The 72,089-nt window shown below is 43.0% G+C and overlaps 2 protein-coding genes across 2 annotated transcripts; both read right to left on the bottom strand.

Annotated features, from left to right (window-relative positions):
* Window positions 1-19,082: 19,082 nt before the first annotated feature.
* LOC126995130 (RUN domain-containing protein 1-like) lies at window positions 19,083-45,873 on the bottom strand. The gene is given in 15 exon segments (XM_050854406.1): window positions 19,083-20,157; window positions 23,559-23,653; window positions 25,315-25,460; window positions 32,971-33,132; window positions 33,591-33,634; window positions 33,637-33,809; window positions 34,707-34,843; window positions 35,134-35,294; window positions 36,057-36,147; window positions 37,366-37,460; window positions 38,893-39,073; window positions 40,527-40,655; window positions 41,426-41,561; window positions 42,363-43,011; window positions 45,759-45,873. Coding segments are annotated over 14 exon segments (2,304 nt in total). The 5' UTR covers window positions 43,010-43,011; window positions 45,759-45,873; the 3' UTR covers window positions 19,083-20,050.
* Window positions 45,874-49,636: 3,763 nt separating this feature from the next.
* Window positions 49,637-70,123, bottom strand: LOC126995131 (neurofilament heavy polypeptide-like). The gene is made up of 4 exons (XM_050854407.1): window positions 69,362-70,123; window positions 65,290-66,564; window positions 61,154-61,333; window positions 49,637-51,710 (listed from the first exon to the last, which is right to left on the bottom strand). The coding sequence occupies exons 1-4, from the start codon at window positions 70,037-70,039 to the stop codon at window positions 51,213-51,215; spliced, it is 2,631 nt and encodes an 876-aa protein (XP_050710364.1). The 5' UTR covers window positions 70,040-70,123; the 3' UTR covers window positions 49,637-51,212.
* Between the last annotated feature and the right edge of the window lie 1,966 nt (window positions 70,124-72,089).

Here is a 72,089-nt window from a genome sequence, read left to right as displayed (position 1 = left end):
CCTCCATTCCTCCACCTACACACTGCCTCCCATCCCCTCCACGCCTCTCCCTCATCCACTTACACCATGACACATTCCACATGTCTCCGCTCTATACCCACCATCCACTATCTTGCTTCTTGCGTTCCTACCCTCACCTCCACCCCCCTCACCACCACCACCACCACCCCCCACACCAGCCCCACCCCGTCAGTATCACCACCACCATACCATCATCACCACATCCGTCCCCTCTTCTTCCACCAACCATCACCATTACTTGCACCCACCACCATCACCATCATCACAACCACAACTACTGACAACTATGAATGAACAGTATCTTCCTTTCTCCCACCACTACTAACACCACTAACACTAATCCTACCACTAACCACCTCTAACCTCAACGACCACCACGACCTTCCCCACCACCGCCACCACCAACAACAACAACAACACAAGTTCTACCACCATTACCACCACCACCACCACCACTATCACCAACCACCGACAAAGTATCTCTTCTACCGCGACCCAGTTTGTTAGTGCCACATGAGAGAGAGAGAGAGAGAGAGAGAGAGAGAGAGAGAGAGAGAGAGAGAGAGAGAGAGAGAGAGAGAGAGAGAGAGGAAAAAATTAATGAAGGGAGGTTGGAAGGAAGAAGTGGAGGTTGAGAGCCCTTTAGCCACGCCCTTGTGCCCGCTAGAGAGAGAGAGAGAGAGAGAGAGAGAGAGAGAGAGAGGGTCAGAGGAAGAGATTCAAAACGGAAGAATGCAATAAAATAGTAAGAAATATAGAAGCAAATTAAACTATTTTCAACATCTTTATATAAAAAAAATGAGCCCCCCTAAAATTTGAGCCCAAAAAAATTCTTATGAAAAAATGTATACTTGAAAACCCAAATAGATGGACAAATCCCTAGAAATAAAGATAAATACCATTAAAATACAAATAAAGCTAAAGAGGAAAAAGGAGATCGCAAAAACTGGTCTCTAAATGTTATAAAGTTATAACCTTCGAAAATAAATATTAGGTTCGAGAAATACCAGAGTGAAACTGTGCTACCGAGATGAAAAGATAAAGAGGAAAAAAATTTAAACTCACTTGTAATGAAATAAGTGAAGATTCTCTTGAAAGCCAAGTATAATTCGCTCGAATCTGAATAAAGAGCTAAAGAAATTTCATATTGAAGGGAATATTTTTACAAAAAACAAAATCGCGAGTAAATTTAATTCGTTAAAATATTCTGAAAACTAAGTGAAAACAAGTAGCTTTAAAATATGAAAATTTCCATTGTAAGTAAAAAAAAATGCTCCAAGTCAATGAAAAAGAATTTGCAAAGATACAAATTCGACGAAAACTAATTAAAAGGATAACTCGCTGAGGAGTAAAGAAGAATTTCAAACCGCCTAAAAAAAAAAATTTGAATCTAATTTAAAGTATAAAAAGTCGCAAAGCTGAACAAAGCAAATGGCAAAGAAATTAATAAAACAATCGCTTACAACTAAAAAAAAAACTTAAAATTAAAGAAGAAATCAAACATCGCTTAAAACTACAACACATAGGTACGTCAAACCCTCAACACCGTCACCCCAAACGCAACCTTTTAGCGAAGCGGAGCGCGAGCAATTTTTTTATATATATATTTAAAAAAAATTTATCACATTTCTTATCTGAACGGAACGAAAAAATCACCTCGTCAAAAATGCATGACGCTAAAATGCTTGGCTTTTTATATTAATGAAGCCAAATAATGCATTAAGTGACTCACCTATTGAGAGAGAGAGAGAGAGAGAGAGAGAGAGAGAGAGAGGCAGAAAGAAATATACATAACGAAAGAACACACAAAAAAAAATGTAGAAAGAGAGAGAGAGAGAGAGAGAGAGAGAGAGAGAGAGAGACTTAGACGGAAAAACAGAAAAGATAGACAGACACAGACAGACAGACCGAGACAGACAAACAGATACAAACACAAAACAGACACCAAAAGAGAGGCAAAGAAAAAAAAGTAAAATAAGTGGAAAAGCAAAAAAAAAAGAACATGACCATTGATAAAAAATAAGGACAAAAAAATGCCACACACACACACACACACACACACACACACACACACACACACACACACACACACACACACACACACACACACACACACACACACACACACCGTTAACTCATTAGCCAAGCAAACATAACTTCAAACACGGATCACTTGAGGGAGCGGGAGAGAAATTGTTTTATGGTGATAATGGTGGTGGTGGTGGTGATGGTGGTGATTCTGCTGGTTGTGGATGGTCAAGTAGTGGCGGTGATGGTGGTAGTTGTGGTGGTGGTGGTGGTTTTTTTCTGCCTGTATGATTGGCCGTCTGTCTGTGTCTTTGTCTGTCTATCCGTTTGTCAATATATGTGTGTGTGTGTGTGTGTGTGTGTAACCTTGGAACTCACGGGGGGTGTTACCTGGCCTTCTACAACACCTGTCAGGACCACAATGCACCTCCACCACCACCACCTCCACCACCACTACAAACAAAAACAAAGATAGTAACAACGAGGAAATGCTTAAAACCCCCATAATATAACACACACACACACACACACACACACACACACACACACACACACACACACACACACACACACATATATAGACCGTCCCCCCCCTCCCCCCCCATTCCCCTCCCTTTCCAATCAATCACCATCCAATTCCCCGAAAATAAAACAACAAAGCGAGTTAATACGACCCCAGAATACGGCTTTACGCTTTACATTCCTCCCTTATCTAATCAGTGGGTGAGTCGCGTATATTCCACCCCCCCCCCCACCCCCCATTTCAGGCAAGCAGTCCCTCCCTCACGCCCTCGCGCTCCGCCAATCAACGTGCTGGAAACGTAACAAAACCGTCCCGTTGGAGAGGCTGAAAAAGAAGGCAAACGTTTCCAACACAGGTGAGGGACTCTGATAAAGGTTTTCGATAACGCAGACTGACACACACACGCACACACACACACACACACACCACCCAGCCAGCCAGCCCTTCCATGTGTCCTCTCCTACTCCTCCTCCTCCTCTTCCTCCGTCTCGTTGTTGTTTTTTTGTTTGTTTGTTTTGCTTACGTTTGGTTTTGCCCCATATCATACTTTCCCTATCTCCGTTTTCTCTGTTTTGATTAGTTTTTTTGCTTTTTTCATTTTATTCGTTTGTTAGTTTTCTTTTCATTTTTCTCTAGTTTTGCTTTTTCTCATTTTCATTTTTTTCTTTCCTTTTTTTATATTTCCCATTTCTATTTTTCTTTCCTTTCCCTTAACTCGGAATTCTCTCTAGTTTTGCTCTTTTTTTCATTTTCATTTTTTCTTTTTTTTATATTTCCCATTTTTTTCCACCATTCATTCTTTTCCCCTACCTCTCCATGCTCTCTATTTTAGCCCTTTTTCATGTCTTTTTTCTCTGTTTTCTTAGTTTTCTTTTTCAGTTTTCTTTTGTTTTTTTATCGTTTCCTCCGTTTTATCTTGTTTTCGTATATTTTCTCTTTTTCTTAGTTTTTTTATACAATTCTCGACTTTCCTTTTTCTATTATCCTCTTCATCCTCTCCTTTTTATCTCCTATTCATATTATTTGTCTTTGATTTTCATATCTGCCTCTTTTTTCATATTTTCCTTTCTTATTCCCATATTTTTTCGCTTGTCTCATTTTTATATAACTTTCTACTTCCCATTTTTCACTATTCTGTCTCTCTTGCTAAATCTCTACTCTCTTTTTTTCTCTCATGTCATTTTTTTCATATTTTCCTCTCTCATTTCCATATTTTTTTCGCTTGTCTCATTTTTATATATTTTTTTACTTCCCATTTTTTCACTTCAGTCTCGCTTCCTAAATCTCTACTCTCTCTCTTTTTTTCCCTCATGTCATTCGCCTCTCTTTTCATTTTTCATATTTGCATTTTTTTATATATTTTCCTCCTCTTTCAATTTTTCATGTTTTCTCTTTCTCATTTTTCAATAATTTTCCGCTTCCCATTTTCAGCCATTTAATCTCTCTTCCAACATCTCCATTCTCTTTTTTTACTCATTTTCATATTATTTGCCTCTATTTTTTATCGTATTTTCCTCTTTTCTTTAATATTTTCCTTTTTATTCTCATTTTCATATTTTTGTCTTTTTAATCTTCATGTTTCCCACTTCCCTTTCGCCACCATTCCGTCTTTCTCCTCACCAACCTTTCCTTTTTTTTCTCATTCTTCTTTCCTTCACCTTTCATCTTTATCTTCGTCTTTCTTTATTCCTCCATTATTCCACCATCCATTACCCCTCTTTTTTTCTCTCTTCCTGTCTCTTGTCTCCCTCCCTTCCCCTCTTTCTCTCCTCTCTCCTCTCCTTATCTTTTTTATTCCTCTCCTCTTCACTCGTAAACACTTTCTTCCACTCTTCTTTTTTCCCTCCGTCTCCTCTCTCCCTCTCCTGCACGCATTACAAGCACTCAACTACTTAATATCTGTCGTTATCTGTTTTCTTCCCTCCATCTCGACTCAATCCGTCTTCTTTTCTCGCTCCCTTTGTGTGTAGTAGTAGTAGTAGTAGTAGTAGTAGGAGGAGGAGGAGGAGAGAAGTAGTTAGTGGAATCAAGTCTTATCTTTCTTTTTTCCGGCATCTTTCCTTTCGCGTTTTTTTCTGCTCCCCTCCCGAAATTGACCTCTCTTTTTGGCCACTCCTTTGACCTCTATTCAGGAGCAGTAAGTAGCTGGCTTTTTTATATATTTTTATTTACCCCCTTGAATTGTCTCCTTAGCTGTAAAAAATAATAATAATAATAATGAATGGGGATTTTTTATTAGCTGGGCAAAGGGTCGCTTAGTTCTTGGTGTCTTCTGCATCGAGGGGAAAAAAAACGTTCATGGAGTAGCAGCCGCCTCAACACAACGGTAAGAACACGTGCATATCGACGCATACTTACAGAACCAGGTAGAGGGGGAGGTCTCGGCCGCAGGAAGGGTAGTCTGGCTGATCGTAACACCACTACCAGCAACACCTTTTAAAACTTCTCTCTGCCGCACCTTGTAGCCTGGTATAGAGTGTATCACGGCAACCCACACAGTGTACGTGCCACTGTATAGTTTTGTTTGTTTTTTATCAAGGCGAAAATGCTCTTCCTCGTGTAGGTGTCCCTTTTTATAGGAAAGTTTGCTGTTAGTTGATTGGTTGAATATACGATGTCCAAATTGCATCACTGTATAAATAATTGCCAGGTACCAGATATCAAAACTTATTTATCAACTCAACAACTACTTCTATTTCAGATATGTTAACTAAAAATGATACCGTGTTGAATGATAAGGTAATGTGCTGATAAGTCTCGATTTATTGACATCAGTCGCCGAAGTCAGCAACGCAGCATGTGTTTGAATGCAATCTATTTCATATGTATTTTTTTGTTCATATTTTAACGCTGACTGGGACAGATTGCACTAAACACAGGAAAAACATGTAATTATGAACCTTTTTGTAGTTCAGAATCTGCTCAAATGAGTCAGGTGAGAGCATGAGTGAGAAATGTCACGATACATCACGTGGGTCACCATACATCGCGCACCGATAGATCGCCGTGCGTCAGATAACACAATCCATCAGTAGCGTCACCCCCATCTGTAACTATGAAGCCAATGAATATAACATTAGTCATGGCCACTGTTGTCCAGCCTGCGTTGAATTATGTGAAAAAATATATATTGAGAAGAGTGCGTCCGAAAACATGTATATTATTTGTCTTCTCTGGTTTTCATATTTGCCTCATTTTTCATATTTTCCTCTTTCTCATTTAAATATTTTTTCGCTTTTTCTCATTTTTATATAATTTTCTACTTTCCATTTATCACCACTCCGTCTCTCTTCCTAAATCTCTACTCTCTCTTTCTTTCTCTCTCATGTCATTCGCCTCTCTTTTCAATTTTCATATCATTTGCATCTTTTTTGTTTCGTTTTGTGTTGGTGACTCAGGCGACTGATGTTAAACCCGCGCGTTTGATGATCTCATTATTTATCATCATTTTAATTGACATAAGATATCTGAGGGTGAAACTTGAGTTAGTAAATAAATTTTGATTCACATTGCCTGGTGGTTCGTATATTCAGCCAATCAGGTAGCAGAAAACTTTACAAGGAAAAATGGCAACTCTACAGGCAAGTACATTTTCGCCTCGATAAAAAAAAAAAAAAAAAAAAAAGAGGGGTTGCGTCTGTGGTATATACATGTCTTGTACACGATATACAAGTCCAGTTATCCACCAGTACACAACACTCGACCAGCCAGTGCAACACATCCGCTCAGAACACCAACATAGCGCAACACGCGACGCTGCAACACAAACACAGCGCAACACACGACCCTGTAACACACACTCTTGGCGCAACACACGACGCCGCAACACAAACACAGCACAACACACGACGCTGCAACACAAACTCAGCGCAACACACGACCCTGTAACACACACACTCAGCGCAACACACGACGCTGCAACACACACTCTCGGCGCAACACACGACGCCGCAACACAAACACAGCACAACACACGACCCTGTAACACACACTCTCAGCGCAACACACGACGCTGCAACACCTTACCAATAGACACCATCATGGGCAAAGCTCCACTTGAAACCGATAAGATAAATCCGGGTATTTTCTGTACGTATATTGCGATAACCCTCCCGCCTTAATCCGCGCTCACGCACATTCCCCTGATAACACTTCCTCCGCCCCTCCCCCGTGGCGCTCATCTGCCCCACTTTCCCGCGTCATCACCACCAACGACAGACAGACAGACGTACAATAAGGATGGATAGCTTTACCCTCACGATGCCCTTTTTTCCCGATGGCTCCCTGAACACAAGATTTCTTAAACGTCGTATTTTACAAGATTGGTTTCCCGCAGCCATGATATTTGCATGCGTCATGAGTTTTGTGGGCGTCCCTTTGTTTCCCCCAGTCACCTTCAGTCTCACAGGAAAGTTATCACGTGCAATATTAGCTTCCTCATTCCCTCCTGCTAAACTTTACTTTTCCACTTTATTTCCTTCTTTCCTGTCTCTCCTTTCCATTTTGTTCCTCCCTTTCCCTTCCCCCTTCTACCCTGTCACCATTCTCTTTCTTATCTTCTCTCTCTCACTCCCACAATATCTCTCCTGCTCCTCCTTCACACAGTACAAGCACTTAACTACTATATCTATACTATACTACACACGTTCTTTACTCGACTTAGTGCCCCAGAGCAAGTGTATTCTCTCAGTTACTCCGCAAAGTTTTTTTACTCCCATCGAAAGAATAAGTTTGTTTCCCCAATAGAAATTACCAGCTAGCGTCTCCGTCGTACACCGGTCTATAAGTAATGAACGACCTAAACACTTGTCGGTAGGGGTCCAGATTGACAAGTCCTCGAGCTGGGTGGGTCCTGTGAAAAAATATGATAAAAAGAGGAGTAGGGAAACGATGACGAAAAAGATAAGGAAGAGAAAGAGATAAGGTGATGACGATGATGATGATGGAAAAAAAAGAGGAGAGATCGAAAATGGTGATGGCGATGGTGCGAAGAGGAGGAAAAAAGAAACTAATTAAGTAGAAATAAATTAAGAAATGTAAGAAGAAAAGATGTATATAAAAAAAGAGGAAAGAAGAAATATAAGAAACTCCAGCTGAGAAAAACAAAACTAGGGAAAGAGAATAACCGGAAAGGAAGAAGCAGTTGAAAGTAAAAAAAAAAAAAAAAAAAAAAAAAAAGGGAAGCCCACAATTATCATTCACCACGATGTCAAAGTGTGTCCAGTTCTTATTAAAAGGCTTTCAAGTCCTCGCACCCACTTCCAGGAGGAAGGACACACACACTCTAAGGATCATGCAGGACTCCCCAAACATCTCCAGAGGCCCGCCATAGTGGCTCAGCTTCCTCCATTTGTGCTTCGCCGCCACCAGTCTGCCAAAACAAAGGAAGTCACCGTCATGTTGCCAGCAGGTCGTTCACAGTGTATCTGATTTATGGCTGCCCAATATTCAGTTCATGCAGCTGTGGGCGAGCACTGGAGCACGGACGCGCTGCAGCCTCCCTTCTGCGCCACACTAAGAAGGCTGGACACACACTCACACAGCAGAACATTTTTATTTCGCAATATAAATCAGAAATCCCACGATGCTGCGGATCTCAGATTTCCTCCCGATGCTCTGAATCAAACGCATTTCATATCGATAAAGTATAATACTGCTGGCAGCACCCTCTGCCGAGACTCACCCCGCCTCAGGAACTCTGACTACCCACTCTCTTCCTCGGCACCGCGAGTTTTTCGTTGTTGTTTTTTACGTGTTGCCTAGAGCGCCGGTAGGCTCTTTTGAGGAGCCTGGTAGACAACCCCAGTCCGATATTGGCGCAGATGTATTTTATTGATAGTGGCTGCCGTGATGTGTCACTTGCTTAGCCCATGCTCCCCTCCGGTGCTCCACTTGGCCGAAGTCGCTGAAGTTAGAGTTATTGAAGGTCTGGGCGGCGTGTGGGTAATCTTCCGCCACTCAGCGATGCTGGTCGGCAGACTTCAAGAGTCGCAGAAAGTTACTGATGCATACACGAAGAGTCAGCCGGTAGTACACAAGGGGAGCACTGCTCCGGCAGTGGTTTTGTGTTGGTGTGGGTGTGTGAGGGGAGGGGGATTATGGGCCAGAGGGGGGAATATTATCTTGGGTCAAAATTCGCCCTGGGGGAGATCTATCCTGGGCCAGAATTTCCCCTGGGGGAATCTCAGACGGGGGGGAAATACAGACTGGTACACCGGCACTGACTTGGGCAAGTCCCTCCAAAGTCTCAGGGCGCTGCTCGGCACCCATCAGTTCCACCGCCCTGCGTCAGTGCCCAGCGCCTGGCGGGCGTGACGCTCCCTCAGTCGCGTGACTCTCCAAGCACACCCGGAGCAGTATTTTGACGTCTACACCCACACACACACACACACACACATATATATATATATATATATATATATATATATATATATATATATATATATATATATATATATATATATATATATATATATATATATATATATATATATATATATATATATATATATATATATATATATATATATATATATATATATATATATATATATATATATATATATATATGAAAATGTGAAGGCACGGAAGTATGAGTGCTGCCAGATATGTCTGCTACAAGTTACAACCTTTCTTGTCTGTATTTCTTCCTGCCTGTGAATTAAACGCTTTCAAAACGGGAGCATCAAGACACCTATGCATCCGATTTTTACCCTCTTGCGGCTCTCTATCAACTCTTTGCTGGAGCAACACCAGCGGGCTTTTTTTTGTTTAATCTTTATTTTTTCCCTTGAGTTTCCTCCTTTATTGTAAAAAAAAAAATATCGTTCAACATAATTCTTTATTCCAAAATTCTGTTTAGCAAAGGAGTGGTGCATCAAGTGAGCAATTCATGGACTCTTACAACACATCAACAAAGAAGAAAAATAACGTTACGCAGACCCCCGATAGTCTATATACGGCGAGCTGTGTAAGGCAGCCGATCTGGGGTCAGCGGCAGCAAAACAAGGCTGTCCTGCACGGCCAGTCGTTTACCCAATCGTCCCGCCGTCACGGCCTGAGTGTGTGCCGTGCGTTATTTGTTGATCGTTAGTCTCTGTTCGAACCATTGTTGAAACTCGTGATGCCCAGCGACACTGAGTCAACTAGCGGGAGGTTCCTGCTGGGATTTACACGCCCGCCATAAACTGCTACAGCTGCTGCTTCTGCGACGGACTTTACTGCCACCGATACAACACAACTCCTGCCACCACTGCCGCGTGTGTGGGTGTCCCTACTACTACTACTACTACTACTACTACTACTACTACTACTACTACTACTTCTACAATAACGAGAGCAACAGCATTCACGGGTTGAGATTCACGATTTGAAGTCCATGAAGATTGAATGTTCTCCCTCCGTTTAACTCCTCCTCCTCCTCCTCCTCCTCCTCCTTCTTCTTCTTCTTCTCCTCCTCCTATTCTTTGTCTTCATTCTCATTCTCCTCTTCTTTCTCTCTCTTCTTCCTCCTCTTTCCCTCAACTTTCCTTATCTTCCTTTTTCTCTATATTCCCTTTGCATTCAATTTTGTTCCTTTTTCTAAATTTTTCATCCGTCGCTATAATGTATGATCTGTTGCTGATGATGATGATGATGGTAATGATGACGGTAATGATGCTGTTGCTGTTGGTTTTTCTTCCGTCATAATATTTCTTTCACTTCTCCTTTCTTCTGTCCTTCACGTCCTTCCCTGTGTGTGTCAGTCACGAGAATGGAGAAGGATCGAGGAGGAGGAGGAGGAGGAGGGAGAAAGTAGAAGAAAAAGAACAGGATTGAGTGAGAATGAGGAAAAGTGGGTGGAAGAGGAGGAGGAGGAGGAGGAGGAGGAGGATGGAGATGGAGAGAATGAAGAAAAAGAGGATGATAATTAGGATGAGAAAGAAGATGAAGAATAGGAGGAGGAAACATGGAAACATGGACTAGCAGGCAGCAGAAAGCCTGTTGGCTCATTACTAGGCTGTCTGCTTTCAGTGATTTAATCAATCCGTTTGCCATAGGAGTGGCTTGCAGGGAAGGATTAAAGCACTTGTGTACCTACTCTTGGATACGTTCAGTTCACTCCCGATGCAGCAAAGTGGCGATCAATGCGTTTCTTGAAGGAGTTGATGGTCTCTGCGCTAACCACTTCTGCAGGGAAGCTGTTCCAGTGGCGAACAACCCTATTCGAGAAATAACTCCTGCCGATGTCAGTATTGCATCGCTTTGCTTGAATTGTTTTTCCGTAGTTTCTTGTTCTCAGGTTAGTTTGTGGCGTGAAGAGTTTTGAGTGATCAACGTTGCTGAGCTTGTTCAGGTACTTAAAGACTTGTATCATGTCTCCCCGCAGTCGTCTCTTTTCCAACGTGAAGAGGTTGAGTCGCTCGAGTCGCTCTTCATAGGGCTTCGTCCTCAGTGATGGTATCATCTTCGTGGCGCGGCGCTGTACTCTCTCAAGTAATTCAATGTCTTTCCTGTAATTTGGAGACCAGAATTGCACGGCGTATTCCAGGTGGGGCCTTACCAGCGAATTATACAAGGATAACATAACTCCCGGCGTCTTGTATTCGAAGTTCCTCGATATGAACCCAAGCATTGTATTGGCTTTCTTACAGGCGGACTTGCAGTGTTTTGTTTGTTTCAAGTCACTGCTGATGGTGACCCCGAGGTCTCTTTCCTCTTGCACTACATGTAGTGGAGGAGGAGGAGGAGGAGGAGGAATAGACGGAGGAGGAGGAGGAAATTATAGGACAACACACACACACACACACACACACACACACACACACACACACACACACACACACACACACACACACACACACACACACACACACACACACACACACACACACACACACACACACACACACACACACACACACACACACACACACACACACACACACACACACACACACACACACACACACACACACACACACACACACACACACACACACACACACACACACACACACACACACACACACACACACACACACACACACACACACACACACACACACACACACACACACACACACACACACACACACACACACACACACACACACACACACACACACACACACACACACACACACACACACACACACACACACACACACACACACACACACACACACACACACACACACACACACACACACTGACACACACACACACACACACACACACACACACACACACACACACACACACACACACACACACACACTGAAGCCACGCCAGGCCACAGCAGGAGGCGGAGGTGGATGAAAACAATTGCATTCAAAACTCAATGACCAACGTGAGACGGAGGAAAGTACATCACACACGACAGTGTCAACGTTACAAGACAAACACACGAAACACCTCACACAATGCGATGCGGAACAACAAACACAGCACACATACCTTACACACAGTAAGAGATGACACACACATGATGAAGACACATCAGGCCACTATCGACACACTGGGCTCGGCGGAAACAAAACACGGCCGAGAGAAAAAAGGAGAGCTGAGACAAGGATATATTATGACGTAAGAGGGATTGAAGAAGGAAAAACAAGGCAAGGAGTAGCCATGATCCCGTTATTTTTGCTATTACATTTTCTCGTATGTCCGACCAAAGAAGTTCAATATTTTTCACGGTCACCAATTTTCAGTCGAGAGTTAATAAGTTTGAGATAGTAACCCAATTTTTTATGATTTAGTTTTAGTGAAAGACCTTTTAGTAACCGAAGGACAAAGACAGACAAACAAAGTGACAGCAACGAACATGGAGGAGGAGGAGGATGAAGACGACGACGAGGGGAAGGAAATGGAAGGAGAGGAGGAGGAGGAGGAGGAGAAGAAGGAAGAGAAAAAAGGTCAATTTCTCCTCCTTCGACACGTTGTTCTTTCTCTGCCAGTCCCTTCTCGCAATATTTCCCTCCCGCCTCCTCCTCCTCCTCCTCCTCCCTCTCTATCATCTTTCCCTCCTCCTCCTCCTTCCTCTCCTCCTTTTAATCCCTCCTTCACCTGTATCGCTTCTCTTACCTTCCCCATTCTCTCATCTCCTCTTTTTTTTTATCTTCCTGTCCTTCCTCTTCCTTCCTCCCCTTCCCTCCTTCCTCATCTTGCTTCTTTTCTTCCCCTTTCTCTCTTCTTCTTCCTCCTTCTTCATAGTAATATTTTTCCTTTCTCCTCCTCCTCCTCTTTTTTTTATCTTCCTGTTCTTCCTCTTCCTTTCTCCCCTTCCCTCCTTCATCTTGCTTCTTTCTTCCCCTTTCTCTTCTTCCTCCTCCTTCTTTATACTAATATTTTCCTTCTCCTCCTCTTATCGATTATTGTCATTCTCTTCCTCCCTTCGCTTTTATATTCTTTTCATTATCCTCCTCCCCTCTCCTTTCCTCCTCCTCCTCCTCCTCCTACTTAAAATGCAGAAAAGATAGATATACTTAAAATGCAAAAAAAGTTAAATACAGTTAGACTGAAAAAATAAATAAATAAAAAGCAGAAAAAAACGTGCGGTAAAGTCCGACTGTCACTTCCTCGCAACGCCCCGTGAGTGACGCAAACGGCAGCGGTGAAGCCCCGCCAGGCCCAGCAGGAGGCGGAGGTGGATGAAAACAATTGCATTCAAAACTCAATGGCCAACGTGAGACGGAGGGAAAGTACATCGGAAACGACAGTGTCAACGTTACAGGACAAACACTTCGAAACACCTCAAAATGTGATGCGGAACAACAAACACAGCAACATACCTTAACAGAGAGTAAGAGATGACCAACATGATGAAGAGCGGAGGTATCAGGCCACTATCGACACACTGGGCTCGGCGGAAACAAAACACGGCCGAGAGAAAAAAGGAGAGCTGAGACAAGGATATATTATGACGTAAGAGGGATTGAAGAAGGAAAAACAAGGCAAGGAGTAGCCATGATCCCGTTATTTTTGCTATTACATTTTCTCATATATCCGTCCAAAGAAATTCAGTATTTTTCACGCAGTCAACAATTTTCAGTCGAGAGTTAATAAGTTTGAGATAGTAACCCAATTTTTTATGATTTAGTTTTAGTGAAAGACCTTTTAGTAACCGAAGGACAAAGACAGACAAACAAACTGACAGCAACGAACATGGAGGAGGAGGAGGATGAAGACGACGACGAGGGGAAGGAAATGGAAGGAGAGGAGGAGGAGGAGGAGGAGAAGAAGGAAGAGAAAAAAGGTCAATTTCTCCTCCTTCGACACGTTGTTCTTTCTCTGCCATTCCCTTCTCGCAATATTTTCCTCCCGCCTCCTCCTCCTCCTCCTCCCTCTCTTTATCATCTTTCCCTCCTCCTCCTTCCTCTCCTCCTTTTAATCCCTCCTTCACCTGTATCGCTTCTCTTACCTTTCCCATTCTCTCATCTCCTCTTTTTTTTATCTTCCTGTCCTTCCTCTTCCTTCCTCCCCTTCCCTCCTTCCTCATCTTGCTTCTTTTCTTCCCCTTTCTCTCTTCTTCTTCCTCCTTCTTCATAGTAATATTTTTCCTTTCTCCTCCTCCTCCTCTTTTTTGATCTTCCTGTTCTTCCTCTTCCTTTCTCCCCTTCCCTCCTTCATCTTGCTTCTTTTCTTCCCCTTTCTCTCTTCTTCCTCCTTCTTCATACTAATATTTTCCCTTCTCCTCCTCTTATCGATTATTGTCATTCTCTTCCCTCCCCTTCGCTTTTATATTCTTTTCATTGGTTACTTTTTTCCTCCTCCTCCCCCTCTCCTTTCCTCCTCCTCCTCCTCCTCCCCTTCCTCTCTTCTCCTCCTACGCTATGAGTTTCAGAGGCGTCAGCGTGATGGAGTGAGGGAGAGTGACCTTGACAGTGACTTATTTAGGGTAGTTGACCACTTTTCTCTCCCTCTCCCCTCTCCCTCCCCTTGCCCTTCTCTCCTGCCCCTCCCCTCCCCCTTATCTCCCTTCTCCACACCTCCTCACTCACCCCTTCCACTCCTGTCACCCCCCTCTTCTCTCTCCCCTTTCCTTCCCAATCTTCTTCCCCCCTCTCTCTCTCTCTCTCTTTTCCTCCCCACTCTCCTATCTCGCATCCCATCCCCTCCTTCCCCTCTCCCTCTCTTCCCTTCACCTCTCCCTTCTCCGTTTATTAATTAACACTCGCTTGTTCCCTTTTTCTTTTCTTTTATTTTACGACAAAAGAGGCAGCCTAGGGCGAAACAATAAGAGCGAGAAAAAACTATATAGCCCACTAGCATAGCAGTCAAATGAAAGGAGGTCGCTCCAAGAAAGCATATTAGATTCGGTTATGTGAGTGTCTGGATACCCCTCTCTAGAAAGTGTTCAAGTCGAAGGAAGGATGAGACACATCCGGAAGAAGAGTTGACCGACGAAACGGATGAAAGAGTAAAGATTCCGGTTAATTTTGGCATAAATAGCCTAACTGGGATGAATGAAGGATGAGCCAAGGTCGTGTGCAGGGCGCCGCGGGAGGACTGTAGACATGCAGTTTTAGTGGAAATATCAAGGCCGTGCGGGCGCTGGCTCCCTCGGGTGTTCCTCTGTCCACAGGTGACAGGCCAGCTATCAGCAACTTCGAAAAATTTTTGATACCTCTTTAGATTTAATTGTCAAGTAAGACTGTATAGTTTGGTTTCGGTTTTTAGAAAAATAACTTATTCTGCATAAATTCCACTACCCTTGACAACGTTACTCTCCGACGGTGCCAGTGTGGTCCCGGTGACCCCAGCAGTCACTTCCCCAGGGCCGCCAGCCCGCCGCCCGCAAGGGAAGTTTCCCCAGCCACTTGCCATCGCCAGCCATACAATAGAGAGAAAACTTATTTACAAAGTAAATCAGTGTTTCTTAAAAGAAAATGCTAATAAAGGACGTATAATTACACTCTCAGGAGCAGTTGCGATCGAACAACCAAAGTTCCCAACGTTAGTGAAGTACAGACAGACAGAAACAAAGACGGAACGAGAGAGAGAGAGAGAGAGAGAGAGAGAGAGAGAGAGAGAGAGAGAGAGAGAGAGAGAGAGAGAGACTTGCATTCTATGGAACGACGTAGTCTACGTGGGAATTTAATTGAAGTTTTGAAATGAATTTAGAGGATTCAGAAGAGCGATTTAGATTTTTTTGTTTTTCTTACGTGTCAGTCTATGACGCCCGCAGGCTTTTTTGGTGGGGCCTGATGGTCGGCCCAGCCCGTTATGGCGCAGGCAAGTGTCATCGTGGCGCCGTCCTGCTTGGCTCATGCTGGCCCTGGTACCGGTTCCCTGCCCAGCAGTAAAGATTTCAGTAACAACGTGTTTGTAATTATATAGATTATGGTACAGGAGGTTATTGTACGTTTAGATGATGAACAATTCTACTTTAATATTTTATGCCGTTTTATTCTGTAAATGGGCAAAGTCGTCACCGGTAGCTAAGTGAAAGGGTTACTGGGTTATGAAATTGTTATGTACAGGCTATGTATGTGGAACTCATTTAGCAGTATGTTAAAAACTATATTTTCTGATGTAAAACTTAGCCATTTCAAGTATAGAATCAAAATTGAAAAAAAAATACATAAAACCCCTAAGCGGGTATTTTTTAAGGGGGGCGGTTTTTTTTTTTTGGTTTTTTTTAATTAATGCCACCCCTGGCCATGTGGCCCCGCTGTCCCCCCCCCCCCCCCCCCCTGTGGATGTGGCGGCCCTACATTGATTCCGACTCCCATGCTGGTAACTTCCACTCCCCTCCCTCACACTTATCACTTCCACTCCCCCCCTCACACTTATCACTTCCACTCCCCCCTCACACTTATCACTTCCACTCCCCCCTCACACTTATCACTTCCACTCCCCCCCTCACACTTATCACTTCCACTCCTCCCTCACACTTATCACTTCCACTCCCCCCTCACACTTATCACTTCCACCTCCCTCCACTTATCACTTCCTCCCCCTCACACTTATCACTTCCACCCTCCCTCACACTTATCACTTCCACCCCCCTCACACTTATCACTTCCACCCCCCCCACACTTATCACTTCCTCCCCTCACACTTATCACTTCCACCCCCTCACACTTATCACTTCCACTCCCCTCACACTTATCACTTCCAATTCCCCCTCACACTTATCACTTCCACTCCCTCCCTCACACTTATCACTTCCACTCCCCCCCTCACACTTATCACTTCCACTCCCCCCCTCACACTTATCACTTCCACTCCCCCCCTCACACTTATCACTTCCACTCCCCCCTCACACTTATCACTTCCACTCCCCTCCCTCACACTTATCACTTCCACTCCCCCCCTCACACTTATCACTGCTCCCTTCCCACACTTATCAGATTCAAAATGCCTCTTCCCTATGTACTTATTCCTTCTAAGAGGACCCACACTAATCATTCATTTTGCAAGTTCCACTCTGTCCTCTCCCATTTCCCTCACTTATTCCTAAAATGGTTTCTTCTTTACCGAATATGTTGCTTGTATCATCGTACCTGGTTCCTCATTTCTCTTATTACTAACCAATCTTATCCTTGTTGGGCATACGCATACACAAGATGGAAGATCAGTCTCCACACAGTAATCTTGCATTGCTCTAATATACTTTATTTTATACACAAATTTTTACAAGTAATGGGCTGATGACAGGAAATGTTATGTTGGCTGCACAGTTTCTGACTTTTCCAAACACACAAACACCCCATACAGTGATATATAGCATTGTTCCAGTACGTTACATACAGCTTATACCAAAAAGTCCTATGTTATCTACCTTTAGCTTTCTTTTCATTGTAGTAAAGTCTACATCTGTGTATGGTACAGAGAAACCTCACAAGTGTGGACACCCATCTGATGGCGACACAGCCAGAGTGGTTGTTCTGACTGTAGCTGTGTCTTCTGAGTGCTCCTTAACTGTACTCTGTCCCGGAACATATAAATAAGATAGAGAAATTTGTAAAGCGACATTAAATTGGCTTAGACCAAGTTCTATCTGAATGAGAATACTTATTTTCTTGTCTTCCAACCTTTCCAGATTTCAACGAGTAATGGAAACTAAGAAATCAAGGAATAACATGAAAAGAAACTGAATAGCAATAGTGCAATTTGTAGTCTATATTAAATTAACAAGAAAAATAGCCCTTTGGAAATCTATCAGTAACAATGTTTTTGATAATTTTCTTTATTGAACTTAAGGTCATTCAGATGGTCATATTTGATTTTTGTTCTCATCAACTGATCCTGATCCACACCCAAGTTTTGATTGTACTTCAGCAGTGTGCACAGACATGATTTGTGGCCAAGACTCATTAAAATCTCACTTTTGAGGGTTCTCTGTATTACATATTCTGATATATATACTCTCTCTCTCTCAAAACAATAAATAAATAGATAAACTAAATAAATAATGACCGTAATATTAAATGGAGGACAGCTTCACCTGTTAGCATCTTAAGAATTATTAAAACAGCACTGCACCAACTACACCTCCAAACTCCCTCCCACCTGTGTTGTGTGGGGGGTGTCAGGTGTAAGCCAGTGTGACTAGTTGTGTGAGGGGGCACAGAAGGCTTAGGTTGATGGTGTGGAGTTTTGTTCGTTGAGAAATCTTTTTGTCATGGGAAAGATGATGTCCAAAGCAAATGTAGTTTTTTTCATGCACTCAGACCATTTATGTTAATTATTCCTTCTATTGTATTTACAGTACTTGTGTATCTGTCATCCAATGAACTGATAAATCATAACATTCAAGCACTAAGGAGGAAAGGCCACATTGTACTTGTCATTCATCTAAAAAATCCACCTGTCCCCCTCATCCACGAGGGCTTGGAAACAGACCCCCGAACCCAATAAAGCGTTTCTGTTAACTGAAAGCAGTATAAAATATCATAAATAGCATCATTCATCAGCTACATGAAGAGAAGATGGCCACTATAAACATTTGCCTGAGCCATGACAGGCTGGGGCCGACTACCATCCAGGCCCCTCAAGAAAGCCTACCAGCACTATAGGCGTACACGTTAAAAAAAATAATAATAATAAAAAAAAATAAATGTACTGTAATTTATGTGAACTTATTACAAACACAGTAATGCCCCGCTTACTCATCCAAAACCATCTTTCCTAATACACACAGCGCACCTAATACTTTGCTTTGTATACAAGCACTGTCACCCTCAGCACTTCAGCGCCACCACCTCGCCCTCGTCACATCGTTGCGAAGCATTGAGAAATGAAAAACGACTCGTACAACAATGCGATGAGGATGAGATGGTGGCAGTGATACAGTGAGGGCTGTGGTGACTGTAAACAAAGGAATGTATGACCTGAGTCATGCATGTTGGGAAAGCTAGTTTTGGGTAAGTTATGAGTTACATCTGGTGCTGACAAGCCTAAACCATCAGTAAATTTGAAAATTAATTCAACTATTCCGTGTGTTTACAACTGAGAAATACAATTAGTCAATGAGCGGACCCATTTCTTGCTCTACGCTAATAAAGGCTCAGGAATGACTCAGTCTCTCGTCTAACTCATACTTTTCAGTGGCCTTCCACATGTTGTGCTTATTCTATATTTTCACTGTTTTTGTTTCTTTTATTGTTGTTGTTTGACTAACTGACCTCACGTCCTTTTATTCTGGAGTAGACCAAGTTGCTGAGTGGCATAAAGTTAGACATAATGGCATTTACTTAACAAAAATTTTCTCAAACTGTAACGTAAAATGAAGTTTTTAAGGCATTATGTCCGATTTATGTAAAATAATGGGTACGTCATGGCGTTTATAACCAATTAATAATGTGGGGCGGAGTATGACTATGTAGTCGTTACTCAAAGTTTAGGGCACGAAACCCACTTGAGGACCGTGAATATTTGGTGGTGCTGTGAAAATTCCATTGCAGCCACCTTTGTGTAATTGGAGGAAAAGCCGCAAGTGTGCGGGTAGTAAACCAGCGGGGGGACAGGTTAAGGTTAAAAGAATACCAGTCATCCTTTTTGGTCAAGAGCATCCACCTTGGCAATTATCTTTCATGTTTTCAGGCAAGACGTGTGTGTGTGTTTCACAGACCCACATCAAGACTAGAAAGCATAAGTGCCAAGGAAAAACAACCCCTCAAGTCATGATTTTTTTCTTGCCATCAAATGCTGCTGCTCCGCTGAACAAAACAAAAGTTAGTCTTTTTGTTCTGAAACAACTCAATTGAAAGGCATTCATGCAAGAGTTCCTCTCACCATCTTCTTAAATAAAGCAGTGTTCTCACATTTCCCTCACACGCACACATAAAAGTTGTTTTCCATGTAATACACCAACAGTATATTATGCACCTGTCTAGTTTCTCTCAACCACACACACTGCCAAGATTCAATGCAATTCCACAGGTATGTGATGAAGCAGAATGACAAGATATGTATCCATGAAGTTGAATAGGGTAATAATACTGTTCATTCCTTCTGCTGCCGCCACCGCCTCCCGTGACTCCTGCTGCCTCAGAAAGCATCCCTCATGTTCTGGAATGGACGGACAGCCAAGTCGACGGGCAGACGGAAGTTGTAGGGCGTAAGTCGATCCAGTGAGCGGAGGGCATCTTCAAACCCTGCATGACAAAAGAAGACATGGAGAGGAAGGAAGGTACACCCTCATGGACACATGAATTTATTTATTCACCTAATTCCCACTGAATACTTCAAGACTCCATCTGTTTATATAGAATAATGTTCCATTCCACCCCACCCCCCACACACATACACACATAAACATAGATACAGAGACACACACACACACACACACACACACACACACACACACACCGGATGAAATCTCCGGTCAAGTGCTAAAAGTGTAGAAATTAATTATTGGAACCACTTTGACATAATAACATGCTCTATAAATACAGGAAAAGTGCCCTTAGAGTGGAAAAGAGCAAACATTGTACCAATTTATAAAAGTGGAGATAAAACTGAACCATTAAATTATAGGCCAGTCTCTTTAACAAGTGCAATGTGCAAGATCTGTGAAAGTATAATAAAAAAACATTTAGAAAAGGGAAACATGATACATGAAGGACAGTTTGGATTTAGAAAAGGGAAATCGTATGTCACCAACTTGCTATGTTTCTACTCAAGAGCAATAGATGTGGTGCAAGAGAGAGAAGGATGGGCTGAATGTGTATATCTCGATCTGAAAAAAGCTTTTGACAAGGTTCTGCACAAGAGGTTAATCTGGAAACAACAGAAATGGGGAGGAATGGGTGGAAAGGTCGTTGAGTGGACAAAGGATTACTTAACAAGAAGAGAAATGAAAATGGTGATTAAAGAAATCAAACTGGAGGAAAGTAGAGAGTGGAGTTCCTCAGGACTCAGTTCTGGCACCAATAATGTTCATAATATATATAAATGATATGCCAATGGGTATAAAAAGCTATACGAGTCTTTTTGCAGACGATGCAAAGTTAATAAGAAAAGTGAAGACGGAGGAAGACTGTGAAGAACTACAAAAAGACTTCGATAGAGTGTATAGATGGAGCCAGTTATGGGAGATGGAATTTAATGCAAATAAATGCCATGTTATGGAAATGGGAAAAAGTAAAAAGAGACCGAGGAAAACATACAGGGTGGGAGAAGAAAACTTAAAGGTGGTACATGAAGAAAAAGATTTGGGAGTAACGATGCAAGACACACTATCCCCAGAAAAAACATATAAACAAGTTATTTGGAGAAATCTACAGGATGATGCAAAATATAAGGGTATCATTCCCTTTTATAGACAAGGAAATGATGATGAAAATAATAACAACACTGATAAGACTGAAACTTGAATATGCTGCAGTTGTATGGTTACCTCACAAAAAGAAAAATATAAGAAAGTTGGAAAGAACCCAGAGAATTGCAACTAAAATGGTTCCAGAACTCTCGAATATGACGTATGGAGATAGATTGAAGGAGATGGACTTGACGACACTGGAACAATGAAGGGCGAGAGGAGATCTGATCACACTGTATAAGTTGTTAAATAAGTTTGATGAGGTGGATAGAAATAATCTTTTCTCTACTGCGAGAATGCAGGGGCTGAGAGGACATGGAAAGAAACTTATAAAGGAACCTGTTTGAGTGACTTGAAAAAGTATAGTTTCCACATAGAAGTGTTAACACATGGAACAGCTTGTGGGAAGAAGTGGTGGAGGCAAGCAGTGTCCATCAAATGAAGGAAAGGCTGGATGAATGTAGATATAGAGACAGGACTATTAGAGCTTAGCTCGGGCCCAGTAGACTACAAATAGGTAAATACACACACACACAAAGTTCTGTAGTGTAGTGGTTTAGCAGGGTCGCCTCATAATAATAGGTCACAGGTTCGATTCCTGAGCAGAGCAGAGATAGACAGGCAGTCTTCTTCAATCCGTGCCATCTGTCCACCCAGCAGTGAATGGGGACCACACGCACACACACACACACACACACTCACAAACATCCCTAAACAACAATAGCCTTGTAACATATACACTTTATTGTTCCTCTTCATGCTCTTAACCCTTTCACTGCTAAACGCTTGCAGCGAGGGGTAGGCGTAATTGCTGGTGGTGCTAAATGCTCGCTGCGAGCTCCAGCCGCACTCAAATCTCCCGCGTATGAGTGTTCCAACAATATTTCTCACAACACAGGATTGCCAATAGGTGCACCTAACATCAAATGTAGGGTACAAACTTGGTGGAGGGACTGTTTTTTGGGCGCCATTAAAGGTAATGGGCTAAAGGGTAGCTTAGCCGGATATTTTTTTTATTTATTAATGATCCACGAGACATCCTAGAGTTAAATCAAAGTATGTGCTTATCTTTGTATTCATTCATACACACACTGGTAATATTTATGTGGAGTCTGATTCACTCATTAAAGTGAAATTCTATTGTGATAAACAGTCACAAATTCGTGTCACAGGTAAAAATGAAACTAGTAATTTAAGTTTTTGCCACCATGAAATATACACAAATAGATAAATATGAAAGCTCACGAAGTCACAATAAGTGACATCACCTGCTTTGCGCAGTAAAAGTATGCTATTTCAGGTATCTGACACCCGCAATATGGCAGGCTGCTGCTGCCTCGGTCACAGATTATTGCCAGATTGTCACACTCAGCCCCAAAACTGTCTTCTGGGCTCCAAAAACAAAACTAATTTGTAGTTATCATTAAAAGAGTAAGATCCTGATGTTTCTTGGCAATAGTTAGGCGTCAGAAACCGTTAAATACTATGCTCTGAGAACGACAATCTGGCAACAATGGCTATGCGTATTTTCATATTAATGTTCTGTTGTTTATTGAATGTTGTGTTCAAGAAAAAGAATACTCATAATTTTAGTTAGTTTTTGGTTAAAAGGATTCTTTACGAAATACATGTATAACATTACCTTCTTTTACTTAGGAAACGTCCTGAATCCTGGATTGGCTATGGTATTGTTAGGTGCGGCTATTGAGTGGGTTCTCCACTAAATTTGGTGGAAAATCATACAGCCCAGCGTGGAAAATCTATGGACGAGCAACTGGTGGATGTTCTTGTCCAATATAGCAGCATTTTTGCATAGTTTCAACTATCACCTGACTGATGCTTTGACCAAACAGTTGTAAATATTGCAGTTGGAAATACTACCTTGCCAGAACCTCATGGAGAGATGTCCACAGTTGCCTCAAAATGGCTGATCATTGCGCACGCACTGATGTAAGTGTTCACATTCAACACTCCCTGAACGTGCATGTACATTCGCAGGAGAGGCATACATAACTGATTCCTATAGATCTGGGCCTCCTCTTTCCAATGGTGTTTTTGGTTTTTAGCTGTGATGAATAGTTTTTGAGATACAGAGGTTAAAAGAGACCCCCCATTGGGCTGCCCGACTGCGCCTGAGGGGATAGTCACGTCCCAAGCCCACGCAGTGGAAGGGTTAAGGTTTCCCTGAGTAGCCTTCTCTGCACTATCTTGTGTCCACACAACCACTTCACTAACCTGTCAGGCTGGTGTAGCTCCATGGCTGGTAGTATTGTTCCATCAGCGCCTGTGTGCGGAAGATTAACCGAAGCCACACCACTAACTTCCTTTGGCTGTTGGGGAGAGAATTGGCATGAAAACAAAAGTTTTAGTATTATAGGAGGGAGAGACAAAATATTAAATGTAGATGGTACGACCTCATATGTGCAAAACAGAGTATCACCTTGCATAATTCTCAATCAAGATTAACATCTTAATCCATACAACCCCACACTGACAGCTCTAAAATGTCATGTATATGTGTAACGCTCAGCCCTGCTGACTGCACCGAGCCATCGCATATATGTGTAACACTCGGCCCCACTGACGGCACTGACGCATCACCACTTCTGACCCTCTATCTCTACATAACGGTCATGGGGTTTTAATATTCACACACTTTATGAGTCAGGATGGATGCAGGGCAAGTAAACATTACTTGGCAAGATGAGAAAACATCATCACCATTTTGTTTCTTCTCAATTGAAGCCCGAAAGGGAAAACCTGGCAATTCTGTAATTTTTTGGTAACCTTTCCACAACTTTCTACAAACCTGACTGTAATGAAGCTTTTAAAAGTGTCTGATTTGTACAAGTTTTAGCCAACATCATTGTCTTCATTCTTCTTCACTCTTGGTACAAAATTTTGCTACACAAGACAGTATAAGAAACAACCCTCCATCCAATATCAAGCAGGATGCTAAGACCTGCTGGCAGTGTAGGTGTGCTGGAGTGCCTGGGACTACACCCTGACATCTACAGAAAGATGGTGATTGTGTGCATCCTCACTGCCTGATATTGGAGAGATTTCTCTTTGAAATGCATGATATAAATAGCAGTCTTAGTCATGATCTCACTTAAACAGGCTGCTTTCAGATCTTGCTTTTATTATTTAATTTTCCTATTTGATTGATACAAGAAAATGTAATTCTGCACTTGTAACATTTCATGATTATTTGCCAAACATGTAAGTGGTGTAAGGTACATTTTGTGCTGTGGGAGGGCTGTCTGAATGGTTGTTTTCAACAACATCCTTATAGGATTAAATTTCATAATTTTGCCAATCCAAGACAAGAATATCTTATGTTTTTATTTTTTTATCTGTTATAGATGACAAGATCACCCAGTCAACAACAAATCCCAGATGAGGAAGAAGCTCCGAGGACCAGCCAGACAATGGTGACTATAGCTCAGCTGCCTCCGACCAAGTCTTGTGGTAAACAATGTCTTAATGATTCATGCCACATTGCAAAGCAGGAGTCAGCAGAGAATGTTGATGGCACGCACGCATTGTGCGAGCCCTCCTGGTTATTCATGTTCCTTAGGGAGGAACTCCAAACCTCATGCTCAGGGAAGTTACCTCAGGCATGAAAGGTTTTGTACTCTGACATTATTCCGCCAGCTACTGAATTTTTGTTGGTATTTGTCTTAACACATTACTAAATAACAATAAAATGACTCAATATGACTATTTATTATTCAACATTTTAAATATTGTATACAAAAATATGTAGTGGCTCTACTGAATGTAAACATGTTGGTAACGGACATGTATTAGTGGACAGAATGGAAAAACAAGAAGTGCTGACGCTGGCTCAGGAATGGTGGCTTGCCACATGGCTGCCCACAAATGGTTTGTTACAGATTTATTGCTCTACCTTTTGGTCAGCAAGATTCTCAAACTAAGTGAAGAGAGACAAAGAAAGAACAGACATGAAGTGGACAGAGGCACTTACTTCAGAGCAGACGAAACAAAGGCCTTGAGATGTGAGTCAGCAGAGCGTTTGAGTGGCGTGTGAGTGGAGATGATGGAGCCAATAACACCAAGCAGTGACTGTTTGTTAGTGACCACACCGCTTCCAGTAATCTCCAAGTTGAAACTCTGTGGAAGCCAAAGAGAGTTAGGGGTGATGTTATGCACCAAGTGGTGATGTGTGGGTAACTGCATTACACACAACACAAATGTGTTGAAGACTGTTTACAGAAAACAAGCAGTAATATAAGTTGGAGAATAATGTCTTTCTTTCCACAGGCACTAGAGTAACCAAGGAGTCTAAAGATTAATTAGGAGAGAAGGATGCCTGCAAATTTGAAGACAGAATTCATGATAAGTCAGCCTCAATAAAGGGCAGCACCTTGACTCAAATACAAGGCTGAACATGTTTGACCTTCTGCACAACATGGGACTCAGCCAAGGCCAGCACCGCACCGAGCCACTGCATCTCTTCAGTCTATTACTAAGCCTCCTAGACATCAAGTTGCCCAGAGTTACCAACAATATTGCTGCAACTACAGCAAGAAATGAAACTCCAACATTGGAATTTCCCTGCATATATTTCCTAGTGAGGCTAGATGATAAGGAATAGCAAAGTACCTAAGTTAGGATTGTGCTGAAAGAATAGACTTAAAAATGAGAGAAGACTGTTGGCTGACTGGTAATGGCTACTGTCTTTTTTTCATGGTTGTTAAAAAAAGTTCACTTAGTTGAGAGAACACCAATAGCCAGGCTTGCCAGATAACTTGAGTACAGTAATGCATTCAAGGAAACTAAGGAATGATTCCATGAGAGTAAAATAAGCTTTAATAACAGTACCTAGATCATTTTGTTGATCAATAACTAGATGTAGATAAAAGAGAGCAGGAAATTAATCAAAAAGGACAATGGCCCGTCCCAGCCAGTACAATACAAACTTGGTCTGCATTTACTGTCTGGCATCACTAGGAAACTATGCAGGTCAACACAAACGTTCAAGTTGCTTTTCTTGCTGGAAACAAATAATTACATACATGAAGTTTCTCCAACCGAAATATGTTGCACATTAAAATATCTCTTATACTATTGGGCATACTGGGCACTATTACAAAAAGAGAAAGGTAAAAGTTCAGTTACTCATATACAATTTCTTGGCACAGTTTCTGTTGCTTTTAGCCAACATTAACACATATCTTGCTGCTGGCAGCAACCCCGCCATCACGATGTTGCAATGATTTGAACATGAATATCTCCAGTTTGCTGGTAGCCACCAGACAGAGAAGTGGGTGTTAAGCTTGTGGCTTGAAGAGCGTAATTGCATCTGGCAGAAAGCCTGACCCTCATGGGGGCAGGCTGCAACAATATAGTGTTTTAAGAATCTGTTGCGTCCTGACCCATTTTGGGGCAGGCCATCAAGATGGCTTTTCTGTGCATATATAGAGGGGTTGCACTGACACCACATCGCTTCGCTTTGGTTTTAGGAAAAACAACTGTCAGCCATTTTGGGAGGCAAGAGCGATCAGCTGAGCCCCTGCCCCCTGATAATGGCTGGCCTGTGCCTCCCATCTTCATGGTTATAATTATTAGACAATCTAAGTGAATATGCAAAAAATCTGGAAAGTGAGGCTAGGCTTCATTATACAACTATCCATTAGGCTGCCAAATGATGATGGACATACAGTATATACACTTATTATCAAACTTCAAGATATATTTGATGATAAGAACAATGAATATACAGTAAAACCCCGATTATCCGAAAGCGGATTATCCGAAAAACTGGATTATCTGAAATTGATCTGGATAATGCATTAAAAAAAAAAAAAAATTCTATACTAAAACGTTATAAAACATCAAAAATAAGTAAAAGTAACTACATATGTACTATATTAACACATTTAAAATTGATAAGAACAGTTAAAATGAATATGCTTTCTAATACGTATTGCCGAAATAGCTTGTAACGAATAGATCAATGTATTAGACAAAAAACATTAAACAAACTCTCAACAACACCACGTCCGCACCTTCGCCCCAGCAAGGACGTAGGTGCGGCGAACGAACAAACTACTGCACGACTACTCTCACACCGTACTCTCAAGACAACGACACAAACACGACTCCCCTCTCCACTCCATGCCACATTCCCTTCCAACATACGAAGGCGCGATAATATGAGTCATCATACTGTGTCTCCACCTGCACGATGCATCAAGGTCACACTTGCAAGCTTGCACAACCATTCACAATCACACTCTGCAACATTCACAATTCAGATCTGCAACGCTCACAAGTATCAACATACACTGGTCCAGACAAGGAGACACACAGACAAACATACAATAAAACATTTACATCACATGTTTTAAGCGTACTACTTTGTTTACCGTAGCGTGTGTTTGTTTGGTTTCAAAATCAAAATGGCGGCGATCAAAATGGCGGCCATAAATCCGGATTATCCGAAAAAGGCTTCCCCCCTTCCATTTCGGATAATCGGGGTTTTACTGTATGACTAATTTAACCCCAGGCATCCCCGGGCGGTGTTTAGTAAGAACATAAGAATGTAAGGGGTTCACAAAAAGCCCACTGACCTATACTTGGCGGCCCCTGTCTACCTACCGCGAGTGGCAGTGTAGCACCTATCAGTAACAGTAATAGATGAGCCACTAACACCCACACCCACACAGTAAAAGATGGAGAATAACACACCCACACCCACACATTAATAGATACACTAACACCCACACCCACACAGTAATAGATGGGCCACTAACACCCACACCCACACAGTAATAGATGGGCCACTAACACCCACACCCACACAGTAATAGATGGACACTAACACACCCACCCACACAGTAATAGATGGACACTAACACATCCACCAACACAGTAACAGATGGACACTAACACACACACTCACACAGTAATAGATGGACACTAACACCCACACCCACACAGTAATAGATGGACACTAACACCCACACCCACACAGTAATAGATGGACACTAACACCCACACCCACACAGTAATAGATGGACACTAACACCCACACCCACACAGTAATAGATGGACACTAACACACCCACCCACACAGGAATAGATGGACACTAACACCCACACCCACACAGTAATAGATGGACACTAACACCCACACCCACACAGTAATAGATGGACACTAACACACCCACACCCACACAGTAATAGATGGACACCCACACCCACACAGTAATAGATGGACACTAACACCCACACCCACACAGTAATAGATGGACACTAACACCCACACATACACAGTAATAGATGGACACTAACACCCACACAGTAATAGATGGACACCCAGTCACCCACACCCACACAGTAATAGATAGACACTAACACCCACACCCACACAGTAATAGATGGACACTAACACCCACACAGTAATAGATGGACACTAACACACCCACTCACACAGTAACAGATGGACACTAACACCCACACCCACACAGTAACAGATGGACATTAACACCCACACCCACACAGTAACAGATGGGCCAATAACACACCACCCACACAGTAATAGATGGACACTAACACCCACACCCACACAGTAACAGATGGACACTAACATCCACACCCACACAGTAACAGATGGACACTAACACCCACACCCACACAGTAACAGATGGGCCAATAACACACCCACCCACACAGTAACAGATGGACACTAACACCCACACCCACACAGTAACAGATGGGCCAATAACACACCCACTCACACAGTAACAGATGGACACTAACACCCACACCCACACAGTAACAGATGGGCCAATAACACACCCACCCACACAGTAATAGATGGACACTAACACCCACACTCACACAGTAACAGATGGGCCAATAACACACACACCCACACAGTAATAGATGGACACTAACACCCACACTCACACAGTAACAGATGGGCCAATAACACCCACACCCACACAGTAATAGATGGACACTAACACTCACACCCACACAGTAATAGATGGACACTAACACCCACACTCACACAGTAACAGATGGGCCAATAACACCCACACCCACACAGTAATAGATGGACACTAACACCCACACCCACACAGTAATAGATGGACACTAACACACCCACCCACACAGTAATAGATGAACACTAACACCCACACCCACACAGTGATAGATGGACACTAACACCCACACCCACACAGTGATAGATGGACACTAACAGCCACACCCACACAGTAATAGATGGACACTAACACCCACACCCACACAGTAACAGATGGGCCAATAGCACACCCACCCACACAGTAACAGATGGACACTAACACACACACACACATAGTAACAGATGGACCAATAACACACCCACCCACACAGTAATAGATGGACACTAACACCCACACCCACACAGTAATAGATGGACACTAGCACCCACACCCACACAGTAACAGATGGGCCAATAACACACCCACCCACACAGTAACAGATGGACACTAACACCCACACCCACACAGTAACAGATGGGCCAATAACACACCCACCCACACAGTAACAGATGGACACTAACACACACTCACACAGTAACAGATGGGCCAATAACACACCCACTCACACAGTACCAGATGGACACTAACACACACACCAACACAGTAATAGATGGGCAACTAACACAAACACCAACACAGTAACTTGGCGGGGAAAAGCTGAGGAGCTCTCTTGCGGCAAATATGTGCCTCCCAAAATGGCAGGCCTTTGCGGGGCAGCCGAGAAGTGATCAGCTGATCGCTGATGATGATGTCACGTGCAACCCCTCTATATGAATATAAGCTACTGTATATGATTTTTATTACAATTGTTTAACTGATTGCCTTGCAATACAGTAAATTAACCAATTCTACTTGTATTTTTTTACTGGTAATGGAACCCATCAATTTGTCTACCGCGCAGAGTGTCATTCCAGAATATGGCTCTGGTGATGAAGATTTCTGTGGTGAATCCTACAATCCATCTTCAAATCATGACTCCTCATTGAATGAAGGATGGAAAATTGCAGCAAAAAGAGCAAAGAAAGTGTCAACCTTTTGTGCTGGCTGTGAGGGAAGTCCATTCATGTGCTGTCCTTCATCTTCTGCCTTTGATTAGATAGTTAGTGTAGCTTGTCACAAACAGCCTCATAAGGACCATCAGGTCTGCTGTTGTTTGTTCTTCCTTTGTGTTCCTTTGTGCCTGGATTGCTTCAATGTGAAACATCATGGCTAATATCATGCAAAGGGAGAACAATGAACTCAAAATATGGGAATGCACATTTTTTGTTTATTCATTATGTGTTCCAAGCCAAGGATATTTATGTGTTGTGAACAGGAAGATTTTTTTTTCTCATTGTGAATTTATTTTTATTTTTATTTATTTATTTATTTTTTTTTTTTTTTTTTTTTGTCGATATTTATACTCTATGATGGAAAATTATAGGGGATATTTGAGGAAAATTTTATTTTCAACCACTCAAGTAAAAAAAAAAATGTAATTTACCATATTTCATAAGTCTCAATTCCAGGTAAAATTGAAACGGTTTAATGGTCAATAAACCATATTCTTAAAATTGATTATCTTTCTTTAACCCTCTCGTGCACAATGATGCGTTTCCCCGTCATCAAGCGTAAAAAGGTCCTGGCACACAATGCCGCGAAACACGTCATAAAAGTTTAAAAAATTGATTAAAAATTAAATTTTTGGTGAAAGTTCGTCAAATTTGGAAGCGTCATTTGTTAGGATAAGTTCCTTAATGGTAACATATGGCAACCTTTCTAAGGAGCGTAGCTGAGGAGCATGGAGCGATTTTTAGTTGTTAGCCTACTCCGCTGGGAGAGGGGAAAATTAGTTTTCTTGGTGTAACTCGGGAACCAATAGGCATTTGAGGATTTTGAGGATACCATGAGAATCCTCACCAAATTCCGCTTCGAAACATATATTCGGCTAAAAAAGTTGGCCCACAAAATTTTGAGCTAGCGAGTGGGGAAGAGTTGGTACTTAGGATTTATTGTCTCCATTACTCTATACGGAGACTTGAAACGAGTTTGTATTGTTTATTTTCCTTCATTTTTATTTATTTTTATTTATCTAGTACAAGTCTTTATGAAGCCAATGATACCAAATTTATTGGGGTACAATATACCTGTGAGGGTAAAATACGTCCATGAATGTAGAGTATCGCGGCAGCAAAAAAAGGCCGGTCGGGCCTGAGAAATGCATGGTGAGTGCAACAGAAACTTATTGGAAACTTAGAGTGCGTGAGAGGGTTAATGCCTTATCCATAGAAAGAGAATCATTAATACAAAAAAATATTAATAAGTGCATCATATATTGGATAATTAGGACAGAAATTAGCATCAAAATGACCACTGGTGGGTCAGGCTGCCACAAGGGAATAAACCACCAGACCCACTGGTGGGTCAGATCGCATGGTATGTGTTAAGAGAGGGCACCACTATACCGTTGAAACTTTAATCATCCTTAACCCTTTCACTGCTAATCGCTCGCAGCGAGATTATCCCCCCCGGCACACTCGGGCAGCCCAGCAGGGGGAGGGGGGGGTCTCTTTTAACCACTGTATCTCAAAAACTATTCATCACAGCTAAAAACAAAAACACCATTGGAAAGAGGAGGCCACGATCAATAAGATTCGGTTATGTAAGCCTCTCCTGCGAACATATAGGCACGTTGAGGAGGTACTGCCTGTGAGTGTGACTGGCGCTTGCAGTGAGCTTTTAGCACCACCACGCTAGTGCTCGCTCTTTTAACCTCTGTATCTCAAAAAACATTCATTACAGCTAAAACACAAAAACATCATTGGAAAGAGGAGGCCAAGATCTATAAAATTCGGTTATGCAAGCCTCTCCTGCGAATATACAGGCACTTTCAGCAAGTGACGCTAGTGCTCGCTTTTTTAACTGCTATATCTCAAAAACTATTCATCACAGCTAAAAAACAAAAACACCATTGGAAAGAGGAGGCCAAGATCTATAAGATTCGGTTATGTTAGCCTCTCCTGCAAATGTACAGGCATGTTCATGGGGTGTTGCCTGTGAAGACATACATTCGTGCATGCGCGACGGTCAACCATATTGAGGGAACTACTGAGTAGATCTCTTGATGGGGTGTTGGCAGGGTAGTATTGCCAACTGCAAAATTTACAACTATTTGGTCAAAAAATCAGTCAGATGATGAAGCTATGCAAAAATGACGCAATATTGGACAACAACATCCACCAGTTACTTGTCTGTAGATTTTACACACTTTTCTGCGCTAGGCTGATATGATTTTACACCAAATTTAGTGGAAAACCCAATGAATTGGCAATGCTGTGGGGTGAGAAAAAAATTGTGTTGTTACACACTCATACGCAGGAAATTTGAGTGCGACTGGCGCTCGCAGCGAGGATTTAGCACCACCGGCAAGTTACGCTAGTCCTCACTGCGAATATTTAGCATCGAAAGGGTTAAATGCTAGAATGTTTCAGAGTAACCCTGCTCTAATGTGACTGGGTTGGTGAGGATGTACACCTAGAACCTAAAAAATGCAAGCTGAAGTTCATTTCTTCAATACTGCAACTATGCAAACATCCACACACACTCACCTGGCTCAGCCTCCGCGCAGGTGTGTGGTTGTACTGGTGTCCCTTCTTGAGGTGGTAGTACTGCAAGATGAGGTCCCAGGCGTGCATCAGCTTGGATGGGCGGTGGGAGGGGGGGTGCGGCAGGCAGCTCAGGAATGGCACCAATGACTGGCTCTGACCCACCTGAGGGGAAAAAAATTATATAATGTACCTTTACATAGTTTATCATGTGGCTATCATACAATGAATTTCACGCAAGTCAAAATTACGTAAAGCAAGGTATGATTGTAATAAAAATAATTAGTTCAATTCTGGTGATGGGTAACATTCAATAAAATAATAATAATAGTAATAGTAATAATAATAACAACAAAAATAATACCCTAGGAGCCTAAACAAAATCAAACTTAATAAAGCAGAAACTGTTTTCCACTGTTAAGACATACTGAACTGTGCAAATAATTCTGTATGATGGGAATGACTAAACAAAGACACTGTTGAAGCGGGCAGTGTCCATAAAATGAAGGAAAAGTTGGACAAATATAGATTGGGAGACAGGACTACCTGAGCTTGAGTTGAGGCCCTGGATATTACAAATAAGTCAATAAACACACACACACAGAGCCTGGGGTGAAACTTACTGGCATGAGTCCATGTTGCATTAAGTCCCGCGCAGGTGTTAAGTTTTCCTCACCGCCATTGTCACCTCAGTCCGCGCCCTGCCCAGTCCCGTCCCCTCGGCCTCCCCTCCCTCCACCTCTGCCTCCGAGTCACTGGTCTGCTCACTGTCTCCACTTGGGTCAGGCCGGATGGCCTCTTCCACATCCGCTACTGCCACCTCCAGGGCAGCACGGAGGTCCCTGAGGAAAGGAGAGGACGGGGTGAAGAGGATGTAGTGGGTGATGGGTGAATCTTGCAGCAGTATGAGGCAGGACAAGGACTAAATAGTAAGCTGCCCACTATATGTTACTTCTAAAAAGAAAACCAACTGTAGACAACAGAAATTACGGTTTGAGTATATCACACTGTTGGGAGGCTGACTAATTCACATCACTATTACACTAATTATTACTGTTACTTGCAAACTGAGTAAAATGAGTCCTTGGTATTTGAAGAAAGCAGGGTAGATAATAAAGAAAGCTATGATTGTGAGAGGAGGCAGTTCCTGAAACAAGATTGTATTAACATGTTCCTCTGAGAGCTGCCACCTTTGAGGGAAACTGACTGAATATTTCAAATACTTCAAGGCTTTATGAATGTGGATGAATACCAAATGGCACTGAACTTAAATGTAAATAATTAAATTCAAACTGCACCAAATTCTTCCTCACCAATATTATTGTTAGCGAATGAAATATACTTTTACCTTTAGTAGTTCAGTGAAACAAACTTAATTCATGTAATACCAAACTTTACTGCCCCTACTTCCACCTTAACCCGGTAGCAGCAGGGATCATGTTTCTTAATGGTCCCTCCAAGCAAGAAAAATGAGAAAAGATCACCCCTCACACAAACCATTTCATAATATATATCAAAGCATTTGTGATCAGATTATGTAACATCTATTTTGGGGGGTTTATGTCATGGCACAAATTGGGCCCGTCGCTGCTACACGGTAAAGCCACAGATTTGGCCCGTCGCTGCTACCGGGTTAATGCTTGCTAAGGTTTAAGGACACAGGGATTGTGCTGTCTGGATACCTTTGTAAATCTCTATAAATCTCTCTCTCTCTCTCTCTCTACCCCCCCCAGCCTCACCCATAGTGGCTGCCCTGTGCTGTCTTCTTCAGGGTGTTGCGACGGAATTTGCTTCTGCCATTCTCGCCACAACCAAAGGACAGCATGTTCAGGAGGGTTGTGACGCGGTCCACCACGCTCGCTGTGTCTCGCCGCAGCTGGGGGAAGGCACGTAGTAAAGGCAGAGAAAACCACCACCTCAACAAGACACTGTTTTTATTATCATGACAAATTATCCAACACATTAGCCATTGAAGTGGTTGAGTGCACCTTTTTTTAAACTACTATTTCCCCGTTTATCTCTAACAAATGTAACTTATCGTTTTCTTGGTTTTCTCATTATTTTTAACATTTTTGTAAAACTCCTTAAACCCTTTTGTGGAAAACATGGCCTCTGTATCGATACCTTTACCTACTTTTTCTGATCAATATTGTCATCTTTAATCACCTGTTCAGCCTCCGACCTCTGCTGTTGTTTTTGTTGTTTCCGTTGCTCTGCTCTTGTCCGTTTGTCTGCAGCTTGTGGCTCCCCATCACCCCCGGCAGCCCTCGGTGTGCTGCCCAGCACTCTTGAGGGGTGCTGCGTCCCCCTCACGCTCCCTCCTTCCCCTGAGGTTGGAAAAGCTATGATGATTCACGAGAGGAAAAGAATGTAGAGAATTAAATTTATGATAGTGTGGATTATCTTGATTCTCTCTCTCTCTCTCTCATACATGCACACAAGAACACATGCATATACGCACACACACACGAACACACAAACGCACGCACAAACACACGCAAAAAAATAATCCAATTGCAGTGTGTAGGGTGTTAAATGGGATGGAGAAAGTGGACAAGGAAGCTCTAATAACATGGGACACAAGAGAATCAAGAAGCCATAGAAGGAAGCTGAAAGAGAAAGCCTGTAGAAGAGACATTAAGAAGAACATCTTTCCACAAAGAGTAGTGGAGGCCTGGAACCGCATGGAAAAAGATGTGATCCATGCAAAGATGATTCATGAAATTTAACCCAGTAGCAGCGGGGATCATGTTTCTTAATGGTCCCTCTAAGCGAGAAAAATGAGAAAAAAGCCCCCCCCCCACACAAACCATTTCATAATATATATCAAAGCATTTGTGATCAGTTTATGTATCATCTATTTTGGGGGGGTTAATTCTTGCCACAAATTTGGCCCGTTGCTGCTACACGGCAAAGTCACAAATTTGGCCCGTCGCTGCTACCGGGTTAAGGTCAAGTTGGATTATAGTAGATATAGAGACAGGCAGCATGAGTGTAACTCCTTTGTCGTATACCACAACTTGGTAAATACACACACACACACACACACACACACACACACACACACACACACACACACACACACTTACCTTGGAGGAAATCAATGAACCTTTCTAGGTCTGAAATTTGTGTCTGAAGTTGAGACACCAATTGCTCTTTCATCTTGAGTGGGTTGATCAGCTGAGGTGCCGCACAAAGAGACAGAGGAGAGGAGAGAGAGAGAGAGAGAGAGAGAGAGAGAGAGAGAGAGAGAGATATTAGTCATTAGTATTGTTGTTAGTCTGTGAATCTGTGATGAAGACCACCATTCCAGTATTAGTGTCACAATGCATAACAGTAAATGTGCAAGGTTAGTTTGGAAAATCTGTATCGTTCCCATCACCACCCACACCACTATAAGGGCTGCCACTGCTATCATCATTTCCACCACTTCTGCTGATTATGTTGTGGTTGCTACTACTACTATTGCTACTACTACTACTACTACTATAATAATAATATCAAAAAGCAAATATAGGGTAGTCCAGTGGCAAGAATATCTCAATGCCCACTCTTTTTGGTTAGTCTTCCACCGCTTGAATTTTGCCGCAATTTTCCCACTCTTTCTATTTTCTATCTCTGCTTTCATGTCTCCAACCCTCCCATGACCCCACTGCATAAGACTTTCTACTTTAGCTCATCCCTATGCTATCTGAGTTCCTTATGCAAGGGTTGACTAGCATCTTCATTCTTTCATCCCTTTCGATGGTAAACTCTGAGATAGGCTTCTTTCACTTGTACTTTTCTTTTTCTTGGACTTAAATACATTCAAGAGGGAAGTATTAAAATCATTCTCTAACCAAATTTTGTTTCCCTTGAGTTGCCTCCTTTACTGAAAAATAATTATCACAGAACTGTTACTGTGCACTAAGCCTGTTTTGGTCACTACTGTGTTATGAGATATTGCCTTCAGCTTCACAACCATTCCCACTTCTGGCAAGATTTCATCATGTCACATTTCCATCAACTTTGTGTGTGCTAACCCCCTACTGCATCCCCTTTCCACTGAGTGACTATAAGCTCATGACAAATAAGTTTCCCATGCATACCCAAGGATATATGGAGACTACAAGAAATCAATGGGCTTGCACATGGTAAGTAGTGGGCTAGTTGTTCACCATCTTCTCTCCCCATGCTTGGCACATGCAACTGACTAAGCCAAGAGTGTATTAGTAAGAGTAAGGTAAAGTTGGGGGCATACTCTAAAGCAGGACGTGGCCTCGGTGCTCATTTCAAGTGCATTGGCCCTTGAGCCCGAAGTTAAGTTAGCAATTTAATATTATTTGGTTAATGGACAAACTCCAACCTGCCGCCACCACCACGAGCACCACCGCTGTTGTCATCACCACCACTACTCACCTCCCTCACACCGCGGTCAACTTGTCGCCGCAGGTCCTCTAGAGTCAGCTGGTCCATTTCGTCCACGTTGAGGTTGAGTCGGTCCTTCAGTTGTTCTGAAAGACAAGATTTATCAGTATGAATACTGCCACTGTTACAAATGTTTTACGGAATGAATATCACTTTTTTTTTTTTTTTTTTTTCAAAGACTTAATGCTTCTGGCAACGCCTTCCAAACTGGTTGATAACAGAAGAAATGTATAGATATTGCTTGCGCAATCCTCTACCTCCTCGTTTCTGACTTTTCCTCAGACACTACAGTTTTTTCATTGAGGCAAAAATACACATGCCTGCAGAAGTGCCCTTTTTCCACGTAAAGTTTCTGCCAGCTGACTCATTAAACATATGATGTCCATATAAATCATTTTATTTGAAATAATTACCAGGTAATGTGAACCAACTAACTCAAGTTTCTCCCTCTGATATATTAATGTCAATTAAAAACATATTGAGTTCAGAGATTATGAAGTAATGTGCATCTGTCTCGATTCTTGATATCAGTCACCCAAGTCAGCAGCAAATTAACATGTATTTGGATGCACACTATGTCATATGTATTTTTTCATATATTTTAACACACAGGGTAAAAAATATAGCAAATACAGTGAGTGGGAGAATAACATGTAATGTTTATACCACTTTTTACAAATCCTTCCTTAGATCTGCTCTTATATCGCACTCTATCTACAATCTGAGTATCACTGTATTCAGGAAGATTCACTGAATGAAAAAAACATTTCATTTTTAAACCGATTCCCTGACTGCTGCAAATATAAATTAGTAACATGTGGTATAAACATTAAATATTTTAAGTTGTGTTTTAGTTGTACAATCACTTTTTAATTTAATGAGGTCAACAAAATTTGTCTATCTTGTGTAACAGATGACCTAAGATAAGATATATGAATATGTTCTAAACCTGCACGAGTGTGTTAGGCATCAGAGTCATCAGACACCTCACCCACCAACAGCCAGGCAGCAGTGACCCTACTTGCTCGGCTAGGAGCTACAAATCCAGCTTGAGTGAATGGACTAGTGAAGATTACAAGCCAGGGGAATAAAAAGCTGGATACAATGATCAAATCAACTGTTTCTGATCCACTTGCGTGCACATGAATAATGATTTGGGATAAAGGGGACCAGCTCCCATATTACACCTTGAACTAGATGCAAAATGCATAAAATAAAGCACCTATGAATGTGCATCCACTGGAAAATTTAAAACAAGTGAAAAGTAATTTGTAAACAAATGAAGAGAGGAGAATATGAGGGGCACTTGAACTTTCCCTTTAAATGCCACTTTATCTTGAAATGATTTTTTTTATTTTTTTATTTATTTATTTTTTTGATGAAAACTATGTCCTATTTTTTTACCGACTGTCATAAATAATGCACCATTCAAAAGAGCTTTGAGATAAAGACTGATGGAATTCATAGGACAAATGATGCAACCCCAAAATCAGTAAGCCACCACCACCACACACTGACCTATGATGACCCGCTGCCGCTCCATGACCTGGGCCTGGGGGGGGCCGCCCTCACCCGTCTCATACACGTACAGCTCCAGGTCATCAAGTTGTTGCTTCAGCTGGGCGATGAGCTCTTTCTGTCTGTTCATTGTGCTCAAGTCCTGCTCTCCCTCGTCTCCTTCCCCTTTGTCTCCTTTGGCCTGCGGATGGTTGTTGGAATATTACCACACTGTTCATTCTGATCCTAAAGCATCAATCCACATTTCTCTTCTGATTTCTCTCCTCAAGCTTTACTTACTACTTGGTGAGGGGTTGGCAGAAGAGGTTCCATTCATTCCTGTCTATACACCATCCACCCTAACTCTGCTCCTTTCACTCTCCTTCTCATGGATATTCTAATACTGTTCTCCCATTTCAAGAGCTTATGAAGACCTTTCCCCTGCATCCAGCTCACTTGCCTTATCCATACAAATTTTTGCCATCCCACTCTCTCCCCTTTATCCAGGAACCAGACAAGTGTGGTATCTTGGACAACTTAGCCATTTCATCTTTCATTCTTTCACTGTTACACCTGATATGCCACCACACCTCATGACTATGCACCTTTTCATTGTTCCCTGCGACTTTTCTCATTTAAAAGGAAACATGACAACAACTTATCTTATCTGATTGGCTCTTATACCTAATCAATATACCAACCTCATATCTATCTTGTGTAGTGTCGTGATAAGTATGGTCATATTATTAGCTTGCAGTATCTTTTCTTACTTAACATTCACTCTCCATTAGATACTAATTTCCTTTTTTCATTTGTTCCCAGGCTATCTCTTGCCCTGTTCTCTGGCTTTCAGAGAATCAAATCTTAGACTTCTTCAAGACTTCCTCTCTTGTAGTACTCTTCTGTCCATAAAGTCACACTCATCCACACTCAGTTCTGCATCTTTACTTCCACCATGCCATGCAGAGCCGAGTAATTGACAATGAAAGATGTACAATTTCCAGCAAGATATCAAAACATCCCCATCCTTTACGGGTTAAATCTCATGCATTTCATTTTTTCACTCATCAGTTTCCTGATCTAAATGAATATGATTTTTTGACATGAAATGCATCTGCTCTCATTCTTTACATTGTTTAGGTCAACGTTAACATGCTGGACTTGCCATCATAATGTTGTGTATTCAGCAATCTGCAGTGTTGCAACATGAGGAGAGGCTTAGCTTTCCTGTAACTAGCAGGCTACGTGCCCTTAGACGCCAGGCTCACAGTACTGCTTCAACACTACTTCCACTCTTCCATTCACATACTTTTTGAGCTAATGCCATCCTTCTCTTATTCTCCTTCCAAAACCATTTACATTACACCAACCTCAGTAGACATTTTATTCTGCAAATACACACACTTCAGCTGCTCTTTATATTACCTAATGCCTCCATTCCCTGAGAGACAACTGGCAAGAGATGAGCAAGACAAGAGGTTCCTAAAGAATCACTGATATCTGACATAATCTAAAAAGAAATATTATAAAATGCTGATAGGTTATGCTACTTTTACATTCCTTACTTTTTTTCTCTCTTTTTTGCAATTAGACTGACTCCCTACTCAGAAATCTGCAAGTTATAATCACTATTATATTATCACAGGCATACTCACGGGTAGACAGACAGTGGTGGGGTTCCTGATGTCAGGAATCCCTCTGTTGGCAAACTCTTCCAGCTGTGTGAGCAAAGCCTCCTTCTGCTCTGGGGAGGCGTCCACAATCTGCTTCAGCCGGAACTGTACCTGTGTGTGGGCGTGGAGGGTGAGGGAAGGGGGAGAGGAAAAACCATGACATTTTGGTCAGTATCATAAGACACTTTCGCCTCTCACATCTACTATTTCTAAAGGTCAAAGAGAGGATCAATTGGGTTCTAATGAGTGTTTCTTTAGGTTCACAGTACAGAAGAAGGGTCAAGGGGTCAACCCACTAACCTCTCACCTCATACTACAAGGTGCATGCATTTTCCCTTTTCAAATTTCTTATTGGTACCGAACAGATACAATCTCTTTTCCATTGACTTAGAAAATAATCTTCATGTGTAGACTTGTTGACTCCACACCCCACTGCCAGCTTATTTACAGGGGTGCTAGACTGACCTCCTGCTGGCGCATAGGTTTGGTGGACTTTGTATTGGCTACTTTACACCACCGATTCATTACTATTGCACTTGCCTTCACAGCCCACCACTTATTACACGAGGTGGGTGGTGGAGGGATATCATGGGGGTGAACTTTGTGCTGCTTACTCTATATAGCAGCTTTTACATGGGTGCAGCTTTCCTAGGGGGCTAAATGTATTCAACTAAACAGATTTGGAGGGTCAATATACACAGATCGCCATCTACATGAGCTTACACTGTAGTTGAGCAGAGATAAAGGATACTCAAACATTTTTAAAGTCTGGCATCAGGTTCTGTAAAGCCTGGTGCACCATCACCCTTTCCTCTGCAGAATGTGAGATAAGGGCTGTGAGGAAACAAGAGTCAGTACACCACCCTCACCCAACCTCTTACCTGGGCAAAGTGTGAGGTGAGGGCCATAAGAGAGTTGCTCAGCTGATCCTGCTCCTCTTCCAGTTGTCTGAGTCGCTCCCTCTCGGCCTCCCCCACTCCCCCATCGCCTCCCTCACAGCTCCTGTCTCGGTGGTACCTGCAAGGAGGGGAGTGGTGAGAAAAGAATTGTTGGAGAGGGAAATACAAATGGAAATAAGAGAATGGGAAAGAATAAGAAAATGAAATGCCAGCAACACAGCACTGACTCTTACCTAACAAACCTGAAAAGTTGCTACTGACTTTTCATGAGCTTGCAATGTCTGTTATTTAAATTTTAGAGAGGCAATTCAGTTTCTTAAGTTTGCTACAGGTTATAATAACTTCTGGTCAGCCATTTGATTTTGTCACAACTTAAGTGAACTTATAAGTTTGACATGGGTTTAATACCCTTAACCCGGTAGCAGTGGGGATCATGTTTCTTAATGGTCCCTCCAAGTGAGAAAAATGAGAAAAAATCACCCCTCACACAAACCATTTCATAATATATATCAAAGCATTTGTGATCAGATTATATATCATCTATTTTTGGGTGTTTATTTCATGGCACAAATTTGGCCTGTCGCTGCTACACGGTAAAGCCACAAATTTGGCCTGTCGCTGCTACACGGTAAAGCCACAAATTTGGCCCGTCGCTGCTACCGGGTTAAGCCAGCCAATTAATTTGCCATGGGTATATATCAAGTTTTTCCTGCCTGTCATTTGATGTCATGCCACATAAGCTTCTCAAACTGCATCTTGACCAATCAGGCAAATAATTAGCTATTTTGTTCAAAGTCTACCATTTGATTCACAAAAAGAAAACCAAGATTCTGAAGTCAGCCTAAATTTTTAACTTGGCCTGAGAACAGTGAAGCTCCATTGACTTACCATTGAGAACAGTGAAGCTTCATTGACTTACCATGAGTCATAGCAGTTTCCATCTTCCTCCTGGTCATCAGGAGCGCCCAGCGGCGGCCAGCGTTCACCCGTGGGGCGCCCCTCGCCGTCCCACCAGTCATCCTCGGCCTCCATGCCCACCCGTCCCGCACCACTCAAGCCCCCATCTGACAGGCTGCCGTCACTCTTGCATTTGTGTGCTGCTGTTGTTGTCGATGTTTTGTCAAGTGTCATTCCATCCTCACCAATCATGTCGCTGCTCAGATCATCTCGGTCAATCACGTGGTTGCCTAGATGTTTTCGGCCAATCATTTTGCTGTCTGGATCCTCTTGGCCAATCACATGTTTATTTGTCTCTTGTTGGTCACTGAGGTGGCTGCCCAGACTGTCTTGGCCCTTCAGATCACCTCCCAAACCATCAGGCTCCCAGGCATTAAGGCGAGTCCTTCTTTCTGCATCCATGTTCCTGTTGTTCTGGTTGGGCCAATCTGTCAAGTCTGCTTCCTTCAGTGGCCTGTCAGGTTCATCAGAATACCTGGAGCCCCCCCGCCCCCCCCTGGTGAAGTCTGGGCAGTCAGGGACATCAGGGCATGAGAGGGGGAGGTCCTCGGGCACGTCATAACGACTGTGTGTCTTGATCATGTCCAGGACGAGGTCATCAGCTGCCATGTCTGTGGTGGGAAGACGATTAATTTGGTGAGACAGACTGCAGGATTGCCATTTTTCTCTGGGCCTGAGACAAGGTAGGTGCAAATCAAAATACATAGTGATAAATGCAAGCAACAAGCTGCCCCAGAAGTAAAAGAGATGGAAAAGACACTGGTCAAATTCAATACCAAAGGGTGTCCTACCTTCTGATAAATATACATCTCCAATGTGTGATAATTATACCTGGAACTCCCCTGAGAGTTTGATTAGTAACTTACTAACTTTGTTTTCTAAAAAGTCAATAATAATATATTGATCCTTGAGCAAACATATCCGATTTAAATGGTTATGTATTCTATAACCACGTCCAATAAATTTATGGAGAACCTAACATAACTTTCTTGGTCTTATCTGTTTCCCTTGTTATATCTTTCTCCAGCAGAACCTCCACCTCCTCTACCACCCCTTGACTCATTTCCTCAGTCTCGCTGGCTAACGTTCAAACATCCTGTACACACTCTCCCATCCACTCTCCTCTTATCACAAAATTTCTGAGAAATCTCGTCACCACAGCTTGAATCCTTAACCTCAGGCTCTGGTTCCATTTTGATATCTTACTTGCATAATTACAGTTATATATCTATACTTCTGTTTCCAGAATCATTTCATGCACATCTCTCTTCCACAACACTACATTTGCCCATTAAAAGCTCCTTGAATGTGTTTTTAACCCCTTGACTGCAGATTTCCTGCAAGAAGATATCACCAAGCTACATGAATGGAACAATAAGTGGCTGCTATAATTCAATGAAGAAAAATGTATTCATGCACCTTGCGAGAGGATATCCAGCATACCAATACCACATGGGAAACACTCCACTATCTACCACAGAGGCAGATAAAGACCTGAGACTATATGTTACAAGGCTACCAGTGAAAGCCAAATCCAAGCCAACTGCAGCAGACAAATTAAGTTCATCTTTTCCAATGAATAAGTGAGATAAGCTTTGCACTGCAGCAATGTTGTCAGAGGCAGCGGAGAAGGCCATAGGTATCTCCATATTCCCTGAACATGAAATGCCTTTTTACCCCTGATAGTGAACTCCTCCGTAACATAGAGATGTTGGAGGCAAAAATTAGGTTTAAGTATTATAAGTATAGATATGTGCCGCCGGAAACCCAGGCAGCAACAGTTTCCGGCGGTACTTATATCTATACGTACTTATAATACTTAAACCTAATTTTTGCCTCCTACATCTCTATTTTCCGTCCTTATTTTAATCCTGGCATTACAAAGACACTTCTTACTCAATGAGCATTGGTGTTCTGTTCACAATCAGGGATCACCGAGAAAAAAAGACATTTTATATTTATTGGGATAACATTGGGATGACTAGGATAAAAAGACACCTAGCGCTTATTGAGGTAACAAGACACCTAGCGCTTATTGAGGTAAAAAAGGTAAAGATTCGTTTTTGGTCCATGCCAGTATCTCATAATCTACTTTATGAAACATCACTATCTCTTCATATATCTTTTCTACAAACCTTCAACAGTCATGGAAACGCTTTGAAAATCCAATTCAAGGACTTTTTTTTTACTCCTGAAAATAGGGGATAATGTTTACGAAAGCGCGTTGCCTCCTCTGGCGGTGGCCGCGGCCAGCAAGCCGTAAAATAGCTCGCAGAGGGTTTAGGGTCGGAGAGCATATTTAAACTACTCCAACCGAACTTTACGACCTACTAATGGGGGGGCTGCGCCCCCCTCAACCCCCCCCCACATGTATATGTGACTTATTTCAGCGAGGAGGTATTTCACGCAACACCGGCTGCAGCGTCGCCGCCAGAGGAGGTGACGCGCTTTCATAAACATTATCCCCTATTTTCAAGAGTAAATAAAAGTCCTTGAATTGGATTTTCAAAGCGTTTCCATGACTGTTGAAGGTTTGTAGAAAAGACATATGAAGAGATAGTGATGTTTCATAAGGTAGGTAATGAGATACTGGCACGGACCTAAAACAAATCTTAACCTAAAAAGACACCTTCCGTATATTGAGGTACCACTGGGGTAAAATGACATGCCCAGGAAAATTCAAGCTCAGCAGATGTAACATGATACTTTCCCACCCTATCACTGCCTCTCTCTTCCACTTCCTTGCCCTTCCTTCCTTTCTCCTTTCTCTAACCGCTGAATGTTACATGCCAGATTTTCTCATGTAAACCGTTGATACACTCACCCAAGTACTGACGGCTGCCTGGACACCCACACACACACACACACACAATTAAAACACCCACACACAGACACATAGCAACACACACACACACACACACACACAAAGAACAAATAAAACACCCACACAGACACATAGCAACACACACACACACACACACACACACACACACAAATAAAACACACAGACACATAGCAACACACACAAACAAATAAAACACCCACACACAGACACAGCAACACAAAAAATAAAAAAAAACACCCCCAGACACACACACACACACACACACACACACACACAGAACAAGCCCAAAGCCCCCTACAGACCAAGATAAACACCTGTCCTTCACCAATAACCGAGAAATAAGGTCAAAACACAGCCACGTTGGTCACCCCTGTGCGTGGGCGGGGTGACGTAGGGACTGTTCACACCTCACTCCACCCTTATCTCTTATCTCCCGGGCCGTTATCGGGTTTAAGGAGGTGGACAAGTATGTGTTATCGCCCCCGTGTCGTGTTACAGGGAGGGTTGTCTCACCTGACGGGAAGGGGAGAGGAAAATAGAGGCGGCCACTACCAGGTGTTAGTGAAGAGCCATGGTGGTCTGCTGGCTGAGTGGTAAGGGTGGGCAGGCACCGGTAGTAATGGTACCGGCTGAACAGTACGGTACCGGTACCAGAGTTCGGTACCGGTACCAGACTTCGGTACCGGTACCAATACTGACCAGCCACTCACGTTCCCCCGCTTTGTTGCCAGATCTACCGAAATCTAATGAGATTTTCAGAAATTTTGATCTCAGAAATAATTTATCAATCTCATGAATAATTTGTACATTGCTTTTCAAATTTTCACCAAATAGTTATAAAAAAATACTGATATAATGCTTTTCAACTTAATTTTATCTACATAACATATCACAAGAACCACTACGTATATATATTAAAGTGCGTCTGCCGAATTTTTACCTACCTACTGAATTTTCTCGCAATAATCTACTGAAATTTCCTCTGCACTATCTGGCAACACTGTCCAGGGTGAGCCTCTCATATCTCACTCTTGGAAGGGGGGGGGGGGCATATACCTCTTTGGCCGACTGGTGAAGGAGCGGCTTTCCCGTCTCGCTGGTCGCGGGTTCGATCCCCGGCGCCGGCAAAACCTTTGATTCCTTGTCTGGATCAATTTCTCGTGTGTTTCGTTACACGCTGAATTGTGTTGGAGTAAAGAAAAAATTCTGGTATTTTATTCATCACCGCTGATTATTTATAATAAAGATCAGTGTTCCTCATGCACACGACTTATTTCTGCGAGGAGGTATTTCTCGCAACACCGCTGTGCCAGCCGCCTCCTACTTCAACCTGTCCTTTCATGCACTCAGTGCAAAATTGCCGGATCGTCGTACTCACCAGCAGGAGTGTGCTTGAGGCAAAGCAAGTATAGAGACTCGATCTATACTTGCCTTGGCTTGAGGCTCTGAAAGAAAAAGGCCTAGAAGGGGGGCGTGAATGGTATAAATTCTTGAGGGGTGAGAGTGTGACTGACTGAAAACGTGGAGTGCCTGAAAGTAAATGGTGAGGATATCAGGGACACAGATAGAATGAAAGAGTGTATGAAAGGTTTCTGGGAAGAAATTGGAGGGTTGGGTGAAGTTTTTGAGGTGAGAAAGGGATGTGTAACGCTTGAGAGGAAGGATGCGGATGACCTGAATGAGAGAATTAGCAGAGAGGAAGTCGAGGTATGTTTGAAGAAGCAGAAGAATTGCAAGGCAGCAGGGCTGGATCAGATCCCGTATGAATTGTATGAGAATGGAGGTGAGGTGGTGATAGACAGGATGACTGAGCTGTTCAACTGTGTATGGGAGAATGAGAGAGTGCTTCGATCGGGAATGGAACGAATGCAGATCGTGACTGATACACAATTAAGGGAGAACATAAGAGTAAGAAAGAGCTGAAGAATTATAGGCCGATAGCCCTGGTGAATACGGTGGGAAAGATTTTCTGTGCTGTGTTGAATGAAAGTGGATTGAAAGAGAGAGAGTGCTGGGTGAGGAGCAGAATGGTTTTCGCACAGACAGGAGGGCAGAGGACAATTAATATGTATGTGGTAAATGAGATGATAGAGAGGAAAAAGAGGAATGGAAGTCCGTTGTATCTTGGGTTCTTGATATTAAGAAAGCGTATCGAGTAAACAGGCAATAACACGTGGTAAAAAATTTCATTACGAAGTCATTAATTCATTGAAATTTTCAATGCCCTAACTACTAGTTTTTTTTTTATTCGTTTATGGGGAAAAAAACACTCGTTACCTGTTTCCATATTTCGTACAAAACAACTGTTTTTCGCATTATTTGACTGTTACATCCTTTATATAGTATGTATATGTGTTTGCTTGCAAAGTAATTTTTCATTGGATTGGGAAATAGCAAATGTTGGTTATCACTAAAATAAATTAGGAAAATGTATGTTCGTTTGATATATTTTTCATGGTTACCCATTAATATTAGTAGTTTTCTGTTTTACAACCTTAAAGAAAACGGAACCAAATTGCTGCCTTTGTCAGTCGCCCAAAGATTTCAGTGTGGTTAACACTGTGACTCACTCAACTCATTCACAATTGCAGTTCTCAAAATGGTGACGTGTGGGGTTTGGATTTTACATACGTGTAGCCTACTAGTTTGTTAGTGATTGATTGATAGTTTTTAGTTGAATGTTCTTTAGTAACTCATCAAACTGATTCCTTTTCTGTTTCAAATCTTAGATTTAGAATATGGATAATTATTTTAATGGGTAACCATGAAAAATATATAAAACGAACATACTTTATCCTCATTTATTTTAGTGATAACCAACATTTGCTATTTCCCAATCCACTGAAAAATTACTTTGCAAGCAAACACATGTCATACATACTATATAAAGGATGTAACAGTCGAATAACGCGAAAAACTGTTTTGTACGATATATGGAGACAGATAACGAGTGTTTCTTTCCCATAAACGAATAAATAACTAGTAGTTAGGGCATTGAAAATTTCAATAAATTGATAACTTCGTAATGAAATGTTTTACCACGTGCTGCTGCCACTCAGCGAGCACTGATGCCGAATTTTTACATATATGCCTCGGCCCGAGGGAATCTTAAGATGGCGGCTGCGGGCCAGGGTAGAACAGAGAAAGCCAATCCAGTTATAATAGAGATCAGTGTTTGTAACAGATTACTCTTCATTAATAAGAGAAAATTAACATAGTGAACTTTTCTGACTCCAATCGAATAAACATTGCATAAAGAAAAATAAATACTTACGTTCACCACCTCGATGCTCAAAAATTTGTGAGTAGACTTTTTATGTTGCACGCACCAATAACAGTAGATGTTGTAAGCTTTCCAATACTGCAATCATAATTTTTATATGACCATAGTTTTTGAGAATATGGAGGAAAACTGAAGCACACATTGGAAAATGTTTTGTAAGTATATATTTATTCCTATTATTACTTCAAATCTACCCATGTGAGTTGACAATTAGTTTATTTTGAAGGCCTAGCTGACCTGGACCTGTCATTAATCAAACTATGACGCAATTCTGTCAAAAACTTTATTTTTTGGCGAATTTTTAAAAGTTTATTGATGTAATTCGTGACAAAGGCCGAGTTGTAGACAATTATATTTTGAAGCGATGCACGTACGTCACGGTGCATGAGAAGGTTAAGACCAAGGATTCTATAGTATATCTTCTCTAGACTCCTTGTTTAAGACCATCTTAAGCACAAAACAAAGAAATGGAACAGATCTCCTTCCCCCACCACCCCAAACACATAACGGCTACAAACATCCATCCATTAAGCCACCATCCTACAATTCTCTCTCTCTCTCTCTCTCTCTCTCTCTCTCTCTCTCTCTCTCTGTAATGCCCAGTGGTTACAGTAATGCCTGTCAGAGCTGAGGAGGCTAACACATTTCACACATGGTTACAACCTGATCATAGACATTTATTAAGGAATGACTTACAGGAAAATGTAAAATTGTTGTTCTAATACATTTCCTTAGTTTCATCAGGTGGTTCCTATGCCAATTTTTATCTACAAAAGTAAAAACATCGCGCTGAACCAAATTCGTGTAGTTTAAACTCGCATAAAATAATACGTACCTGTAATTATAAACGTGGAAATCATCAAACAAAAAAAGTGAAGGGAAGGCCGGTGGACAGCACGAATCGCTGCGCTGATGGTGCAAGAATGCAGCGAGAAATTGAACAATACATTGTATCAAATATTCATGTTAGGTACACAAAGTTATACTGGATGTTAAAAAAAAAAAATAAATAAACAAATAAAATATTAAGAAAACAACCAGTCACCTTTATAATGTTGTGGTGGTGGTGGTGATGATGATGTGGTGATGGTAATAATAATAATAACAATAATAATATACAGTTTATTTAGGAATAAGCAGCTCGAGAGCTGAAAATATACATATTATATGGGGAGCTAATTCTAAAATTACAAACTTAAAATCAACTTAAAAGTAAAGTGTCTATGTGATGAGGATTTTCACTACTGTTGGTATTGCACTTTTCTTGTATCTGTCTGTGTGCGCATGTAAAAGGAGCAGCTTGTTGTGGTGTCGGACATTGTGGCAGGGAGAGGGAGCTACCGGGGGGAGCAGAGGAGTTTGGTGGCGAACTGCTGGAAATGTTGGTGGGGGGCCTGAAGGGTGGTGAGGTGCAGGGCGGGGAGGGCCTCCTGGTAGGTGGTGTAGCCGGTCCCCTTTTTTGCACCCGCTCGAGTTGATGGCGTTGAGTGACGTTGAAGGAAGATGACCAAGCTGGGGACGTGTACGTGAGCCGAGGGAGTATGAAGGTGGAGTACACACTCACCAGCTCACACACTGGTGTCCCCAGCTTCTTCAATCTTTGGAGGAGGTGTAGCCGGTATATGACTGACGTTATGAGTGAGCTGACGTGTTGGCCCCACGTCAGTTTGTTGTCAATGGTGAGGCCGAGAAACTTGACAGACTGAACCACCTGGAGGGGACGGCTGTCTATGGAGACACAGGGAGGGAGGAAGGTGTCTGAGGAGGTGTGGATGTGCATTACTGTAGTCTTGTTGGTGTTGAGGGTGACTTTGTTGTCAGTGGTCCAAGTGTGGAGGAGGTCAAGGAGGAGCTGGAGATGGCTGTAATCCGGGTTGTCGTTGTTGATGGTGGTGGCAAGGGTGGTGTCGTCCACGTATTTCCACCAAGCACTGGTGTCCATCATGGCGTTGTTTATAAGCATCAGGAAGCATCCCATCCTGGTCCCCTGGGGGACTGCACAGGTGAGGTGCTGAGGGGGGGGGAGGTTGCTCCCTGATGTCTCATGACCTGACTCCTGTGGGAGAGGAAGTTAGAGAGCCAGGACACCAGGCTGGGGTGAAGCTGGATGTTAAAGGCTTTGGTGATGACGGTGGTGTGGTGACCGAGGTCGAAGGCTTTCTGGAAGTCTATGAAGGTGAGGGCCACTGAAGTTTTTCTTTTTTCAAGGTTTCTGTAGATATAATCAAGGTTAATGAGGCAGTGAGCGGTGGAGGAGGACTTGATGTTCCCAAACTGCTGTTGGTCCATGAGGGGGGCGAGGTGAGTATAGGCCCATCTAAAGATGAAGCCTTCACAGAACAGGCTGGGGATCGGGGTGATGGCAATGGACCTGTAGTCACTGAGGGACTGAGGTGTGCTTGTTTTCGGGATGGGGGACAGGGGTGGTAGTGGTGGTTACGGTGGTGGTGGTTATGGTGGTGGTGGTGGTGGTGGTGGTGGTGGTGGTTATGGTGGTGGTGCAGGCCTACACTTACAACACCTCACCACAGTCCACAGTCACCTCCGCAATGTTGCTGTGATGGTGGTGGTGGTGCACACCATTACCTTCACAAACGGCACCACAGTCTACCACAGTCACTTCCTCAATGTTGCTGTGATGGAGGTCGTGGTGGTGGTAGTGGTGGTGGTGCAGGCCATTACCCTCACAACACCACACCACAGTCCACCACAGTCACCTCCTTAATGTTGCCAAGCTGGGATGCCTCAATCAGCACGGGCAGTCCTTCCACCACCTCACCAAAGACACAAGGCGACACACGGCCTATCTTTGTGAAGATGGCAAACAAACCTCTCATTCGGGTATCGTCTTGCACCCTCATCCCACTCACATCCCCCGGCTGACCTGACCTCCGGTACTCACCATAATTCTGGTCTGGCAGATGCATGGATGAGCCCGTCCCATCATTTTTCTTATAGCCCCCGGCAATCACACACTCTCCTGGCCCCCCCTTCCTCACCCCCCCTAGCAAGCAGGTGTTGCGGTAGGAGTGGCCACACTGCCCCGTGCACAGCAACAGAACACATCTGCCCAGCGCGGTGTTGGGGTTCAGACGAATTTGGACCCGCCGTGTTACGCTGCCCGGCATGGACAGGTCCAGGAACACAGTGCAGGGGGGGTAGGACGGCACGACCTCACTCACCTGTAAACACATAACACAACAGGTGATGTAGCATGTACACACACACACACACACACACACACACACACACACACACACACACACACACACACATGTAGTGCAGCGACGGCCTGATGAATGAGCCTCCCATAACCCACTTACCCAGTGGGTTATGGGCCTGCTCATCAGGCCACACACACACAAATCGATAAACTGAAAATGGATGAAACCACACATGAGGACCCAGTAGAGATGGCAGAGGTGATGAATAACAGCTTCCATAGTTTTCACAAAAGAATAATTTGTACAACCCCCGGGCCAGGAAAGAGGAAGGGTTATGCAAGAAATACAGGAGGTCAAGGAAAGTTTGGACAAGCTGGATGTGAGAAAGGCGACAGGGCCGGATGGAGTATCAGGGTGGATCTTGAAAGAATGTAGTGAGCAACTTGCAGAGAAACTGCACTCCATAATGAGTGCCTCCCTGAGTGAAGGAAAGGTTCCGCAAGACTGGAAGAGAGCAAACATAGTACCGATTTTTAAGGGAGGCAAGAAAGAGGACAAATTAAATTACAGACCGGTATCACTCACTAGTGTGGTTGCGAAGATATGTGAGAGACTGGTTAAAAACAGGTGGTTGTATTTCTTAGAAAGTGAGAAAATTATCTTGGATTGCAAGTTTGGATTCAGGAGAGGGAGATCTTGCGCCACCAACTTGTTGTGTTACTACTCAAGGGTGACAGATTTAATACAGGGGAGAGAAGGCTGGGCAGATGGAGTGTACCTGAATTTGAAAAAAGCATTCGACAAAGTACTGCACAGAAGACTAATTTGGAAGATTAAAAATATGGGTAGAGTGGGTGATGGACTGATTAACCCTTTCCATCTGTGACGCAGACGTCGGCGTCACAGTACGGAAAAGGTCAAGAGGAAATAGAAGAGGATTAATCCTCTTCTAAACCTCTCAATCCTCCTCTAAATTCCTCTTCCATTTCCTCTTAAGAGGTTTAGAAGAGGAATAAGAGGAAATGGAAGAGGATTAAGAGGTTTAGAAGAGGACTAACCCTTTCCATACGGTGATGCCGTCGGACGCCGATGTCGGCGTCGCCGGAGTGAAGGGGTTAAGTGGCTGGAGGACTTCCCAACTAACAGGGAAATGGGGACGATAATCGGAGACAAGGTTTCCAACTGGTGCCCTGTGATGAATGGAGTCCCACAGGGTTCGGTATTGGCACCAATAATGTTTGCTGTTTATATAATTGATATGGTGGACAGAGTGTCCAGCTATGTGAGTTTGCTTGCAGATGATGCAAAACTATCGAGACGAGTGAATAATGTGAAAGACTGTCAGGCATTGCAAAGGGACCTGGATAGATTATGGGAGTGGAGTGGTACATGGCAGATGGAGTTCAACCTTGGGAAATGTAAAAAAATGGAGTTTGGTAGGAGTGGCAGAAGATGTGAATATGATTATAAGATGGAAAGCGAGATAATATGCAAAGGAGTGGAGGAAAAAGATTTGGGAGTGACTCTCAGAGAACTTGTCATCAGACAAACACATCAACAGGATAACGGGACAAACTCTGAATTTGCTGAGGAACATAAGGACGGCATTTGTATACTTGGATGGGGAGATGATGAAGAAAATAATAGTCACAATGATAAGGCCAAGGTTAGAGTATGCAGCAGTGGTCTGGTCTCCTCACGAAAAGAAGAACATAAGGAAGCTGGAAAGAGTGCAGAGAGTGGCAGCAAAGATGGTACCAGAACTTTGAGATCAAACTTATGAAGAGACTCAATAGCATGGGGCTCACAACCCTGGAGAGAAGAAGAGAAAGAGATCTGATAGCGGTGTACAGGCTGGCGAGCGGAGTGGAGCATTTAGACAGAGAGGACCTGTGAGTGTGGAACGAGAGAGAAACAAGAGGACATGGAAAGAAGTTGAGGGCGACCACATGCAGGAGAGATGTGAAAAAGTTTAGCTTCCCAAACAGAAGCATTGAGCGATGGAATAGACTAAAGGACGAGGTGGTTTGTGCAAGAAACATTCATCATTTTAAGGAAAAGTTGGATAAGAGTGGATATGGAGACGGGACAGCGCGAGCGTAGCTCTTTTCCCGTATGTCACAGCTAGGAAAACACAACTAGGTAAATACACCACATGGAACATAAAGGTAAAAAATAAAAAAATAAATAAAACAGGGGGAAAAACAACAAAACTAAGGAAAAACAACAAAGATGGAAATTTTAGTAGCAGAAAATGTCAACCTATGGGAGGTTCTAGAATAGCAGAGGAAGGAAAACCAGGAAAAAGCTGTGAACTACCACATTTGACGGCTTATATGACGCACTTTTTTCCATAGCTGGGTGTTATCGCGATACTTTATCACAGATAACAAAATCAGGTTATCGGCCATCCACTACTTATTTAAATATATATCGGTATCTTCGTTACTTTTGTAACCAAACTAGCGATAATCGATACTTTTTTTCCGCCTCTCAGAAAAAAAAAAAAAAAAAAAACCATCGTCTCCCTACTGCGCATGCGTGGCCCGGGCGCCCGGTGTTGTATGAAAAAAACTTCGGGGTATGAAATATCTTTGGTGAAGAGATTTCATACTTAGGTCATCATCATTAAAACACAAGGTTATTTCTTTATGTTACTCAAAAATCAATATATCAAAGAGAAAAATCATTAAACTTTGCCCAAAAAATGATTATTCATTGACTCAAATTTGATATTCCATATTCGTTTGTGAGCATGCCATGGCACTAAAGGCACCCGGTGTTGTGTTATTTGGTGTTCCATCGTCAAAAGTTGGCGCTTTTGTTTACAAACACTGGTCTCTTAGAACTCAAGATGTTCAGACCAGTAGCCGCAGTCTCACAAAGCTTTTCAACACATTAAGAGTTGCTGGAAGGCTGAATCAGACATACAGTACCCCCATCCTCGCTGTTTCTAGAGCGACACTCTGTACATATAAATACAACTCGTACAGAGTGTCGTTCTAGAAACAGCGGGGATGGTGGTGGTGGTACTGTATGTAGGATTAAGCCTTTCAGCAACTCTTAATTATAGTTAAAAAGCTTTGTGAGAGTGTACAGGTCTACGCTTGCTGGTCTGAGCATGCACAGTTCACGAGAGAGCAGTGTTTGTAAACGAAAGCGCCAGCTTTTGATGGTGGGGACGCCAAATAACACAACACAGGTTGAGGCGTTTCTAGTATTACCGTCCATAGGTACGTGTCAACATGTCGTTTTCAGGTTTTGTAAGTTTTCTAAAATACAGATAATGAAAATTTGAATTCATCCATGTTTTTCTATTTGAAATATCAATATAGTATCGTTATCGCCTATCGGACTTATGGATTTATATCGGGTATCGGTTATCGCCTATATTTGTGTCTCTAGTTAACGAATATCGGTTATCACCAATAAGGTTTTTCATTATCAGTTATCGGTTATCGGAAATAAGGTTTTCTGCTATTGTGCCCACTATGCTTTTCCCCCAAAAAAATGTCCTTGAAAATCACCCTGCATCTTATAAGGTCAAGGTTCAACTTTTGGTTACTGGCTATTGAAGTGTTAGTGCAGCGGTGGCGCTTAAATTAAACTGCAAACCTCTCAGCAAACGTAAACAAGGTGACGATTGCTTTTACACCAACAACAGCAACTCTTTTCTAAAGTAGCAATGTAGTATAACATTAGTACTTACAGCTACTTCAAATAAATGACATCAGTCAGAAAGAAAATTAAGTGACAACACTTAACCATGCTTGTACCTAAGCAAACCAGCAGATGGCTGTACACCAAACCAGACCACACACACGACACACTACATTTCCTTAGGAGCCAGGGATCATTGAGGTAAGACAGACCTTCTTCATAAAACTGTTAAACTTTGTTTGATTGACAAACAATATATAGTAGTGGGTCTTTTTTTCCTTAACATTTGATATTGTCCTTTAGCTGCTGGAAAAAATCAGTGCACAAGTATCGGTATCGGTATTGGTATCGGTCAAATATTGGGGTATCAGAATTGGTATTGGTATCGGTCAAATATTGGGGTATCGGTATCAGTATTGGTATCGGTCAAATATTGGATAAAATTGATGAGATAATGAGAAGATAGGTTATTAATATAATTCAATATTTATAAGTGCCTGTTTCTACATTTTGCGCTAGTCTTTTAACATTCTTACTTTCCATACGTGTTCAACAAACTTGAAGCACATTCAAATTTGAAATTTCACACTTCCTTATGTTGTAAAAATGTAATAGAATATTACAACAACTAGAATTATGATGTAGAATAATAATAAAAAAAATGTGATGCACAAACTTCATACCCGTTACCCCTCTGACATTGTCGCTGTCTCCGCCATATTTGTTTACATCTCAAAGCAGTGCCCTCGAGTCTCTGAGACGGACCAATTCTGGTAGGTCCCAGCAAATATTAAGGGTTTTAAACGTAAAGTATTGGGATTTAATAAGGACCTGAATACATGTGAAATTTTAAAAATGACCTGATAGTGGGGAGGACCACGAATGTCAGGCGAAAAATCTTCACCTGACACTCATAGGTCAAACCCGTTTATTATATTCTTTTTTCAAATGCCTGCCAAAATTGGGGGAGGGGGGGGGGTGTCTTATAAGCCTATGCGTCTTTTAAGCCATCAAATATGGTAGGTATTTAAAGTTTTGAAAACAAAGGTTGCACTGGATGCAGCAGACAAGGTGTGATAACTCCTGGGCCAGTGGAAAAACAAATGTTGACAAGAATGGAGAGGCAAAGAGTACTGGCTGAGGACGTGGCATGCAGTCTTGGAGGGCGACCCCCTGGCACAGGAAGAGAAGAGACTCTTGGCTTGGGAAGACTTGTGGAGGAAGGCACGAGGCCACTGAGAGTTAAGCTTCAGACACAGATCATGGTGAATGATATAGTGGACACTAGTTTTACCATTATGACTAAATGACATGATTAATTACAATTGAATGATATGACTAAATGATGGACACTATTCTTATTATGATTACCATTACTGTTGTTCTGCAGAGCTGAAAGAAGCCTTCTGGGTCATGCTGGGGCTGCTTAGCTGCCCTAACCTTGTGTGTGTACTGCACTGTCACTGCTGACAGCACATTCCTTCCTGCACACTGTACAGCATGCACCTACTGACCTAGTGACCTGCATGTTTCCTGTACTGTCAAGCTGACAGCATGTACTCCCTGCCCTACAGTGATCTGCGTGTTTCCTGTACTGTCAAGCTGACAGCATGTACTCCCTGCCCTACAGTGATCTGCGTGTTTCCTGTACTGTCAAGCTTACAGCATGTACTCCCTGCCCTACAGTGACCTGCATGTTTCCTGTACTGTCAAGCTGACAGCATGTACTCCCTGCCCTACAGTGACCTGCATGTTTCCTGTACTGTCAAGCTGACAGCATGTACTCCCTGCCCTACAGTGACCTTAATGTTTCCTGTACTGTCAAGCTGACAGCATGTGCTCCCTGCCCTACAGTGACCTGCGTGTTTATTGTACAGTCGCGATATGAAGTGATGTCGCCGTGTACGTTTATTTTCGATCACGCAAGTATTGTTATATATTTTCAAGAGTACCATTATTTTCCTGTATCTTCATCATAACTTAACTAAATATATTTTACAAGCTAGAAAAAAATAGAAAAGAAATATTCAGTGATGTCTTACGAAGGGTTGTCGAAATATTTTGACACAAAATGTTTTCATTCAGCAAGGAACAAGTCAAATGAAGTCCAAATATCAACATATTACTCAAACAAAGTAAAATAATCTTTTCATGATCATTGTTGACAACAATAAATCTAACATATGCACAATATATAGGACATGCATAATTAGTCGATATCCTTAACTAGGATGGCGTAATTTATTTAATTTATACTCTCGTTTGATGATGACGTCATCGCCCGCGCACCATTTTACTATACCTATTATTCAGCCCTGACTCTCTTTGCCTTTCGGGGTCAACATAACGATAACAAAAGCTTTCCGTGGACTTCCAATGCATGACAGTGAACAAGGGAAGATGCCCACAGCCTATAACTACCGAGGGACAGTCGGAGATGGAAAAATAAGAATAAATAGCTTCAGAATAGTCATGTTTTGTAACTCCAAGCTCACTCTTTGCCACCAATTGCAAGCATCATTGCCTTTCTTGGTCAATATATCGATGACAAAAGCTTCATGTAGACTTCTAATCCTTGGAGGTGATCAACAGAACATGTCCACAGCTTATAAGTGCCATAGAATAATCGAGGAAGGTGGGGAAATAAGAATATATGGCTTTGAAATGGAGGTGGTGGTCGTGGTTACGGGCGGGTAATCGCAGCGTTGCCAAACATTAGGCTATGGTCGAGTGTTCGTAGAGGCGTCCGGAATTTTGATAGTTCAGATATGGCAACCCTACCTATGAAAGCATTCTTCATTCATCATCGTTACTGAGCAATGTTACTATGTATTTCAGTGCCCATGCTTATGATAAGAAGCCATCATAGTGAATAAAAGGTGTTTAATGTGAAACCTTATTATTTGATCGTTTCTTAATCAATAAAATGCACAGTAATGCCAGTAACTGTCCATTCGCTTTGTGTCATACTGTGCGTGTGTATTAATAACTGCAGAAGACAGTTCATGGAATGACCCAGAAAAAAAAAAAAAAATATATATATATATATATATATATTTATATATATATATATATATATATATATATATATATATATATATATATATATATATATATTGCCTAAATCTTAACAACATATAACAACAGTTTTGCAAAGATAAGCACATGACGTGAGCTAAATTATTTCAAGGTTGTCTTCAATACTGAAGACAACACATGACATTCGCAGTCGCATTTTTTAAAACAAATGAATGTATAATTGTAATTCAGGTACTACTATGTTATTTTACCGTGTTTTACATCACAACGTATTATAGATTATCATTAAAAGGGAACATTATAGCGTAAACAATAAATACACATAATTTCCGTTACCTTCAAATGCTCACGTACGAAACATTTTGAGAGCGGTGACATCACTTCAAATCGCAACTGTACTGTCAAACTAGGGATGTACCGATGTATCGGTATCGGTGGTATCGGTGCATTTTAACCCTTAGATTACGGCGATCGTATATATAAGTGCACTACCACACGCCCCACCCGTACGGGGATCATGTATATAATCATCACACTACCCTCCCTATGTTTCAAATATACTGCCAGTTCTTGACTCAGAAGAATGGTGGAGGCATCTGGCATCCTTACACACTCTCATTCATCTTCAGCGCGCAGCCTACCAAAGGCCACAGATCTTTTTCCACTTTTGTTCGGAATACATCTGTCATGTCTCGTGACGCGTCAAGCAGTTCCTCTGCTCCAGGCGGAAGTAGAGTGCAGGCGAATTAAAGTGACAGTGACTCTGATGACTGCTATGGTAGTGACATTGGCAGAGGAGGGAGGGGCAAGGGGGGGGGGGAGAGAGAGAGAGAGAGAGAGAGAGAGAGAGAGAGAGAGAGAGAGAGAGAGAGAGAGAGAGAGAGAGAGAGTGTGTGGGGGTGCTTCCACGCGACGCGTCACGGCCACAAGAAAATGCGCAATATTTTCGGCTGTCATAACTTTTTTATTATTATTAGGAGAGAAGTTTTATTACACCACCATATATGCTAGATGAATATACAATTATTGGAAAGAAGAAAGACACCATTTCCACCTCTTTTAAATGCCTACATTTTCCCCGTGCACAGCATCCAGAGATATATATCGCCACCCATACTCTAAGGGTTAAGAGTATCGGTATCGACTGATTTTCTGCCGATACTACCGATACCTGAAGGAGTTTTGTACGTCACATGTCACTCGTTGCAAATAATTTTGTTCAACAGAAATTGGATTTTCTAAATTGTTGAAAAAATATCAGAAAAGTGTAATTATCTAGTATCATGATACTACATAGTCTGGAATTTCCCACAATTTAATTTTCATCACTTTAAACAATAAGATTCATATCACTTTGATTACAAGTATATAATACTTAATATACAGTATAGCCTTTGCTACCGCGGACGCATATAATACAGGTTTAGTACTACTAGCTTCGGCACGGGATTGGCGGAGCCCCTCCACTCGCCTCATTTGCCTGCCTCAGTCAGTCAGATGGTCGCCCCGCAATGGGGAACGCTGCCAGGGTCTGGGGATTTCTTCACAGCCTTCACAATCTTCATGACTATGGACACTTTTTATCAGGCCAACACTGATTACTTTTTTTTTTTCCTTCCCTTTTATGGTGGAACAACTAGTGGGTCTTTTTTTTCCTTAACATTTGATATTGTCCTTTAGCTGCTGGAATTGTTGTATGAAAAAATCAGTGCACAAGTATCAGTATCGGTATTGGTATCGGTCAAATATTGGGGTATTGGTATTGGTCAAATATTGGGGTATCGGTATTGGTATTGGTCAAATATTGGGGTATCGGTATTGGTATTGGTCAAATATTGAGGTATCGGTATCGGTATTGGTATCGGTCAAATATTGGGGTTTCGGTATTGGTATCGGTCAAATATTGGGGTATCGGTATTGGTATCGGTCAAATATTGGGGTATCGGTATTGGTATCAGCTATGCTGTTAACATAGGGTAGGCGGTGGCCGAAGTGATAGCGTACTGGACCCACATTCACCGCGTGATGGACGACGCGGGTTCGAATCCTCACGCTACCACTCGGATTTTTCAGCCACCGCCGAGTGGCTTAAAACTACCCACATGCTGTCCTGAAGACCACCCATCAACCCGGACTCTAGAGGAAGCCGCCTGCTTAATCAAGAACGAGTTCCGGGGGGCAGCATGAGCCAATGCAAGATGGCGCCACTATAAACACTCGCCCGCGCCAGAACGGGCTGGGCCGACCATCAGGCCCCACCTGGAAGAAGCCTACCGGCGCAATAGGCAACAACGAAAAAAAAAAAAAAAATAAATAAAAAATAAAAAAAAATAAAAGTCCCACACACTAAGCAGTATGTATATACTTTCTGACCTGCAGTGACCTGCATGTCACTGTTAACATAACAGTCCCACACACTAAGCAGTATGTATATACTTCCTGACCTACAGTGACCTGCATGTCACTGCTGACATAAGTCCCACACACTAAGCAGCACATATACACTTCCTAACCTACAGTGACCTTGGGATCAACATGACTGTGGGCCTGTGCTGCAGCACTGACTGCAGCTGCTTGGACATGCTGGAGCACAGTGACCTTGATCTTGCTGCTGTTTGTGAGTCGTAAAGAAAGTCTGTGGTTAGCAGCCGTACAAAATGTTCTTCCTAGTCTGGCAGTGACCGGTGGCTGGCGGCAGTGCCTCACCAGAAACTCCACAGCCGCCATCCCTGCCCTTCAGGAAGGGCGAGTCCCCAGCTCACCTGCAGGGTTGATGCGCCCAGGGGCAGGGGTTGCTCCTTCAGGGCGTGGAGGTACAGCCGGCCGGCTTCAAGGCTTATTCTTGCATATTGGCGCTGACCTTCCAGCTGGTGGACAGCAAACACCAAACCAGCCTGCAGCAGGCTCCTGGTGGGCTGTGTCAGGCTGCGGAGGTCCTTGGCCTGCAAAGGTCACCGGTGGAGGGAAGGAAAAGGCAGGAAGACCATGTTAGGCTGCTGCTTGGGCCGACAGAAAACAAGGGTGTTAACCCTTTCAATATGGTGACGTAAACGTTGGCATCACAGTATGGAAAGGGTTAAGAGGAAATGGAAGAGGATTCATCCTCTTCTAAACCTCTTAATCCTCTTCCATTTCCTCTTAAGAAATTTATAAAAGGATTAAGAGGAAATGGATGAGGATGAAGAGGTTTAGAAGAGGATTAATCCTCTTCCATTTCCTCTTAACCCTTTCCATACTGTGACGCTGACGTCTGTGTCATGTATTGAAAGGGTACCCTCCTCTTGAAAGAGTTCAAGTCGTAGGCAGGAGGAAATATAGATCAAGGAAGATTGTTCCAGAGTTCACCAGTATAAGGGATGAAAGAATGAAAATGCTAGTTAACTCTTGTGTAAGGGATTTGGACAGTATAGGGATGAGCATGAGTAGCAAGTCGTGTGCAGTGGGGCCGCAGGAAGAGGGAAGGCATGCAGTTAGCAAGTTCAGAAGAGCAGTCAGCGTGAAAATATCGATAGAAGATAGAAAGAGAAGCAACATGGCGGCGGAATTTAAAAGGTAGAAGACTTTCAGTATGAGGAGGAGAGCTGATGAGACGAAGAGCCTTAGATTCCACTCTGTCAAGGAGAGCTGTGCGAGTGAAGCCACCCCACATGAGATGCATACTCCATAATGAGGGCCAACAAGGCCCTGTAATTGGATAGCAACTGAAGGGGTAGAAGAACTGGCGGAGACGGTACAGAATGCCCAGCCTCGATTAGTAAAAGAGATATGAAGTTTCAGGTTGAGATTTTTAGTTAAGGATAGACTGAGGATGTTTAGTGTTGAAGAAAGTGACAGCCGAGTGTTGCCAAAGAATAGGGGATAGTTGTTTAGAAGATTGTGTAGAGTGGATAGGTGGAGAAACTGTGTTTTTGAGGCGTTGAAGGACACCAGGTTCTTCTTGCCCCAATCAGAAATAATAGTAAGGTCTTAGGCTACGCGTTCTGCAGCCTCCAGCCTTGAGTCGTTAAGTTCCTGTGGGTCTTCTATTAAAAAAAAGTTGAGTAATGCAGAGTAGAGTCATCGGCGTAAGAATGGATAGGACAGTTCGTTGTGGAAAGATCATTAATGAACAACAGAAAGAGAGTGGGAGATAGGACAGAGCCCTGTGGGGCACCACTGTTAATAGATTTAGGGGAAAAACAGTGACCATCTATCACAGCAGAAATAGAACGGTCAGAAAGGAAACTGGAGATAAAGGTACAGAGAGAAGGATAGAAACTGTAGGAGGGTAGTTTGGAAAGCAAAGATTTGTGCCAGACCCTATCAAAGGCTTTTAATATGTCCAGCGCAATAGCAAAGGTTTCACCAAAACGGCTAAGACAGGATGACCAAGAGTCAGTTAGGAAGGCAAGGAGATCACCAGTAGAACGCCCCTTGCGGAACCCATACTGGCAATGAGATAGAAGGTCAGAAGTGGAAGGGTGCTTTTGAATCTTCCGGTTAAGGATTGATTCAAAAGCTTTAGATAGACAAGAAAGTAAAGCTATAAGACGGTAGTTTGAGGGATTGGAATGGTCACCCTTCTTAGGCACAGGCTGTATGAAGGCATACATCCAGCAGGAAGAAAAGGTAGATGTTGACAGGCAGAGGCGAAAGAGTTTGACCAAGCAGGGTGTCAGCACGGAGGCACAGTTTTAAGGACAAAAGGAGGCAATCCATCAGGTCCATAAGCCTTCTGAGGATTGAGGCCAGAGAGAGCATAGAAAACACCATTCTTAAGAATCTTAATAACAGGCATAAAGGAGTCAGAGCGGGGATGAGTAGGAGGAATATGCCCAGAATCGTCCCGAGTGGAGTTTTTAGAGAAAATTTGAGATAAGAGTTCAGCCTTAGAGATAGATAAAACGGCGGTGCAGCCATCAGGACTAAGGAGAGGAGGGAAAGATGAAGAAGTGAAGTTGGAGAAGATGTTTTTGGCTAGATGCCAGAAGTCCCGGGAAGAATTAGAGAAAGCAAGGATTTGGCATTTTCTATTGATGAAGGAGTTTTTGATAAGTCGGAGAATAGATGTGGCACGATTCTGGGCAGAAATGTAAAGATCATGGTTAGCGGAAGTTCGAAGGCTCTGGTACCTTTTGAGAGCTGCCTCTTTATCTTTGACAGCACAAGAAAAAGTGTGATTAAACCAAGGCTTTTTGGCATGAGGAGTAGAGAAAGTACATGGAATGTATACCTCCATTCCAGAGACAATCACCTCTGTGATGCACTGGGCACACACAGAAGGGTCTCGCTCCTGTTAAGGAAAGCAGCAATTATACAGTGATGAGTCAGGGTAACTTTACAGTGCTGTGTTCTGTTAAGGGGGAGCTCCGGTGGGCGGACTGTTTATCAATGGGATGAGATGAAATTTTCAGTGAACATTCAGCATGCTAAAATAAGAGTTCCTGGGGAAGTATGCTTATCATATTGTCCATATTTTATTTTTGGCGAATTTTGTTGGCCCATTTTCAAGAAAATTGACATATCTTCAAAGCAATAGATCTCAAAGACTATTACTCTGATTTAAATGAGACATTGTGATCTTATTTTAGGTTATACATTCCAAAAATCTGTCATTGTACTTTTATCATTATAGGATTTTTTTTTCTATGATTTTTTTTTTAAAGATGATTTTTTTTTTTTGTTATAAGAGTGGAAAAAAGTTTTCTATATTTCTTTTTAATTCCAAAAAACATTTTCTGAAATGACAGATTAAAAGAAAACAAAAAAAGATGAAAAGAATCACACTAGAATTAATCATATATCTTGAAAAGTTACTGAGATCTATAATTTTAAAGTTAAAAAGAAGAAGTTTTCAGGAAACGGGAAGTAAAAATTTCTTATATTTGAAACTACTTATCTCCCATAGTAGTGAAGATACTGTCCTTATTTGATTTCCATGATGTGATAACACATCTACAGTTGTGCAATTGTAATAAAGTGGATATAAAAAAATAAAAGTGCTATTGTTAGTCAAAACTAGGGGATACCTGTACATCGACTCCTGATTCCTCTGGTACCTGGTCCCCCCTATCCACCTAAATGGGTTCAAGGAATTGTATTTTTATAAATATATGAAACTATATTTATATAATCATATAAATATTTAAAGTTTTTTTATCTGGCACCACCAGACCGCAACCCTGCTCCCAAGCGCCCAAGGGCATGACTGAGTTTTTTCCGGCTCCAAACGCACAGACACACACTGACAGGAAACATTTCGTACAAGAAAAACAAGACAAAATGACAAAAACTGTATAAAGAAAGGAAATATATCAGGAACCAGTAGGGTGTTTATTACCCAGCAGGGTTCAAAATGGGGAGGCGGTGCCTGAGTGGTTAGCGTGCTGGCCTCACATACGGCGCACTGTCCATGATGTGCGTTCCAGTCCACCGCTAACCACCTGGGATTTTTCAGTCACCGCCAAGTGGCCTAAGACTACCCACATGCTGTACTGAAAACCACCCATCAACCCAGACTCTAGAAGAAGCTCTACAGTGCAAATGAAATCAAGAATGAGCTCCAAGGGGCAGCATGAGCCAATAATAATGGCACCACTATAAACAACTGCCTGTGCCATGACGGGCTCAGGCCAACCATCAGGCTGCATGAAATAGCCTACAGGCACTACAGGCCACATGTAAAAAAATAAGAAAAATAAAACATTATTTAAACCCCACCAGACCTTTAAAAAAGTGAGCTCACTCGCCCGGCAGCACGGCACTTGAAACTAACATTATTCTAGAGGCCTTTTGGCATATAATCCTATTTTTTTACTTTTCACCCTGAAACCCCCCGAGGCTCCCCTTTAAGGTGAGGACCACAGCGCTGTAAGTCAGGGACTCGCTGTAGCAATAGTGACACTTGGGGCCTACTGACCTTCAGGCTCAGGGTCAAGATGAGCTGCAGTCTGTCCATGATAGTGGAATCTGGGTTGACCTCCTCTGAGTCTGACAGGGCCGAGGCCTCTTCTAGGTCTGACTGGGCCCTGGCTTCTTCTGGGTCTGACTGGGCCCTGGCTTCTTCTGGGTCTGACTGGGCCCTGGCCTCTTCTGGGTCTGACTGGGCACTGGTCGCTTCTGGGTCTGACTGGGCCCTGGCCTCTTCTGGGTCTGACTGGGCAATGGTCGCTTCTGGGTCCGACTGGGCCCTGGCCTCTTCTGGGTCTGACTGGGCCCTGGCCTCTTCTGGGTCTGACTGGGCCCTGGCCTCTTCTGGGTCTGACTGGGCCCTGGCCTCTTCTGGGTCTGACTGGGCCCTGGCCTCTTCTGGGTCTGACTGGGCCCTAGCCTCTTCTGGGTCTGACTGGGCCCTGGCCTCTTCTGGGTCTGACTGGGCCCTGGCCTCTTCTGGGTCTGACTGGGCCCTGGCCTCTTCTGGGTCTGACTGGGCACTGGTTGCTTCTGGGTTTAACAGGGCCCTGGTGGCCTCTTCTGGGTCTGACTGGGCACTCGTCGCTTCTGGGTCTGACTGGGCACTGGTCGCTTCTGGGTCTGACTGGGCCCTGGCCTCTTCTGGGTCTGACTGGGCACTGGTCCCTTCTGGGTCTGACTGGGCCCTGGCCTCTTCTGGGTCTGACTGGGCACTGGTTGCTTCTGGGTCTGACTGGGCACTGGTTGCTTCTGGGTCTGACTGGGCACTGGTCGCTTCTGGGTCTGACTGGGCCCTGGCCTCTTCTGGGTCTGATTGGGCACTGGTCGCTTCTGGGTCTGACTGGGCCCTGGCCTCTTCTGGGTCTGACTGGGTACTGGTCGCTTCTGGGTCTGACTGGGCCCTGGCCTCTTCTGGGTCTGACTGGGCACTGGTCGCTTCTGGGTCCGACTGGGCCCTGGCCTCTTCTGGGTCTGACTGGGGCCTGGCCTCTTCTGGGTCTGACTGGGGCCTGGCCTCTTCCGGGTCCGACTGGGCCCTGGCCTCTTCTGGGTCCGACTGGGCCCTGGCCTCTTCTGGGTCTGACTGGGGCCTGGCCTCTTCTGGGTCTGACTGCGGCCTGGTCTCTTCTGGGTCTGACTGGGCCCTGGCCTCTTCTGGGTCTGACTGGGCACTGGGCTCTTCTGGGTGTGGCTGGGGGTGCGGCTCTTCTTTAGTAGCAGTTTCCAGGGCCAAAAGGACAGCCTGGGCAGCCTCTATGGCTGCACTAGATGCCACTCTCACCTAAAACAACAACACAGGGTTAGGGAAGATGATAATACCTCGCCCCTGTTCCTCTTGAGGGGGAAGGTCCACAGCCTGCCCATCTGCTGTTGTTACTCTAGTAGGGTTTTTATTTTATAACATGATAAAAATAGCTTCATTATGCTCAAATAAGTGCAAATTATATTAGAGAAATACCCTGCTTTACATCAAATTGACTTAACACCACTTGTCCAGAGTAAATTTCTGTACATGCCCCCCTGTGTGTACCCTTGTGCATGACCCCCTGTGTGTACCATTGTGTATTCCCCCCTGTGTACCCTTGTGTGTACCCTTGTGTATGCCCTCCTGTGTGTACCCTTGTGTATGCCCTCCTGTGTGTACCCTTTTGTATTCCCCCCCATGTACCCTTGAGTATGCCCACCTGTGTACCTTTGTGTATGCCCCCCTGTGTGTACCCTTGTGTATGCCCCCCTGTGTGTACCCCTGAGTATGCCCTCTGTGTACCCGTGTGTATGCCCCATGTGTGTACCCTTGTGTATGCCCCCTGTGTATACCCCCCTGTGTGTACCCTTGTGTATGACCCCCTGTGTGTACCCTTGTGTATGCCCCCTGTGTGTACCGTTGTGTATGCCCCCCCGTGTGTACCCTTGTGTATGTGAAATGCCAGAATTTTTCTCTTTTCTACACTCACACACGTCCTCTGCGTGTAACGAAACACACGAGAAATTAATCCAGACAAGGAAAGGTTTGCCTGCGCCGGGGATCGAACCCGCGACCAGCGAAACGGGAGAGCCACTCCTTTACCAGTCGGCCAAAGAGGTACCCCTATGGCTAAGGTTATGGCAGGCTCGCCCATCAGGCAAGTCAGCATTACACGTCTCCCCATTCGTATTTAGATTAATTTCTGTGTGTTGAGTTCCCGTTTTCTATGAACTTCGGAGAGCATGGGCCATCACTCTACCTGTTACCCTCTCGGGGTGACACAACAGAACCACAGGAGAGGATGCCACCGCCTTGCCACCAGTGAAATGCCAGGATTTTTCTCTTTACAACACACTCACACGGCCACTGCGTGTAACGAAACACACGAGAAATTAATCCAGACAAGGAAAGGTTTGCCGGCGCCGAGGATCGAACCCGCGACCAGAGTAACGGGAGAGCCACTCCTTTACCAGTCGGCCAAATAGGTACCCCCCTGGCTAAGTGGGTTATGGGAGGCTCGCCCATCATGCAAGTCGGCACTACATATGCCCCCTGTGTGTACCCTTGTGTATGCCCCCCTGTGTGTACCCTTGTGTATGCCCCCTGTGTGTACCCTTGTGTATGCCCCCTGTGTGTACCCTTGTGTATGCCCTCTGTGTGTACCCTTGTGTATGCCCCCCTGTGTGTACCCTTGTGTATTCCCTCCTGTGTACCCTTGTGTATGCTTCCCTGTATGTACCCTTGTGTATGCCCCGTGTGTACCCTTGTGTATGCCCCCCTGTGTGTACCCTTGTGTATGCCCCCCTGTGTGTACCCTTGTGTATGCCCCCCTGTGTGTAGGGTCATGTGGGGGAATATCGTACAAGGGGGTGGACTGTATAATCGCCATTAAAAAGAGAGAACTTATAGCAGCACAGTATTAGCAACACTGTAAGTGGACATGATGACGATGAACAAGATGGCTGCTTTTGTTTACCGTGGCACGCTGCATGTGAATAGGAGGGAAGATTTTCGTTTTTTGTGACAGTCAATGTAACTTTAGGCATTCATATCATAGTATTCTGTCATATTGAATGGGGCGTGATCCTGTTGGTAAGGTATTGAATATGAATATTAGGCATATTTACGTGATATTTGACGATATACTTAACTTTTATCCAACGTGGTTGCTGTGATACTGGTTGGAGGATAACACATGTACGAGGGACCTTATACAATGTAGTGAGGGGGTTTAGCGTACTCAAATTTCTTACATATTTTATTTTTATGTACAAACAAGATGCACTATTTGAATGATAAAACAATATAAGATGCATGTTTGTTTTATTCCAAACAGCAAAATCTCATTTATAGTACATTTGATTGGTAATGCAGGGGTGAAAAAGACATGTAATAAGGGTGGCCAAGATAAGGAAGTCATGCCTCAAAACATATTATTTTACTGTTCTTTTTTCATTAATAGAACACTTTATATAATGTGTTTATTTCATTTCAGACATTAATCTCATTTATTATAATTTGAAATGAATTTTAGTGGGTGAAAATACCATGTACGAATCACCCATATAGCATATGTATACGAATCATCCCCGCTATGAAGGTGATTCGTACAAAATGAAAGTTTTTGTTGAAAGGCCCAAAAAAGGTACTTAGTTGCCTCGTGCAAAATTGAGCTGTGTCGTAGATAGCCCAGTCCCTGAGGGATATTTCTGGCCCACAGTCTTATCTTCAAGATTTAAACTGGATTTTTCAATAATATTTTTCCACTAATAGTATGGTATACCCCTACATCACCCTACCCTTGTGTATGCCCCCTGTGTATACCCTTGTGTATGCCCCCCGTGTGTACCCTTGCGTATGCCCCCTGTGTGTACCCTTGTGTTTGCCCCCCAGTGTGTACACTTGTGTATGCCCCCCTGTGTATATTTTTGTGTATGCCCCCTGTGTGTACCCTTGTGTTTGCCCCCCTGTGTGTACACTTGTGTATGCCCCCCTGTGTGTACCCTTGTGTATGCCCCCGTGTGTACCCTTGTGTATGCCCCCGTGTGATGCCTGCCGTGTTTACTCTCATGGCTGAGTGCCCAAGGCATGGGTGCAGCATTGACACACTCACCTTCCAGACATTGGTGACAGCACTGGCATCAGGGAAACCCTCTCGGCACTCCTCCACCACCTGCTCTGCCTCACCAAGGCAACGCACCATTTCGGTCACTGCCATGCCTGCTTCTTGATCTGTTGCTGGGGCGTATGTCTCCAGCACGGCCTGCAGCTCCTTCTTCCCCTTCTTCACCTCCCTCTCCTTGGCTGCCACGCGGGACTTTTCCAGCTCCACAATCTCCTTGGCACTTCCGTTCTGCTCCATCAGTCCCTGGAGCCTGTCCTTCAGCTGCTGCTGCTGCTCGCTCCAGTCTGTCAAGGTCGTCCGGTACTGGTCCAACTGCGACTCAACCTCCTGGCAGGCAGCAATGGCGTCCATAACTGTGGCCTCCTGTTCCTCCAGAAAGGAACACATTTTCTTGGAGAGACGTGCCACTTTGTTTTTGCCAGCTGGCCTTGCTGCTCTTTTCCTTTTCCTGGTACTGGGTGGCAGTGAGGCAAGTGCAGCAACCTTGGCATCTCTCATCGCTCTCATGAGGGCCTCAGCAATATAGGAGACAGGGAATTCTCCGCCCTCAGGCACAACATGGCAGTCGCGGCATTCTGGGCAGGTAACATAACCCAGCTCCTTCAGCTTATCTATGCACGGTGTGCAGAAGGAGTGGCCACAGGGCAGAGTACGCGGCCGCTGCATCACGTCATTAAAGTCTGCCAGGCATATGGGACAGTCCTCGGGGTTGTCGCCCTGAAACAGAGAGGCAGCGTGAGGGAGGCACTACAACAGGAACGTACTGGAGACAGCAGGCTTAGGTCCAAGTACATGTACTTATACTTGTACTCGTACTCAAGCAGTGACAAGCATACATCATCATGTACTTGTACTTGAGGTACAAAGTTCCTAAGTATTTGTACTTGTACTCAGACTCCAAGTATTCGACAACTAAACAAGTACGTACAGTAGAACCTCGTTTATCCAGCACGAATCGGGGGAAGCTCATGCTGGATAAACCACTTTGCCATTGTTTTGAGACTTACTCCTATAGAATTTCCAAAACTTTATTTTTATTTTTTATAACGTTCACACCTATAGCGCCGGATTGGGCCTGGTGGTTGGCCCAAGCCCATCATGGCACAAGCATTTACAGGGGCGCCACCTACTCTTGGCTGGTAGCGGTGGATTCAAACCCACATCATCCAGGACGCGGTGAAATGTGGAACCGGCACGCTAACCACTCAGCCACCACTTCCCGAATAGAATAGAGCTCCTACAGAATTGCTAATAAAATAAATAAATCCTATCCCACTGAATAACAGGCCCATTGGTTCAGGAGTTGTATATGCAATATATGGCTCACACTTCTAAAACCACAGTTGTCAAGGGCATTGTCTTTCTCTCTCTCTCTAATTAGAGAGAGAAAGAGAGGAAGAGATATTGATATGTTTACTAGCCATAAGGTTTGATAAATTATATAATTATAAACATTGCAATTAGGCACGGTCCAATAAGCCGAAGCTTTAAATAGGACCTAAATATTATTCACATGTCATATACATAGCAAGGGACTATGCTAAGCCACCCAAGTTGTATAGTATTTCATGTTTATAAAGAAAAAATAAATAAACATAAGACATAGGCGTACTAATACACAACATATATTATGTATAATGGACACAGTATATTGGTGTCATACTGTTTAGGTACAATGAAATCCCAAGAAATTTACGATCACAAAAAAGAAAGAAAAAAAAAAAAAGGGAAAAAAAACTTACGTATGGTATTTCAAATTGTGCTGAAAATTGTTTATACTTGTCATACAGCGTCTTTGTTAGTTTACATTTATATAAATTTATATAATTACAATTTCAAAACTCTTCTGATAAATCATTCCAGATGTTAGCTCCTCTTGACATGACACTCTGTTGGTTGTTAGTTGTTCTACATAACGGTACACGTAAAGTACGGGGTCTTCTTGTGGTGTTGGTGGTGATAATTGTGTAGCCAGGGTCAACATTATAGGAATATAAACATTTGTGTAAAAACAAGCTACTCTGTAAATAAATGATGTCCGGAAATTTAAGTACTGTATTTCCTGCAACAAAAGACGTACTTTTTTTCAAAAAAGATTTGAAAAATCACCCTGTGTCTTATACGTCGATGGTTAGGTTTTGGTAGGCCTAGAGGTTATTGTTACTGGTATGAAACCAACACCAAAACACCTCCATCTGACACAATAGTTCCGAGATTTTTTTTTTTTTTTTTTTTTTACAAAGGAGACAGCTCTAGGGCAACACAAAAAAAAAAAAAAAAAAAAAAAAAAAGTGTGAATAAGCAGAACATAGGAGGAGGACATGACAGTACAGGTCACAATAAGAAGACGCACCACACATGGGAGCCGAGGCGCGTCGTGAACACGAAACACAACACACAGCACCCCCGCAGCGCACCAGTCAACAATGTGCCCGGTACCTTGGCAGTGATGGTTAAAGCAGCTATTACACGGGTACAATATTCATGGAGCAGGGTGCTGCCTGCCATGACTGTTCATCAATCGTGGGGCCGACTTGTGTGGATTAGTCTGGAGGTATTTCTGCTGTGCAGCGACCCGGTCAGCTTACATTTTCTGTGATACATGTTCGAAAGAATAAGAAAGACTAAAGTACACCGGGTATTTGATATATGCGAGTTCAAAATATGCGAATTACTCATGTGATTAACCTAAATGTGCCAAGTATTCATTTTCATG

This window comes from Eriocheir sinensis, unplaced genomic scaffold (genome assembly GCF_024679095.1).
Source record: "Eriocheir sinensis breed Jianghai 21 unplaced genomic scaffold, ASM2467909v1 Scaffold991, whole genome shotgun sequence".
NCBI classification, from domain to species: Eukaryota; Metazoa; Arthropoda; class Malacostraca; order Decapoda; family Varunidae; genus Eriocheir; species Eriocheir sinensis.
The sequence above is the reverse complement of the archived record's forward strand: the minus strand, read 5'-3'. Positions and strand labels throughout refer to the sequence as shown.

What these genes read in the sequence shown, in the direction of transcription:
- LOC126995131 (XM_050854407.1), bottom strand. Translation starts at nt 70,039, where the DNA reads ATGCAGCGGCCGCGTACTCTGCCCTGTGGCCACTCCTTCTGCACACCG. An exon ending in CTGTCACCAATGTCTGGAAG is followed by an intron (nt 66,565 to 69,361) that starts GTGAGTGTGTCA and finishes TTGTTGTTTTAG; the next exon opens with GTGAGAGTGGCATCTAGTGC. An exon ending in TGGGCGCATCAACCCTGCAG is followed by an intron (nt 51,711 to 61,153) that starts GTGAGCTGGGGA and finishes ATGTGTTTACAG; the next exon opens with GTGAGTGAGGTCGTGCCGTC.